This window comes from Galeopterus variegatus, unplaced genomic scaffold, assembly GCF_000696425.1.
Source record: "Galeopterus variegatus unplaced genomic scaffold, G_variegatus-3.0.2 Scaffold72, whole genome shotgun sequence".
Classification (NCBI taxonomy): domain Eukaryota; kingdom Metazoa; phylum Chordata; class Mammalia; order Dermoptera; family Cynocephalidae; genus Galeopterus; species Galeopterus variegatus.
The window spans coordinates 989,051-1,061,139 of NW_007726183.1; the positions used below are offsets into that span (position 1 = coordinate 989,051).

The window sequence follows — 72,089 nt, forward strand, 5'->3', positions numbered from 1 at the left end:
GAGCTATCCTAACATGAATTATTATTTAGAAATAATAACCAACCAATTATCATATATTAGGATGAACAATGAAATTTACAGATACGTCAGACATTTTTTCCAGTGATCATGATTAAATATGAAGATGCTTATACCTGCTTTATGTCTGTTTTACATCTTCTAAAATGAGGTCTTGTTTTGTCACATGTTTCCTTTAACATCTTGTTTCTGAACTTTAAATTTTCTCCGTGAAAATGTCATACAGAAATGAAGCTCCTGATTTTGCATTCACAATTCTCTGATCTTTCCTTCCTTTATCATGTATCTTCCTGGGGTTAGAAGAGGCCTTACAGGGTTAGCCACCTTATATCTCTGTCTCTAAAAGAGACTCTATTTAAACTTTCACAGGATGATGGTTTTATATCACCTTGAATGTTAATATTGAGAGTTTACTGTAGACTCTCCTAAAGCAAACTGCGATAACAACTGATAACCCCTGAATTGAGGAAATTGTTCTGAGCTCAAGATGAGTTTGTATCAACTTGAAAGAGAATAGTGGACATTGATGCATGTACTGAGAGCTTGGCATTTCAACATATTCCTACTAATTTATCAAATTTTGATCAATGTAATTGACCCAATACCTATTGTTGACCCATTACATCATAGTTTTTGATTTTTTAATGATTTTATAATATTTATATAATTAAAAAAAATATTTATTCATTAAAATACATTTCATTTTTGACAGTTTTTTTAATTGAAAAATAATTGATTATATATATTTATGGGGTACATAATCAAATTTTGATATATGGGTACAATATGTGCTAATCAAATAAGGATGATTAGTATTCTCATGTTTATAAAATGTAATCAGTCATTGTGATCCTTAACTAATTTCTTGCCAAACCACCCCTTCCCCTTTCCCACCTCTAATAACAACAGTTCTGTTCTCTTTTTCTTAAGTTTAATGTATTTTTGTGATTCTTTTCTTTCTTCCTTCCTTCCTTTCATCTGTCTTTCTTTTTTTTCTTTATTTCTTTATTTTAACTCCCAGTTATAAGTGTGCACATGTGGTATTTCTCTTTCTGTGCCTGGCTTATTTCATTTAACATGATTTTCTCTAAGATCTGTGAATGGCAGAATTTTGTTCTTTTTTATGGCAGAGTAGCATTCCATTGAATGTATATACCACATTTTCCTTATACGGTCATCTGTCAATGGACATTTCAGTTGACTCCAACTCTTGGCTGTTGTAAAAAGAGCTGCAATAAACATGGGAGTGCAGATATTTATTTGACATGATGATTTCCATTCTTCTGGGCATATACCCAGCAATGGGATTGCTGGTTATATGGCAGTTCTATGTGTCATTGCTTGAGGAACCTCCATTCTGTTTTCCATAATGGTTACAGTAATTTACATTGCCACCAATAGTGTAGGAGGGCTCCCCTTTCTCCCCATCCTTGCCAGTATTTTTTTATTCTGTCCTTTTGATTATAGCCAGTCTAACTGGGGTGAGATGATATCTCAATGTGGTTTCAATTTGCATTTCCCTGATGCTGAGTAATGTTGATCATTTTTTCATGTGACTCTTGGCCATTTGTATATCTTCATATGACAGATGTCTACTCAGCTCCTTTGCCCTTTTTTAAAAATTGGATTGCCTTTTTTATGACTATTAAGTTGAGTTTTTTGTATATTCTGGATATCAATCCCTTATTGGACACATAATTTAAAAATATGTTCTCCCATTCCGTGGGTTGTCTTTTTGCTCTGTTGTTAATTTTTCTGTGAGAAGTTTTTTCAGTTTGATACAAGCGTTTATTTTTTTTTTTTTTCATTGCCTGTGCTTTTGAGGTCATATTCATAAACTCTTTGCCCAGTCCTATAAATCCAACAAGGGATTACTATCCAGAATATATAAAGAACTCAAACAACTATACAGTAAAAAAAAAAACAACAACACATAATCCAATCAAAAAATGGACAAAGGAAATGAATAGACATTTTTCAAATGAAGACATACAAATGGCCAACAGGTACATGAAAAAATGTTTCAGCATCACTAATCATCAGGGAAATGCTAATCAAAACCACATTGAGATATCATATCACCCCAGTTAGACTGGCCATTATTAAAAAGACCAAGAATAACAAATGCCCATGAGGAGGTAGGGGGAAAGAGGAACTCTCCTGCACTGTTGATAGGACTGTAAATTAGCACAGCCATTATGGAAAACAGTATGGAGTTTTCTCAAACAACTACAGTTAAGTACCATGTAATCCACCAATCCCACTACTGGGTATATATCCAAAGGAATGAAAATCATCATGCTGAAGGGATACCTGAACCCATGTTCATTGCAGCTCTATTTACAATATTCAAGATATGGAACCAACCTAAATGTCCATTGATGGATGACTGGATAAGGAAAATGTGGTATATATACACCATGGAATACTACTCTGCCATAAAAAAATGAAAATCCTACTGATATTTGCATGTTGAATTTATATCCTGTAACTTTACTGAAACCATTTATCAATACTAAGACTTTTTTGTAGAGTCTTTAGGTTTTTCCATATGTAGGATAATGTTATCTGCAAACAAGGACAGTTTGGCTTCGTCCTTTCCAATCTGGATGCCCTTTATTTCTTTATCTTGCCTGATTTCTCTGACTAGTACTTCCAATACTATGTTAAATCTGAGTGGTGATAGCAGGCACCCATGTCTTGTTTCTGTATCAGGATGATACTGTATCTTGTTCATGTATCCATATGATACTGAGAGTGGGTTTCTCATATATGGCATTTGTTATGTTGAGATACTTTCCTTCCATACCTAATTTGCTAAGTCTTTATGATCAAAGGATGTTGAATTTTGTCAAATGCTTTTTCTGTGTCTATTGAAATAATCATATGCTCTTTGTCCTTGATTTGGTTAATGTGGTGTGTCACATTTATTGACTTGTGTATGATGAGCCATCCTTTAAAATTTGTTTTCTATTCTTTCAGTCTTTGTCTTATATATTTCATATTAGTAGAATATGGTAGCAGATGAAGTCAAAATATCCCAAGTAATAAAAATACCCACTAAGAAAACTTTTGCAAAAGTACTAAGGGATTCAAATGCCAATATTTCAAAGTACTTAAATAAACATATATAATTAAAAAGTATATGATTCTGTTGCATGTTGAGGAGCTTTGAAACAACTATGGATTCCACTGTACATACACACACACACATACATACACACACACACACACACATGCACAAACACAATTAGAACACGTTGTACTTTTACTCCCCCTCTAGTAACCACATTAGCTTTCTTGCTTATCCTTTTCTCCTTCCAACACTTCCCTCAGTATTATACCATGATGTTCCTTTTTTAAAACAGGTGCTAGATGATGGAGAATCTCAAGTTATTTTCCCAGTGGAAATGGCCTAGTGGTTCCTTTGCACTTTTTTGGGTACTTTAGATTCCTATATTTTACTCCCTCAAAAAATTAAAATTAAGAGAAAATTTTGTTAGACATTTAACATGATCCAAGGGCAAATTAACTATGAATTTAATAAAGCTTAATCTCCAGGTCTCTTAATTTTGCAAGGCCTTGTAAGGGGCCCTAGGAAAGTGTTCACATATTCATATATTTTTGTAAAATTTAGAAAAGTAACACATTTTACTGTCAAACAATTATCTATTTTACTCTTATTTCCCTTCTTTTACATTGAATTAGCCTTTGGACTTTTTGGGAGGTGCCAGTAGAAAGTTGAATTTACATTTAATTTGAGTTAAGGGAATATACTTATGTGATTTTTCTGTCCTCCAAATATAGTTAAGTATTTAAGTTGCTTCTTGTCCTAGTAGCAAACAGTAGTTAGATTTGTTGCGGGGAATATTTTTATTACTCATGATTTGTTTCTCACTGATGCATAATAAAAATAAAAGTTTTTTTTTTTCATTTCAGAGATAGATAAATACACAGAGATAGATGGAACATAAGGAACAATTGAAATAGACCATGTATCTACTTTCATCTTTTGATGGGAATTGTGGTTGCCATGAGAACACACCTCAGATCTCCAATTGCAAGGGCTAGGATTGACTGAGGACTCAGCTGCTGCACTTTGAAATCCACCCCAGTATCTGAACCGAGCTCTCACTTCCTCAAAGCTGCTTCATGACTGAGTGTGGCAGGGGTGTCAAGGCAGGTAAATTCCTGGAAATGGCAGAACTCCTTTGACAAGGAAATTTAGCTTGATAACTTGGTAAGAACTTCGCAGAACTTTCCTTAGAATACAATGCAGTCTGATAGGTTCTATCCCCCTTCTTTTTTTTTTTTTTTTTTCCCTTCTCACCTTCACTTGGGAGGAAATCGGCATCATTGTCTGGTATTGGCTTCCTCCTTATTTTCTCTTATGGGCATTTTCACAATAAATTTCTTCCACATATGAGCCTGTCTTGGCATCTGCTTGCCCGAGTAATTGGGCTAATACTACAATCATGTGAAGTATAATCCGTCAGAACCTTTTGATTTTGAGGAAATAAACCTAGAGCAGTACTACAAAAACGTTAGGATATCTTAAATGTCTTGCATAAGAAAGAAATTTTAGTTTTGTTTGTTTTTTTTAAAATTTGACAATTAGTTTTAAAATTTAGATTCTATCAATATTGTATGGTTATACTAAAAGAAACTTATCTGAACTATTAAAAATAAAAATAAATTTTCATCTCCAGTGCCAGAAAGAGAGACTGGATTGATGTTTTATTATCTCTTTACAAAAACCATTGTCATATAATGAAGTTATCTGAGGAATTTGCATCAAAATTTTATGTATGAGAGGTTTGATATAGGCATGTGAGACATTTGATTAAAAATAACTATGTTGTTTTAACAGAATTTTTGATGCTTTTGGTATTTATCAGCATTTATAATTTTGCACTTATTGAACCTTTTTTGATTCTACAAAATAAAGTGCTTAGTTTCATACCTAATATTTTATTCCTAAAATTGTGTTCTATTTTTTAAAAAGGATCCCCCAAATTACATAATCTCCAGGTGCCACAGAACCCAAATCTATCCACTCCAGTCACTGCTAAGCAGGGAGGGGAAAGAAAAGGTTCAAGGCAGAGAAGAGGAGCTGAAATTAATAACTGGGTGCCCACAAGATTAAGCAGATGCGTGATTGCCCCATTTTGAGGAAAAATACAAGGGAAGCATGCTTTCTGCTATTGTTTCTAATATTTTTTTGGTGGTCACAACCAAGAGTTCCTTCTTAATAAAGTTCATTTTCATTTATTCTTCCTAATAATGTAGTATTACAGAGTATTACAGTTTAGTGTTTGTGTTCATATATGCTCTTCTTTTTCAGCATAATATTTGTCATCTATATTAGCTGAAGATAATTATAAATTTTAATCCTGTCCTGAATAAAGTTCTATATGACAAAAAATAAAATCTTTCCATAAGCATGCCATGACTTAATTAACACATTATTTAATATGAAATTGTTATTTATATAGATGGATTACTTTTTTCTACACTTTGATATTTCTCTCTCCTTATCTTGAATTTCTCCATTTTCCTTTCAAATTTTCTCCATTTCAGACCTTACTTTATTTTTTTCATTGTTATATTTATTTTTATACAATCTTACCTTTATCACTCAGTCTTATCTGTTCTTTTTATTTCATTATTGATTTCTGTAAGCTATCATCTAGATCTATTTTCCTGTGCACTCAAGAACTCGTAGGGTTTAATTCAAGTCTTCAAAGTAGTATTTTATGTTAAGTGCACTTCTTTTATTACTCACTTCCATTTGGGAAATTTATACATTTTACCCTCTCACCTTGAATTCCTTATTTCTTAATGTCCTTGAAATATGCCTGTTCATATGTACAGAAGTTTGTGAGATAATTATAGCTTTATCTGTCTTCCTTTATTTTTATCAGACATAGACAAATGCAATTCACATTTTTGGCCCCTAGCTAACATTTTTCTTCTATTTCCTCTCCTACAGATACCACCTTTTCTCTGTTCTCAATGGAAGTCTGACCAGAATACCAGGGAACATCAGTGTGCTCAGCTAGACAGCACTGAGAAGAAACGTGTGGAAAGAGGAAGACAATAAAAGGCTGACAGATGACAGTGGTCAAAGCAAACAGTTGTTCACAAGAACTGAACTCCAACTATTTAGAAGACTCTTTTTAAATTTTTTTTAGCAAACCTTAAATGGTAGTGTGTCAGGCCTTGAAAACTAACACCACCTTAAGTGACATTACAAGTGGTGCCATTATGGGCACACAAGGGTCTATTAACGTGGCAGCCTAAGACGGTGCCAGGAGGAAGCGAGGTGAGAGTGTCCACGGGAGCCCTGCCATAGCCTTATTGGTCTATACGCATTTCCGCTCTCGCTCGTGAACACTGTGTGATTGCAATAGCTAGGCATTGAGACAGGATGCATGCTCTCGTAACCTTTAAGCTGATTGGAGGATGTAAAAACCTCCCTTCCCCATTTGCCTTTAAAAGCAAGTGCTTGTGTGATAATACACGGAACTGCTCAACAGAACCCCCGCCGCGTCTGAATGTCCTTTAATGGGCTGGTTGGAGCCGGCGGCTGTGCTCACCTCTCTTCACCGCTCTCTTCCCCCGTCTCCTCCCAAAGGGGACAGGAGGGAAAGAGGAATCCGGGCCATTCGCTCGCCCACCAAAAGGAACGAAGCTAGGGCTGTTTGGGTCAGCCGGTGACGGACCCGACAGTAGTGCTTTACAAATATCATCTAAAAATTTTCATACTGTTTTTACTTTGTCCATGGGAAAACACAGGTCTGATTAAATAAATTGGAACTTATATTTTGCAAAGAGAGCAGAAGGAACTGACTTGCAGCCTATTGTGTTCCTTTGATTTTTTTTTTTTTTTTTTTTTTTTTAGGCTTAAGTGTATTTTAAATAGTTGATGCTGCATTACTGTTTCATTTCTCAGAAAAAATCCGAATTTAAGGGATCAGGGACAAATCAAACATGGTAACCAATAAAAAAATTGCACACCGTAACTACATAAGACAGGCCAGGCTAAGTGCTACTGTCAGATCTTCAGCATACAGCAACCATATTCCCAAGATTGTACTAAGTCTCTCAAGAAAAGCTGTGAACAGCAACGCCATAGACACAACACAGAAGGGTTGCTCCTGGGTTGTCCTCACCCAAGAAAAAGATGGAGGCAAGTTAACACATGTTTTTAAAAGACATACTGAAATGAAATCTCTAAGAGAAAATGTCTTTTTTAGGACATGAAGGGATAATAAATGGGATACAACAGAACTGTATGTGTTTTGAGTGTGACCTCTGTGGACATTTGCCTGAATCTCACCTGGGAGTGAATGGAGCAGCCGAGCTAAGGTCACTGGGAGAGGTTTGGTTGTTGTGCTCTATGTGGCAGTGTTTCTGGGGTTGGAAGTTGTAAGGATGAGAAAGCAAATAAAATAGAATGGACAAAACACGGAATGATCAAGATTCATGGGGCTCTATCTGGATCCATTTTGCCATGGAGGCCCTCAACAGTCACTTTTGAGACTTCAAGAATGCCCCACACAATTGATTAAACAATATACTACACAACTGATTTGTTAAATACCACCCATCCCTTGCCCTCTGCCTCCAGCATACTCCTTAGAGTAAGTAGTACAGGCAGGGAAGACCTTCCTATTGGGAAGAATTCCTAACACTTTTCCAGGGTAGAATTCTGGCTAGTGCAAAAAGGGTCCTTCCTTTAAAGCTTTTGGGAAACTAGACGGTGAGAGTTTATTAGTATCCACGATTTCTGTTTGGACCAAATTTAGCTCCAGGAGCTGCACGGTTGAATGCAGGAGGGCTTCCACCAACAGCCCCAGTTCCTTCCATTGGGGCAGCTTGGCCAAAGCATTTGGTGTCGGTGGAGTCAATCCCAAGGTTCCATCTGACATCAGAGTGGCAGGTCCTGGAGGAGCTGGGGTACCAGCTGGCACAGGAGCGGGGGCACGGCACCTCTGCTGTTTGGACTCATAGCACCTCCCATAGCCGTCTGACCCAGCTGTACCTCCTGCTCTGTCGCATCAGGGTGGTTCCCTTGAGTCCTCCCTGCTGTCACCGCCTCCTTCTTCCTGGTGCCACAGCGCCTGTGCTCCTCCTCCTGCCTGAGCTCCAGCTGCCTTTGCTTTGCACCACTTGGTTGGGCAGTTCTTCCATCCTCCAGAGTTCCCTTTGGCTCCTCATTGAATCCTGCCTCATCAGCATGACCTGGCGCTCGTGGCGGGCAGCCTCCGTCTGCAGCTGCAGCTCCTCACGAGCCCCCTGGATGCTGCGGTCACTCGGTCCTGCTGCGGCGTCTGCGTCTCAGCCAGTGCCTTGCAGCCCACGGCACGCTCACACTCCAAGGAGCCGGGCCGTGCAGATCCGGGGGCTGCTCTGTTCCCTGTGAAACTGCTGGTCCTTTATAACCAGCTTCTCTGGAAGTCCCGCTTCGTCCTCTAACCGGTCCACGGGCTCCACTGTCACAGGTCGAGGAAACGCGGCGAGCAGGAAGGAGGCGTCACTGCGTCTGTCCAGAGCTTTCGGAGCAGCTGGCTTCCCTGAGAACTCCACGATGGCTTTTCCTGGGGGCCTTCCTCAGTCATCCGCGATGACGACAGCCCTCTCCACCCGAAACACAGAAAAGGCTTCTGCCAGCAGTTGGCTGGACACGCACTGAGTGCGTCATCCCAACCGTGAGGGACGACGACGGGCACAGCGCACACGCGGCCGCGGTCCACGGAGCGGCATCTGTCCAGCTCCACCTCGGCGATCTCTGCGAGGGGTCGTGTTTCCAAGCGGAGAAAGCCAAAGCCTCTGTCCTTCTGAATGAAGACCTCGCCTGCCTTCCCACATGTCTCAACTAGTCTCATTTCCTCCTCGGTGATGTCAGGAGGAGGAGGACTGTCCACAAAGAGACGGCTGCGTTGGGCGAAGGTCTTCTCTCCTGGCGTCCTGCAGTTCTCGGTCGAGCCTTCATTTTGGCTGCTGGCCTGTTGCCCATTGGCAGGTATGGGAGGCGGTGGTGGCTGCTGCTGGTGCTGCTGGTGGTGATGCCGATGGCGCTTCCCTGGAGTATGGTTTTGCTTCTCCACGTGAAAGGTTTCACTGTTTGCATTTTTGCACTCCAACCACCGACCGTCCTCTCCTCTGAGCAAAGGCGATGCCACGGCCTCTGCCGTACCCAGAAAAGCTACTGAGTTCCTTTGAAAATGTCTCTTTGATTTTCTCAGTAGTTTGCAGTTGTTACCTTATAAAAACATGTCATAAAATCAACTACAGCTCTCCCCTAACAGCCTGACACGTAAATTTATATTTTGAATGCTAACAGCTAAGTGTATTTAAGGGTTGTTTATACATAATAGTAAACAAAATAATGCACCACGCAAACTACAGAAACATAGTTAATCAATCGAACACGGGACTTTGTGTTCTCCAGAGCGAAAGGAGAAAAAAGAAAAACAAAATACTTTTATTTATAACTAAATATATTTGGTGCTATTGTAAATAGTATTATTGCTTTTTAAATTTTGAATGTTATTTATTCATGGCTAATATGAGGAAATACAAGTGATTTGTATATTGACTGTATCCTGCAATTCTGCTAAACTCATGCATTAATTCTAGGAGTCTTTTGTAGGTTCTTTAGGGTTTCCCCCATAAACAATCATGTCACTTATGAGTAGAGGCATTTTAATTTATCTTCCAATACATATGCATCTTCTTTTTTTTTTTCCTGTTCTGTTTATTTTAATATTTTTTTCTGAGCTTCTCAGATCTGTATGTTAGTGTCTGGCACAAATTTTGGAAAATTCTAGACCATTATTTCTTGTGCTTGTTCTCTTTCTCTTTTCATCCAGGTATTCGTCCTCTACATTTGTTAGAATATTTGATATTCCACTGCTCTCAGATGTTCTTTTTCTGAGGAGTTTAGGCCAATTAGTGCAAAGTGAGAGGGAACAGAGACCACCCTCACTTGTGACATGATTCATAAGTTTAGGGGCACCATCCTCAGGTTCAGTAATTTTCTAGAGGGCTCACTTAACTTACTAAAAGCTATTATACTCACAGTCATAGTGTATTACAGAGAAAAGATACAGATTAAAATCAGCCAAGGAGGAAGCTCATAAGGTAGAGTCTGGGAAGTAACAATATGTGCAGAGTACTGCCAACCAGAGAAGCTGGCCTGAGCATCAATATTCAGAGTTTTTATTGGGAATGCATTATCTAAGCACGGTTAATTGGTTGATTAATTGATTGGTTTTTATTGGGACTCTAGTATCCAAGCATGATTAACATAGTTGATCTCATTCATATCTCATATCTCACTGATACCATGCGACCCAACCCCCATCTTAAATTGCATTGTTGGTCTTTCCAATACAGCCGCCCCTGTCTTAAGACTATCCTGTGACCCAAAGCACTTAGGCAGAAAATTCCATCAGGCAGGACATCCCAGAGGCTTAGAGATCACTTCCCAGAAGCCACTGGCAAAGGCCAGGACTTTCTTTGATGAGGTTAATTTCTTTACATATAATTCTGGGTTTTTTTTCTTTCTTTCTTTTTCTTTTTTTCTTCCTTTCTTTATTTTCTCCTCCTTCTCCTCCTCCTTCTTCTCTTTTCTTTCTGTCTTTTTTCTTTTTCTGTTTGCATCTGGGTATTCCCATCAACCTCTCAAGTTTACTAATTGTTTTATGCTTTGTTTAGACCATTGATGTTCTCTTGAGGCATTCTTCAACTATGTTACCGTGTTCTTTATGTCTAATATTTCTCTTTGAGTCTTTTTTATAGATGCCATATCTTTGCTGAGCTTGCCTATCTCATCTTGAATGTGATCAACCTCCACATTAGACCCTCTAACACATTAATCATAGTTCCTTGGCATTGCCTGTCACTTCCAACATCTGTGCCATATCTGAGTCTGGTTCTGCTTATTACTTTGTCTCTTTAAATGTGCTTTCTTTCCTTCTGTATGCCTCATACTTATTTTTTGAGGGCCAAAAATCTCATGCAGGACAGTAGAAGTTGAAGTGAACAGCATTTATTCAAAGAAATGGATGTACTTTATTCTGCTATACCTTTAGTGGGATGGATTAAGTTTGTGTGGTTAAGAATTGGGCTAGACTGGAGATTTACTACTGCATTACAGCTTCCAAATTCCTATACAGATGCCATCTATTTAGAGGGATCACTTTGTTTACCTCAGAAGCTTTTGTTGGATTTTGAATTTTAGGTCTTCCATTGTGCTGCTCCGCAGAGAGGACTTCTTTGTTCATCTACCAAAACGGTTCTGCTTATGCTTGTTATGATGCTTCCTAGCTTGGCTTGGAAGGGTGATATTGGAGGGATATGTTTTCTGTTCTGATTAATTCTTAGTTTTATGAATGCATTCTATCTCTGCATCTTGAGGATGTAGACATTTCAGTTCCTCTGACTCTCCCCTGGCTCTAGTTATGGGCTGCTTAATTCTACCTCCCAGAGTAAAGGTTACTTTAATCCTGTTCTCCATTTGAGCTACAAGGAGGATCCACCCATGCCCTAAGGGCAGGAGTGTTTGTTCCTCTCCCCTGACTCTTAGATTAAGGTTTTTGTTTTTAATTGCATAGGATCTAGGTGGAGTTTCTGATCATTCCCACATGGCTTTTGCTCTTATTTCTCAGTTCTGCACCACAGCTGGTACTTCATAGAACTTTTTCCAACCTTTGCTGTGAGTTCCCAATGCAGATTGTGGAAAAACAGCCTGCAAAACCATGGGGACTCTTCCAGTTTTTCTCGCTATCTCCCAACAAGGTTGCCCACTATTCTTCCCACCAGTACATGGCCATCACCAATTAGTCAACTCTTCTAGATGGACACTTCTTACTGGTGTTCAGTTGTTTCTATACCGGATAAGTGTTGCTGACTCAGTAACCTCAGTTCTTTGATTGGTTTGAAAATGTAGTAAATTTGAAGGCAGTTTGCCTATCTTTCATTGTACAAGTGGGGACAATACTCCTTTTATCCCTTTATTTCCTGGGGTAGAAGCCAGAGCAGAAAATAATATTTAAACTATTAAAAATTAACATAGTGACATCAAAGTAAATGCAGAAAAATTAGCCGGTGTAGAGAAAGAAACCATTTTCCCTAATAAGAGCCGATATTGTATCATATTCATATCATACAGCCTTTTGTTTCTATCCCTGACGGGTCTTGGAGACTAAACCCAGAAAGTGAGCAAAGTTATACTAGGGCATTAGGCTAAAATGAAAGCACAGTCTATTCATTTTGAAAGATGCCTATTATTCTCTTTAGACCTTCAAAACTCCCCAGAGTAAAAGACCAGGTGAGGCACAGTAAAGCCAGTTCTTTTTCTAGGAAATCAAGTACAAATGCTATTGATTCAAGACAAAGGAGAAAAATCATGTTCTGTAAACCTAACCTGCCGGAATTGGGGCAGAAGAAAATGGGAGAGAAATCCATGCTTTTGTTTTTGTTTGTTTGGTTTTTAAACCAATAAATAAGATTAGTTTTAACATCTTGGTGATAAAGTTGTTTAATTTGATTAGCTATAAAAGAATGAGGGAGTTCAGTTCATGAGCAGAATTGGACCTTATTCTGAACTAAATTCCAGCAGAAGCTATGGCCCTCTTACGTGAGCACTGCTGACAGCAGTAAAATTACATGCAGTGAAAGTAAAACCATAAGACCAGGAAAAGGCCCGTCAAAGCTCAAGAGTCCCTATACCCAGAATGGGGCATGGTTTCAGATAAACCTGCATTTCCTCAGATTTATTTATCATCTATTATTTACTATCCTGGCTTACTCTACACGAAATTTGGTGGTCTCAGAGTTAGCACAAAATTATGTCTTTTCCCTCTTCTAGGCAACTCACCTAAATCTATCTCAAATAATATGCAAATCTTTTCTGAAAATTGTTTAAGAAGCAAGATTTTAGAAAGAATGGATGGCTTAAAAAATCTGATCTTAATAAATTTAAACTTAATTCAGTCAGAGCAAAAAGCAAGCTAAGAGAAAGAGCTATTTTACAAGTCTACAATTGACAAACTTATGAGGGAAAAAAAAAAAAAAAAAACTGAGAGGAGAAACCCAGGCTTTAGTGTAATCTGCAGCTGCTTTTGTCCTAAGGAAGATAAAATAAAACAAACAAAAACAAAAAAACAGTTAACTTTTTAGTGAGAAGGTTGATACTCAAGTTCATGATTCCATGGAAGGAAATACACGTGTTCTTTAAAACAGAGAGACACTTGTATATCTTCCCTGCTAACTACCCACCATCCAACAAGGAATGGCTCATCCGGATTCGTAATTCTCTCTGCCCAAGGAGGCAAATCTCCAGACTGCATCACACAGGATCTCTTGGCTTCTGGCTTTCAGATTGATTGATGGGAGGCCCTGGCAGAATATATGGAAGCAGAAGACAGGGGGACGGCTTTGTATTCCCCAGTCTTTCCTGCTTGGCTGCGGGTCCGGCAGTGCCTGTGTTCTTCCATAGCCACGACTCCTCCTGGGTGGCGCTTTGTCCACATCTGCAGCCTTCACTGGGTTCTGTAACATCTACCACTGGTCCCTCCACTTTCTCCTTTGGGCTTAAAGTGATACCTGCTTTCCACCGTTGCTTGTCTCTGGGTGCCTTTCCATCTTTGCTGGTTATCCTTGCCTATACCTCTGAAGATAAAACATTTCTTTAAATTCCTCTCCGTTAAACCTTTTTGAGCATGCTTTCTGATTCCTTCTGAACGCTGGGCTGAAATAGCCACCAAGTGTCAGGGCCTGAATTGGAGCCCAAGCTGTGTGGCTTGTTCTCTTCATGGTAGACTATGAAAGAAGAGATGGCATTTCACTTTAACGGGAGGCTCTTTTGACTCAGTCTCTAACTGATGTGTGCTTGAATTTTTTTCTCTTTAATGTGTTTATCACTTGATTTCTCAGAGAATACCTCCTGCTTGCTGTATTTTTAAACATAAGTGCCACTTGATGCACTAATTCTCTAACTCTTTATCTCGCCCATGAACTCTAGACCTGTGTTATCACCAGAGCCAGCTCGCTTTGGTGATGGGAGTGTCATTTTAAAATTCCTTTGAATGTAAGAATAAAACTTCTCCTTGGAGTATAAATAAAAATGGATTTCCCACTGTACATGGGGTAATGCTCTTTCATATCCCCTGGAAGCAGCAGCTCAAAGTTTTTAACCAGGAGGCTACAGTATCATGAAAAGCCTTTACAGTCAGCTTTAAACAACATTTGTTCTTTATCTAGCAGGTATATTTTTAGCTCTCTGCTCATAACTTAGAAAGAGAAGTTGAATTTCTGCTTTAGAATTACCGGTAGTAAATTTGAGCACACTAAACTTTCTATGACACATCTGAATTTTATGTCACCATTATCTTTGTAGCCTGGCCTGTGAAGGAACTGATAACTTTAAAGGACTTTGCCCTCTTTTGCCAGAACATATGCTTTAAGAAATAAGATGTGTTTAAAAGTAAAAATATAAGCTATATTACAATGTATATAGATATTTATGATACAAACCATACTATAATTTAAAAATGTTTAATTCATATTAAAGTTATGCATATATAATATATATATATATTGCTTGCCCTAAAATTGGCAAAACGACCAATCAATTTGGTAAGGTGAAAAAATACAGTGTGTATTTAAAACTACTCTAAGTGGGTTAAGCTTGGATGCTGCTAAATGCTATTTTTTGCATGAGACTAGGAATATAGGGATCATGTCTTAATCCTCATACTTATTACTGGTATAAAAATATTAGATAACAATAGCAAAAATGAGATAACTTGCAAATTCATTAATGTCTGCTCAAATATACTTGTCAGATTTAGGTTTCAAGACTAAAGATGGCCTTTTACTCACTCCTCGGTGCTACTCCAGACTACTCAGGTTTTGCCCTGCACTTTGGGTGGCCCACACTGAGAGGGATGGCAGGGCCTTTAGTGGGCCCTTCAACATATTACCATCATTTTATTTTCCTTCTAGAGCAATATCACTCAATTGCAAATGCAAGCAAATCAATCTCTTAAGCTCTGAGCATTCAGATTTTAACCTCTGCCCCACTGGTGTTGATGTATTGAGTGGAGGGGATGCTCCAGCATGGATATAGTTCCAGGTGGGCTGTTTTAGAACTACAATGAAAGTATTTCAGCAAGGATTTCTCTACTGAAAACAACAACAACAAAAACAAAAACAGTTATATTAGGGCTGGGTCAAGAAGTATATACTTTTGCCATTGTATATTTTTTGTTGTTCCTGTGTGGGATTTATTTTCTTGACAATAAATTTGGGAACTATTGTGAATTAGAGCTGAGTATGGTGAATTAGTTTGAATAAATTCACATTTATTTTTATATGTACATTTTGGAATCCAATTTTATGTTTACTTCAAAATCCAACTCACTTGAGTTACATATAAAACTTTATCCATAATTTGAAATAACTAATTTCATAAACGTATTGTACAATATTACTGTCTGGAATTAGAAAATTGAAACTACTTTTGATTTTTGTTTCAAAGCTAGAGGTATGATAAGCATAGCAACTACTTGTGCTTGCAAAATAATCCTTAACCATTATTGAGTTGTAAGATGTATTTATAAGTTTTGGCATTAAGCTGAATCTAAGCTTGAAATTTATTTTTTTTCTGAGCCAGAGCAAGTGCTATGATTATATGCATAAAATTGAGACTGGGAGTATGTGTGGGGAGAGTGAGAGAGAGAAAGAGAAGGGAGAAAGAGATTGATTCCTAAGAAAATAGTGGAAATAATATAAAATGGTGGTCCAAAGTTGATTTGGCAATGCTTTCCGAAGTCTCATGAAATAACCATAAGGAAAAAGAGTTTTTATGGCATATGAACATACTATGAGTTGCCATTGTCTCCATTATTTCACTATAGCACCTGTGATAAAGCTCTTAACGAGTGATTCAAAAGAAACATCTTATCCAAATGCAAAGGACATTTAATGTAAAATTTTTATGATTCTTAAAATAGAAAGCATTTTAATAATAATCTCAGACACTGTGTTAAAATATTTTCAGCTATTGACTTTATTTATTTAATCTATTTTTACTTATAACAGACATATTAATATTGTAAGTTTTAAAGACAGCCTATTTATCGAATTGCAAACTGGAATTCTATGATGTATACTATGAAAATTGTTACTGTATAAAATATTTATAAATATCCCCTAATTATTATTATTTTTGAAAATGCTTTACACTCTATAAATTGTCCCATATATTGTTCTATACTCATCATAACAGCTTTGTTAGCTATTTACAGCAGAGAGACATTCTTTAGGAGGTTCATTGAATTATCCAAAATCTCGAAGCTCCAAGTAGATTATACCACAGTCCTGGCCTCTGTCATTTATTTGAATGGCCCCTGATACTACATCACACAGAATGACTAAACATATATATTTAGTGATGTTATAACTAAGCACTCATCAGCTATATAAACAAATCAGGTACAGAAATCTCTGCCTCATAGAATGTATACTCTAGAGGAGGAACCACGCACAAGAAAAATAAGTAAAACATCAATTATGGTGGATAGTAGTACCTGTTAATAATGAATAACAATGAAGCAGGAAAAGGGAAGTGTACATATAACAAAGAGTGACCAGAATTTTACTAAAAGTTGTATTTTGAGTAAAAACTTGAAGGGAGTTATATCTATATGAATAAGTGATGAATCAATCAGTGTTCAGACAGAGAAAAAGAACTAGTGGGATATTTATTGCCAGATATTGGTTTAAGTGATTGTAAGGACAGGCTAAGAAAATCTGAAATAAACAGTGTAGGCCATCAGGAAGGGCCGTGTGGAACTCTTGGACATTAGCTAAAGCTGCCACCCACAAGCAGAATTTGTTCTTCTTCTAGGAAGCCTCTGCTCTGCTCTTAAGGCCTTTCAATTGATTGAACCAGGCACACCCGGATTATTGAGGATAATCTTCTTTATTTAAAGTCAGCTGATTATGAGCTTTAATCACATCTACAAAATACGTTCACAGCAGCATCTAGTTTAGTGTTTGGCTAACCGGAGACTATGATATACAATAGGAACCATCACACTGGGGAAAAAAATTCCAGGCAAAGGCAGAAATCAGTGAAGAGCCCTGAAGGAGTGTGCCTAGCTTGTTCCTGGAACAAGAGGCCATGTGCCATGGGTGGTGTTTTAGTTCAGGCAGCTATTAAAAAAAAATACCGTAGACTGGATTGTGTATAAACACTATAAGCAGCGGGAATTTATTTCTCATAGTCAGGAGGCTGGAAGTCCAAGAGGAGGATGCCACCATGGTTGGGGTATGGTGAGGACCACCTTCAGGTTGCCAATTTATTCTATCCCCATGTGGTGGGGAGAGGGTGAGGGCTCTCTGGGTCCCCTCCTTTTATAAGGGCAGTGATCCCATCCATAATAGCTCCACTCTCGATGTAATTAGTTCTCAGGGGCCCACCTCTTAATTTTATCCTACTGGGGATTAGTGTTTCAACATCTTCATTTTGGGGTACTCAAGCATTCAATCCTCTTCAGGGGGAGTGAATGAGACAGAGAATAGTAAGAAATGAAGTCAGAAGGAAAACTAACAGACCAGATTTATGTAGGGTCTTGTGGGTTATAATAAAAAGTAGGGTTCATCCTCTAAGGTTAGACATTGCAGGGTGCTGAGAAGACTTAATATGGTCAGAGCTATACACTAGGTCATCACTCTGGCTACTTGTTTGGAATAGACTAAGAGGGGCAAGGACAAAAGCAATGGAGGCTAGACAGTAATCCACGGTGGCAGTGAGCGTGGTGTGGAGCTTTTGTGAACCCTGAAAGAGGCAATTCCTAGAGAGGGATACTGAGTGGCTCACTGGGTCTACAGTCTGAATGGAGCCAAGCATCCCTTTGCTGAATAGAGGTTGCACATATATCCTGTTTGAGAGTTTCACAAGTCACATATCCCTATTCATGCGTCCAGGCCACTGCCGTAGGGATTCTTTACTTTGCCCCCTATGGACTGTACATAACCTGTCAACTGTTAACTGGCCAGAACTCAGCAAGCTAGAATGCTATTTTTGCATATCAGGCTAAACCAATCAGGACTGAACAAGTTTGAGTCTCTCATTTACATAGAGGACCCTCAGCAGAAACCTGGGTGGGAACTTTTGTTACATACAAGAATCCCTCACTTTGTTCTGGTGGAGCACACTTTGGCTTTCTACAAAAGGCTGTCTTCCAGGTTTGCAAACTGTTTGCCAAATAAAGTGTTTTTTTTGTCTCCAAATTCCATTTTGGTGAAGCTTCGTTCACATTCTAGTGAGAGTGATGTGGAGTTTATATATTCTTGTTGTTTTATGAAAACAGAGCCATAAATGGTAGCTGATGGGCTAGATGAGGAATATGAGAAAAGTGTAGAAACAAAAGTCGTTTCAGTATTTGGCTAGACCAACTGGAAGAATAACATTGACATTAACTGAGAATGGCGACAGGATAAGAACTTTACGGAGGGGATATCCAGGAACTCAGTTGTGCATTTGTAGCATGTAACATGCCTAATAAATGTCTAAATTGAGGTGCCAAATTACTGGCTGGGTATATAGGTCTGAGTTCAGTGAATGGATCCAAGTTCAGATTCATCAGCCAGCACATAGTATTTGGAGCTGTGAGTCTGAATGAAAAATGGTAAGGAAAGTAGTCACTGACATAGGGTTTTTTAATTTTTTTTTTTTTTTACCTTTTCTTTTTTTATTACTTTTAAACTCTCTTTTGACTTTGGATTGATTTTCAATGCATCGTACACTCACAGTAATTTGAAATATTCCATAAAGTATAAAGAAACATAAAAGACACTCATAATCCCACCACTCAGTGGTGAATGATGTTCAATTTTTGGTGTGTTTTCTTCCAAAATTTTTCTATTCATTTAGTTTCTTCAATGACTTGAAATCATAGAATATATGAATTTTCTAACTACTATGCTTCAAAGTACATTTAAACATTATCTTTAATAACTGTATAATATTCTGTTATATGTGATACCTAACACTTTAGCTAATTATTTTTATTTACCGTTTTCTTCCCTGCATTATATGAATATTATAGCAATGATTATCTTAAAGTTTTAATCATAATTGGAGATTATCATAACAACTTTGTTATATAAACTTGGTCACAACCTTCACCTACTCAGTAATTGGCCGAAAAGTTTGATAGTATGTTCATTATATTGTTAGTCTGAAATTCTAGTTCATAAATAAAGATCAATATTTTAAAGACTGTGTTAATTAATAAAAATACACACAAACTAGAAATGGTCGGTGGTAAATAAAAGAAACTAATCTCTTTTCAGCAAGTGTAGGCAATCAAAAGTCATTAGAATAACCTGTTTACTGATGCAACCAGATAGAGTATCTGTAATTTAGATGACCTACTTCTCAGAAATAAATGAGAAAAGCTACTTGAATATGTGTGTTACCAGAGACAGGGGAAATGATATTTGGACCCTTTTTTATTTTCCTATTTCATGAGAAGAAAAGTTCTCAGACATTCTCAAACTTATTCTCACAAGATATTCATTGAAGGCCTCATTCTCAAAACACCAATTACTGAGCTTTAACTTGCCAAAGACTCTTCCATCCCTCGTGTGCAATTTCTTCTTTTGCAAAATGGAAGAAAATGTCACATTTGACAAGTACTCACAAAAATCAGCTTCACTCAAAAGAGGCTGTTTGTGAGTGAAATTCATACAAACACTGAGGGTTGTTGAAGACTGAAATGAGATTGAAAACAGACCTTCTTGAGCTGTTTGAGACCTTTCCACTCTATCACCCTTTGTTTTTCTACATCATTACTGTTCTGGTTTTGCTGAATACAATTTCCTGACTCTTCTAACTGCTGGTCACTGCTACTTTGATCCTTGCGTAAAGGTCCCCAGCCTGTGGTGTGTCAGTTTAATTTGGTAGTTCATTTAGGAAATTATTTTTTCAAAATTTAAATTATATTTCAGATCTTTATTGGTATGATAGCATTGGGATTCTTTCATCAACCTGTGCACTGTTTCAACAGGACTGTTGCTGAATGAGTGATGGATGAGCAGAAAACTGCTTCTAAAATAGTCTGCATTCCATTACCCGCCTATATAAGACAGGCATGATATTTTTTGAAGATATCAACAGTTCTTACAGAAACAAATGCTAAAAATGCATTTATATCTAATTGAAAATAGAAGCACATACATCAAAGCTACAGCCTGGGAAGTTATTTTAATGCAAATATAAGTAAAGTTGAAAAGTCAAAATTCATACATTTGAAGAAGCAATCAGTTTAAATAGATATAAATTCTCTAGTAAGATTTTATTCAGGAAAAATAAAATAATTATGTTAGTAACTCATAGATGTTCTTTCCCTTATTTTTTTTTCTACCTTGTTAATAATATAACCTGGTTTAAAATGAGAAAGCTTCCAAAGCAGTAATTTGGTCAAAATGTGTCAAACAATAAACTTAAATTGAATTAATTTCAAAAAACTAATGTTAAAACCAGAAAAGATCAAAATAAGAACAATTATCACAGTATCCAAGGTGGCCACAGAGACTAATTTTTATTTTGTTGGGCTTGGATGACAGTCACTTCATATTAGTGTATTTCAATTACTTTAGCATATTACTACGATTTAGAACCAATATTTTTTTTATGGGACAAAACAATCATGCTGTGTTTTATTATGAAAAATAGTTTTACTCCTCAAAATGAAAACATTCAATTTATTTTAATAAAATAAGCTTGTCTTCTTTGAAGAGCATAATCTTCAATAGGAGAAATACTCTGGAGTTTATTAATAATGCTATTTAAAGCAAAGCAAGGAATGATTATAATGAAAGACAGAAAGAGCGTACTATTAAAAAGTACAGAATATTAGAGAGTCAGAGTTCAGTTTGTAAATTTGGATGAATTGCTTACCTCAGCAGGTCAAATTTTATCATCTTTAAATGAGAGAATTGGATTTGATATCTTCTAAGTCTCTTTCCAACTCTCAGATTTAGTAATTCCGAGAAAATTGCTAAACTCTTTTCAAATATCTAGTGGTGATGGGCTAAGATAGAGGAGTTGATGGTGAAGATTAAAAAACTGGGAAGTAGCCAAAGAGCAAGGTCCTTCCTTGACTGGAATTTGCCTCACATATTCACAAGACTGTACGGGGCTTAGGTAAATTATTTATATGTTAGTGTTCTGAATATTATAACCAACTACATAAATAGCAGTTATTGGCAGAGCCTTTAGTTATCTCTAGAGTCTAAAAACTTATTTTTATTACTTAAAAATGTGTTGAAATTATTTTTTTCATGGTGTTTAGTCATCCAGTATTCTAGCTCTTGAGAAAGTCAAATTTTAAACTAGAAACAAGCTAAGTAGATATGCATAAAGCAACTGGTTCAAATACCAGTTTTGGTGATTGTTAATCATAAAATCTTGAGCAAGTTACCTTCCCTTTGTAGATCTCATTACCTTCACCTAGAAGATGGGATATTAAGATTTACATTGCAGAAACACTCTAAAATTCATATCAGATAATATTTGTGAAATTATCTCCCATAAGTGCTTATAGGTGGATGTTTCTTAAATTTCTTAAATTTTATTGAATTCTCAACTTTTCTCTCACCCTCACAATCTAATCCAAGTGTCATAGATGTCTTTTAAATCTACTTCATAAATATCTCTCAAATATCATCTTCGTCCTCATTCCCATTGTGAATAATTTAGTGTGAGCCTTCATTATCTGTTTTAAAATGACAATGTAAACTCCTAACATCACATACCTTTTTTTTGGCACGTATCCAAAATAAGAGAAATCACTATCTGTACTCTCAGGTTCACTGCGGCATTATTCACAACAGCCAAGACAGAGAAACATGCTAAGTGTCAACTGATGGATGAATGAATAAAAAAAAATTGTGAAAAAATATATATAAAATGGGATATTACTTAGCCTTAAAAAAGAATGAGATCCTGTTATTTGCAGCAACATGAATGAACCTGGAGAACATTATTCTAAGTGAAATAAGCCAGGCACAGAAAGACAAATGCTAAATGATCTCACTTACATGTGGATTTTTTTTTTTTTTTAAATCAAATACATGGAAACAGAGTTGAATGGTAGTGACCAGAAACAGGGAGGGGAGAAATAGCTCATAGGTTGCATAGCTGCAATCATGTAGGTGAATAAGTCTAGAGAAGACTATATTTAATAATAGTGTATTGTATACTAGAAATTCTTTAAGAAGGTAGAGCTTAGATGCTCTCACTACAAAAAGAGAGATAAATATGTAGGATGATGGTATGTTAATTTTCCTGACTCCAGTAATTATTTCATGTATATATATAACAAAACATCATGTTATATACCTTAAATATATACAATAAAAAAAGACACTGACTCAAAGAAACATTTTGTTCTCTTTATTCTCTAACTCAGCAACATACAGATTAATCAAAACTTGAATTTGTTATTTTATGACAATTTCTTTTTCTTATGCTCACCCTTTAGGATGTAGACTATATGAAGTTATAGGAATAAAGCCACAATGCCTAGGGAGTACATAAATATAGTATGACTTAACAATTTGGGGGTAAATAAACAAATAAAAATAAATGCAAACATGAGTAAAATAATTGGTAAGCATTTCCTTAACTGTCCAGCTTACACATACAAAAATCCTCTTATGATGTAAAGGAAAAGAATGCACTGTAGAATGTGGAGACATAATCATAGAAACCCTATGGAATGGGTCTTATTTTCACAGAAATTTGTGGAAAATTAAAGACAGAAAGGTTATGCACCTGCCCATTTTCTTTTAGGTTAGAGCCAGAGCTAGTGTCTAGAGCATGCATTTTGAACCCCAATCCTGACTACCTTTGAACAGGTCTATCACCTATTTGATTAATTTCAGCAGAATTTGAGGTAATGGGGGTTCACCATTAGTATATGGAATCAAGGTCCTACTTGAAAAACAGCTTCCTGTTGTTAAAATACGTTGGTTGAATTTAGCATTAGGGATGGGGGAAAGTTTTAGAAGCTATAGACTTTTGCTTCCACTAGTTGCTCTTAATCATTTGCCAGATTTCTGAAACCATCATCAAAAGTTAGTATCTCTTTCTTCCTACAGAGCAACCTTTTTACTTAACTACTGAGTACTGATTTTCAAGTTTCTGCTAGTTTCCATATAACTACATTGCACTTTTGTCAGATGTTTAAAGCAATCGAACTTAAATTGATGAGACTTTAAAAACATCTGAACATGCTGACTAGTGTGGTTATTTCATGTCAAAAGAACAAGAAATAAATCTTCCCAATCTAGTTGAAGGAGAGAGGAAAGCAAACAGCAAAAAAAGATTTTTATATTTCTCCAAAATAATGAGGGTGAAAATGAACACTTACTTCCAAACAAGAAGCATATTTTAAAATTAAACCTTATCTCTTCAGCCCAACCATATTGGCTACTGACTTCTGAGCAAACATTCTATTTGTACATAAGAGCTATAATGTGAAAAAAGATAAGAATAAAAGTCTGAAAACATAATAATAATCCTATCTCTGCATGCTCTGAAGAATTAGCCAGGACACAGGGATGTTTACCAATACATTCTTTACTGCTAAATCATGAGAAAACTAAAACAAAATATTGCCAGAAAGTTTTAAATACTTTTAGAAAACTGTTTAGACTAGATGTGTAGTATAGATATACTCTGCATGAATAAAGCTCTACTTATTTCTATATTTAAACATTACATTACTGTAATTAAGAAGAGAAGATGCCAAACAAAGTTACAATATCTGATAAAATTCCTGACCTAACCTGACCCCTCAGGACACTCAGTAGGGTAAATTATGCCCCACAGTTTATCCAGCCGGGAGGCAAAGGAGCTGGGTTTTATAATCCCAAATCTCTCAGTAATTGGCTACAGCCACTCTGCGGGTGATGAACATGAGTAAGAAAATTCCCAGGCATTTCTGGCTTTTCATACAGAGTCAGCTCCAGGCATTCATGTGAAGAAATTTACAAATGCACACTCTTAACTACAATGCACATAGAAGCTGGCGGAGGGGCCCTGAGCTGAGAACGTGATCCAAGGGTATGGAGGTGGGAAGCAGAGGACACCAACAATGTCCACTACACAAATATTCCATTAGAATATTTTTAACATTTTTTTCCTATAACAACTTTACTGCTAATTATAGATTGTAGTTTAATACGTGATAGAAAGTAACGAATAAAGGAACTGGAGGAGTGTTTAAAATATTGTAATTTGAGAAAAAAAGGTATTTAAACTACTTAAGGTAAAATTAAACTGTTCTCCATAATCAAGAATTGAAATACGAGTATATGTTATTTACATATCAAAAGCAAAAATTCTGTTAATGAAGTGTGATGTAGATTGGACTAAACAACTACTAGAAAGCCATTGAAGACAGAATTAATGTGAACAGAGTCTACACAATTAATGTGGATAGGATCTATGTGGTACTTCTAACAAGAGCATTTAGAGTATTCTTTGAAACATTGTTTAAGTTGACCGTAATAACTTTTTATTGTTGTGCTTTTTTAGAAAATGTTCTAGTCATCAAAACTGTGTGCCTTGCTTTCATTTGAGAAAAAAATATTTTTTAGTAATTTCATACTAAATATGCTAATTATGGCTTTTCTGAAAATGCAACATTAAAGAAGTTTGAAGCACCAGTCCATGATCTTTATTACTAGCAGAACCATGATTACGTTCTTCTTAGAAAAATTGTGAAGTCATTTATATACTCAACAAATATTAAGTGCTAATAACTGTGTTAAGTAATGCACTAGGTCACGGCAACATAGAGGTTAATAAAAAAATATATTCTGCTCTCATGAAGTTCCCAGTTCTTGTGATAATCACTATCCCATTCTGTAATTTAACATAGCATTGAAGTATGTACATAAAGTAACACCAGGAAGGCATTGGTTTTAAAGATAACCATACGCTGTGTTATTTACAAAAATTTCCTTGGAAGTTCTCTACAAAATATATTCAAGTTGCTTTTTAATGCTAGATTTCTGCTAAGCAAAATATGACACATTCAGGAAGGAATGAATCATCTTAACAAAAACATTACAAAAGAGGTGCCTTTTACACTGGGGACCATAATTTTCGATGTGCCTAATCTGTGAGACAGTTATCTATAATAATAACTATTATTATTTATAATAATAATGTTAAGGAGTTTGTAATACAATGAAGAGATATTGATGAGTGACTAAAGAGACACTATATAATTGCAAAAATGTTATTTACTACAGAATTTAGTTTATTTTAATCCAGTAAGGTGGGTCTGCTATACAAAACAATTTAGAGGGAAGAGGGAGAAGTTTGCTAATGGATAGAACATTATAGCTAGATAAGAAAAATAATTTCCAGTGGTCTACAGTAGTGCTAGGTGTCAATATTTATTGTATGTTTTTCTAACGGCTAGAAAAACAATAATTTATTGTATGTTTTCTAATGGCTAGAAGAGAGGTGCTCAAATGCTGTCATCACAAAAAAAAAATGATAAATTTTTGCCATTATGAATATGCTAGTAACTTTGATGTGATTATCACACATTATAAACTTGTACTAAAATAACTCTGTTCACCATTAGTATGTACAATCATTATGTTTCAATAAGTTAATAAACAAATTTTTTAAAAGAATGCTAATAAAATTTGAAAAAACAGAAAAATAAATAGAAAAGGTACAAATATAAAAAAAAATAAATAATGATAATCATACCACATACTTTAAGTATTTCTGGCAAAGGTTTTCTCAGACATTTCTCTATGCATGTAATTTTTTTCCACACACACCAAAAGGAGATTATACTATGACTATAACTTGCTAGAATGTAATTTTCAATTAACAATGTAACATGAAAAGTAGTCTATAATTGAAACGCGCTTTTATATAATAATTTCAAAGGCAGTTTAGTATTCCATTTCAGAAGAAAATCATAGTCTTTAAAAGCAATTAGTTCTTTTGAGTTCTAAGGATTATTGTATGTTTAGGCTGTAGGACGTATTTTCCAATTTCACCTTACAGAGTTCACTATAAGTGATACTCTCCTTAGTACTATGAGTAATAACTATTTCCTCACTCTCTCCCAGCTCTATGTTTTGTGAATATTTTCATCTTGGCTTTCATATGTAAGTATATTTTCATATGCAAGTATGTATATGCATATCTATTTGTGAATTACTTATAACTATTGCTTGGGCATTTTCCTATTATTGATTTTCAAGAGCTCTTAATAACATTAAGAATGTTGATTGAAATATGTGCTCTAGATAATGTGTTATTTAGCATCATTTGTACTGTATTTGACAAAGAGAATTTTAATATATGTTTGAAATATAAATTTTATATTTTGTTAGTGTATACTTTCAGTGTTATTCTTGGAAGGTCAGTAACTAACTCAAGAGTAAATAAGCATTTGCCTATAATTTTTACTGAAATGTATGATTTTTTAGTTTATATTTGTTAGAATAAATAAATCACTTGTATCAGCATATCTTACTAAATATATCTACTCTTTTTATTCAAATAAAATGTTAATTATTTTGTACCAGCATCATACTGCTTTGAGGATTGTAGCTTTATTATCTGTTTTACATATACTGGATTCATTTTCCCTTTTATACAATTTAAAAATTTTATAAAACTATTTATACACATATATTTGTATAGATTATTAGAATTATTATGCAATATACCCAGAAAATCTCTTCAGAATTTTGATTGGAATTAAAATAAATTTATAGAATAGAAAAAGTGGCTCTTTTAAAATATTATTTTCCCATTTAGGGACATAGCATAAATGACTGGCCTGAGAGTTTTAGAGTTTTCATCACATTCTTTATAAACTTTACTTTAAGTTTATGCTAACGACTTCACCTTGGTGATGATCTCCTGAATTGGGGGAAGGGGGTGCTTCTATTTTTCTACCTGGATATTCTTTACATATATATATATATATATATATATATATATACATATATATGAAACTTTATTTTTCATTTAAAATTTTTGTTTTAGATGATCACATGATTTACAAATAGTGTTAGTTTTGTCTTTTTTAAAAAAATATTTCTATTGTGCAATGTTTATTTCAAGGTTAAGAATTTCTAAAAGAAAAAATTAAATATCAATAATATTAATAGGCATCTTAATAGTATTACTCATTTTATGGAAAGGTCTCAATTATTTCACTGTTAATTAATGTGCTTACTGTTAATTTCACATTACTTTTTTATCCAATTAACTTAAGCATAATTAAATATCCAGTAAACTATAAATGTTATAATTGGGATTCTGATATAAATTTTCAGTGATTCATTTTAAGTAATAATGAATATGATTAACATTTATTGAACACTTATGTGCTAGCAATAAACACTTATATGCATTTATATTTAATTTCACAATAAGGTTATTAAGTAGATAAAACTGAGACTAAAAGACATGGAAACTAGTATATAAACTCAGATTTTCTAAAAAGGTTACTTTTTAAACTCAGGTTACTTTTTGATAAAAGTAATATACTGAGTCCCAGTAACTGGAGAAACCATAATTAATCTGTACTTATGTGGAAGAGACTGCCATATTCTAGTTAATATTTTTAAGGAGATGATTGGGGGGAAGATGAATTCAATTTTGATGTGTGAAATTTGGGCTGCTCTGGGACATGAAAGTGAAGAACTCTAGTTAACAGTAATATAAATTGGTTTGATGCTCAGGAAATAACTCCAGATGTTGCATTACTCAGCTTAGCTGGCTGATCATTTCTCAAGTTGGGTCATGTTGAGATTTGATCCTAGTTATATGTCTGGTGTCCTGGAGAGAAAGTGGTGGCAGATATTGAGAAGGATAAGCAATGTTTTGGAAGGTACCTGCTTTATTGAATGTTTTGCAGGCACAAAGTAAAAAGAAGGGCTTCTTATTCCACAGCTGAGGAAGGGAAAAGAGGCTGGACCACTTCCTCAGGAACAGAATATTCAAGGGAATATGGAGTTTTCAGAATCTCAAGTGGATACTCCCATGCTGAATGTTAGGGTTCTGCTCTTCTGTGGATTCATGTCCCCCCCAAACTCACTGAAGTTTGATTCCCCCTGTAACCATGTTAAGAGCCTGGGTAATCAGACTATGTCAGTGCTGAAAGGTGGGGCCTTTAAAAGGTGATTAGATCATGAGGACTGTGCCCTTGTGAATAGATTCATCTACTCATGGTCTAATGGGCTAATGGTTTAATGCATCATCTGAGAGTGGTTCTTACTGCTTTGTAAGGACAGCAAGTGAGCACATTAACTGTTCCTCATGCTGTCTTCACCATGTGAGTCCCTGTTCACCACTGGGCTCTGCAGAGCCTCTTCACCAAGAAGACCCTCCTCAGACATGCCCCTGGACCACGGACTTCCCAACCTATAAAACTGTAAGAAATTAGTTTTGTTTCTCCACACCTTATCTAGTGTCAGGTATCTCATTATAAGCAACAGAAAATAGCCTAATACGTGCTCATTTCCTATCATGTTACCCATTTTAATTAAGGAGATTTGTTTAGGATGAGAGCCTTCTTTACAGTTTACACAGTTAAAATTAAGTCTGTTCGAGTTTTTCAGCTCTGCCTGTCTTCTACCTTCAGGAAGACAGAACCATTTACTGCTGTTAAAATTTTGGTCACTTAAGAGTTGTTTTAAATCTCAAACAGTCAAAATTCTTTAGTAAATATTATGGCTTCTTTACAAACACATTCCCTGCAAAAGTTTTTAAAGCTATTGATATGTTGATTTGGGGTCAGTATAGTTCTCCACCACTTAATTGTTCTCCTTTCTCCTAAAAGCAATTACCTTGTGACTATCTGGAATAACAGTGTTGGGATCGGCAGCCACACCCTTAATCTTAACATTGACAGGAGAGATTTGACTGTGTTTTGTTTATCAAAGTGTTTTTATTTTTTAATTTATGTTTATCTAAAAATATTTCATTGGCAATTAAATCATATATGTTTAAGGTGTACAATGTAAAGATTTGAAATACATATACACGGTGCAATGATTAACACAATCAAATTAATTAACTCATTCATCACCATCCATGCTGTACATTAGATCCCAGAACTTGTTCATATTATAGCTGAACTCCACACTGTTTCACCAGCATCTCCCCACTTCTCCCAGCCCTCATCACTGGCTACCACCATTCTCTTCTCTCTTCACTGAGTTCAACTTTATGAGATTCCATACAAAAGTGAAAAAAAAAAAAAAAAAAAAAAGATTACCCTTCGGTATCTGGCTTATTTTACTTAGCATAATGTCCTTGAGATTCATTCATGTTGTTGCAAATGGCAGAATTTCCTTCTTTTTTTAAGGTTGCCTATTATTCCACTGTACATATACTTGTATGTACCACATTTTCTTTATCCAGTCATCCACTGATGGCTCTTAGGTTATTTCCATATCTTGACTATTGTGAATAATGCTGCAGTGAACAGGAGGGTGTAGGTATCTTGTTGAGATACTGATTTCATTTCCCTCAGGAGTGGAATTGCTGGATTGTAGTTCTATTTTTTAATATTTTGAGGAAGCTCCATACTGTTTCCAATAATGGCCATACTAAATTTCATTCCCACCAGCAGTGTACAAGGGTTCCCTTTTCTTCACACCCTCAAAAACACTTGTTATCTCTTGCCTTAACAGACCAATAAAGAGATTGAATCAATAATCTAAAATCTCCCAGAAAAGAAAAGCCTGGGACTAGATGGCTTCACAAATGAATTATACCAAACACTTGAAGAATTAGTGCCAATCATTCTCAAATACTTCCAAAAAATTGAAGTGGAAGAAGTGCTTCCATACTCATTTAATGAGGCCAACATTATCCTGACATCAAAGCCAGACACAAGAAAAGAAAACTACAGGCCAATATCCCTGATGAATATAGATGCAAAAATTCTCAGCAAAAAACTAGCAAACCAAATCCAGCATCACAATAAAAGGATCAAACACCATGATCAAATGGAATTTATCCCTCAGATGCAAGATATGTTCAAATATGCAAATCAATAAATGCGATATACCACATTAGCAGAATGAAGGATAAAATCATATGATCATCTCAATAGATGCAGAAAAACCATTCGGCAAAATTCAACATCCTTTCATGATGAAAACTCAACAAATTATGTACAGAAGGAATGTACCACAGTGTAATAAAGGCCACAGTTAATCAATTCATAATCAATTGTGAAAAGCTGAGGGATTTTTCTGTTAAATCAGGAATAAGACAATGGTGCTCTCACCATTTCTATTCAATGAAGTACTGGAAATTCTAGCCAGGGCAATTAAGCAGGAAAAGGAAATAAAAGGTATCCAAATTGGCAAGAAAAAAGTTATATTGCCTTGGCTTGCAGATGACATGATCTTATATATAGAAAATCCTAAGCACTCCACCAGTAAATTTACAACTAAGTAAATTTAGTAAAGTTGCGAAATACAAAATCAACAACAAAAATCACTAGCATTTCTATACACTAACAACCATCTGAAAAAGATATTAGGAGGACATTGTCATTTATAATAGCATCAAAATGAATAAAACACTTAGGAATAAATCACTGAAAACTGTAAGAGAAAGAAATTGAAGAAGACACAAATGAAAAGTTTTCATGTCTTTATGATTACAAGAATTAATAATGTTAAAATGTCAATACTACCCAGATTAAATACAATCCCTATTAAAATGCCAGGGTCATTTTTAACAGAGGTACTAAAGACAATCCTAAAATTCACATAGAATCACAAAAATCCTGAACAGGCAAAATAATCGAGAAAGAACAAAACTGGAGGTATTACACTATCTGCCTTCAAAATATCTACAAAGCTATAATAATCAAAACAGTATGCCATAGACATAAAAACAGAAACATAGACCAACTGAACAGAATAGAAAGATGAGAAATAAACCCACACATGTATGGTCAATTAGTCTTGTCAAGGGTGCCAAATATACACAATTGGGAAGGAAAAGTTTTTTAATAAATGGTGGGGGGAAATTGGATATTCACAAGTGAAAGAATAAAATTTGATCCCTATCTTATACCATGTATAAAAACTAACTCAAAACAAACTAAAGACATAAATGTAAGAAAAATGCCTTTTAAAATTTTGTTCCTTACTGTTGGGCTGTAGCAGCATTCCACTTGTATCACTCTCTACAATCTTGTTCACGTCAATTTTGGAAGTCAGTCAACTCTTCCTCTGTCAACTCTCAAGATAATTTGGTAAACACAGGCATTACCAATCACCATACTTCATAATCTTATTATTCATAATGAATATTAATTTTTTACACTCTCTTCCACTGGCACTACATGTTTAGTAGGCAAAAATTGCCTTCAAAATTACTGCAGGTAGTACTTTATCAAATGACTTCCTATGACATAAGTTGGATCTCCATTTTTCCAGCTTCAGATATTAGTTTTCTTTTTATACACTGACAGTCACTAAGTCAATATCACAGATAATAGGTTTTCTTTGTTTTGTTTTATTTTGTTTTTTAATAGCAATAACCCATTGGTATTGCAGGTACCAATTTTTTGTATATGTCGGGATATATGCTCTGCATATATGTCAGCATATAGGTATATGCTCTGTTATCAGTGAGATATTAGTGGCTCAATATGTAAGACTTTACATCTTATTTACATTATAGGTAGATTTTCTTCAAGTTGTTGTCCACTATCTTGAAGTTATGAAATCTGATAGCCAGGTCCACCAAGAATAGTGGGACAGAGGAAGAGCCAGACAGAGGAGGCGTATTTGTTCTATTGGACAGTACTAGTCATATTGCTCCAACTAATCCTGAGGCTCTAAAATAGAGTAGAACAAGAACATTTGGTGGAGGTTAACTATACCATAACTTCAATATGTTTTTGTTTTTTTTTTTTGTCTCTTGTGATTAGCAATAGTTTGAAGAAAGAGAATTGAGTTTTCAGAAAATTGTGGATTTTTGTTTGTTTGTTTGTTTTGCCCATTGCACTGTGTCCTGGGTAAATGACTATAAGTCTCTTCTGGGGTAAGCTTAGAAAAAAGGCTTACAGTATAATATTTTAGTAGTGTCACAGGATCCTCATAGGAAATTGGGTCATCTCTATTTTCTGGATTGCTTGGACTGAGAAATAGATCAGATTGGGACGTAGTTGAGATTGACCACAATTACTGCGACGTCATTATGAGATCTTTAAGCAGGTTAGGGATAACATCCTCAAACTGAAGAATAGGGCTGCTTCTGCCTGGCAAAAAGGCTCAATGCAATTTGTAAGCTCAAGGTACTTTCAGTCTATCAAAAATTCCATTCCAACTATCAGTTCCCATTCCTAATCAGTTCCCTAATTTCTGTACGTGATGATGAAAATTCAACTTATATTGTAATTCTGTAATCTGAAGAATCAAAGTTTTCATCACATATTTTACTATATCAGGTTTATAAAGACAATAATAGATAAGAACTAATCCCAAATGTTCATCATTGAAGGCACATTTCCTAGAAACACTCCTGGTAAGAAAAGACTGCATAATCAGAATTTAGAGTTGGGAAAGAGAAACAGCTCTATACATTTCTGTGAATAAAAATATAACAGAAGAAACAAAGGACTTTTTACATTGTTGGAGGGGCTAGAGGAAGAGAAGCTGGGTAGGATTTAAAATACATCTTTAAGCCATGCCCCTGCAATATGCATGCAAGATACCAGGAAGTTGCTCACCCCCAGAATTCAGAAAGCTGCAGGAAATATCTGCTGCGTTCACAGCTGCAGCACAGTCCTGATGCTTCCGGAAAAGAAATACGGAGTCAGGCCTGCCCTGCCAATACTTGTGTTTGACAAAAACCCATACATCTACTGCTGTCCAGCCACAGGAAGAAACTCATCTTACCTCTGCTTTCTAAAATCATGTAAGTGCATCTCACTGGCAGACTTTAAACAACATCCAAAAACCCAAGAAGTAACATAGAATGGAATAAATCCCGATTATAAGTGCTATCCAACAAATGGTCAACATTCTTTAGAGGTGTCAAAAAGTTTGAGGATGTGTCTATACGCTATGGATTTATTACCTAGGCCATTGGTGACTCTTGCCAGAATAACTTCAGTGCATTGGGATATCAAGTTTCAATGGTGAGTTGAACATGATAGAGGATTCACTGAGAATAGATGATGATTTCAGGAGATCTTGCCTCCATGGGAAAGAGGAAGATGTTTAATAGTTAACAATACAAATGGGACATGAAATTGAGCATAGGTTTCCCCCCCTTCTGTTAATTCTTTCTCTCCCCCCACTCCCCACCTATCTCTCTCTCTTTCTGCCTCTCAAAGGTAAAGAGGGCATGCAAAAATATTTATTAAAGAAAGGAACTAGTGATCTAGTGGAAAAGGAAGGAAGCTCAAGATACTCTGGAGGGAAGGAATAATTGAGATTAATGACCCTAAGGAAGTTAGGAGATAAAAATTAACAGTGAAGTTGACCAGAAAAGAAACTACCTGAGGCTCTTCTCTGAGCAGTGCTGCTATCTTGTTCTGCTCTAAGCATGACTTACTCTGTCTTGAGTTCTGTTAGTGGGAAGAGTTCTGGTTCACTTTACCTTTCGGTACAGAAATATTTTCAGGTTAATTTCTTCTGCAAAAAAAAAGCTTCACTATTGTGTAGAATTCAGTGTATTATATGAGAGTCCTGTGTTCAATTATTGATCAGCCTACTTGTTTCCATTCCTTCTATCACATGGCCCTCTCCAATGCTAATGATGGTCAATATTTTTTATTGTTTGATTTTTTAAATTGATTTCCTATTTTATGACTACTATTTTGCAGATTCAATTAGTATACTACTTCTAGGCAACTGCTACTATGAAGACTACAATATTTCAGAAATATTATACCTTATTTCAATCAATAAACCTAGATGTTAATTCCTTTAATACAAGTTTTTCTTGTAAATTCCTGGCATCTACCAACAATTGCTAAATCTGGCAATTTAGAAGTTTGATTTTATGATTATATCTAAAAGAATATCTGAATCCAGTCTTTCTATTCACCTTATAGAAATATATTAGGTAAACAGTAATGGCTACCAGCAAATACTTTGTTCTCTAATATAGTTTTTTCAAACTTTGTACTTAATTTCTACATAGGTATTTTTTTCAATGTTATGTGTCCGAGAGATGTTTATGTAGTTGTAAATTTGTAATAAAATTAATAGTTTGGAGTAGTGAAAAACCATCTGGGCTCGCATCAGAAGCCTTTACCATAGCCCTGGCTGTACCTGTAACTAGCTGTGAGACCCCACGCATATCACCTCATTTCTCGGGAGTTCAGTTTCCACCTCTTCAAATGATAATAAGACTTGATCTTCTTTAAAGGTGGGTTATTTGTATGGACAACAAAAGGAACTTGTGATTGGGGTCCCCAGACAAAACGCACTGTCAGTATCACCCATGTAAAAGAAAATTAAACCAGTATCAGGTCATGGTCTGAAAAAGAATGTCTTTCTGGTTTACTGGAAAGATAGAGACAGAGATGTTGTCGTGTGACACCTGGGGACTGGCTCTGCTTTCTTTCTGTGTATGAGAATGTGGCCTTGTTGACATTACGTTGGCTTCAGGTGCAGGAAAGCCTGATGTTTATAAATCCATAAATAAAAGTAACATACATTGTGAATGACATTTCTTCTGAAATAGTGTTGTAAACCCTGATTACAATACGAGAGCATGTTAAAAAAATTATGTTGTTTTATCAACTCTGGCAAGTTCTGTCCATGGAGAAGATCAGAAGCAGCTGTGCACATAGTTAGCAAACACGACTGCCAGGGAGAAGCAGCTTCCACTATATTTTTTCCTCTATGTTGTCACCGCACTAACTTTATTTATTTTGTAATTCTTGGCTTAATAAATTGGCTGTAGCTAAGTTTGTTTTCTTTCTGCCAAAGCATAGCTTACTTGAAATGCTTCAGTCAGAAGTGATATAATGGAAATAGACTTTGAAAAATTTTTTTTAAAAAGTGTTGTACACATTCAAGACAAAGCATAGACTTTTAGGGCTGAAAGATATCCAAAAAGATTTGACTTGGGAATGAGTGCATTGGGGAGGGTTGGTCAAAGGACACAAAATTTTAGTTACACAGGAGGAATGAGTTCAAGAGATCGATTGTTTATCATGTTAACCACAGTTAATAACAATGGATTGTATACTTGAAAATAACTGGGAGTATTTTTTGTTTCCATCACACACACACACAAAAAGATAAATATGTAAGGTAATACATATGTTAAACAGCTTGATTTAGCCATTTCACAATGTACACATATATCAAAACATCATATTTTGCACCATAAATATATACAACTTTTACCTGTCAATTAAAAATGATTAAATATTTGATAGGTAAATGCTTTTGTATCTTTGCATATCATTGATTTTTTAAAAGTTCATTTGTGTCCATGATATTTTGAAAAAAAATATCTATTATCTCAAGAATGAAAACATAATATTGTAAGGGAAAATGTTTTTAACTGAGAATTGCATTCCAAATAGAAAAGTTCCATTACATATTAAAAGAAGTCAAGGAGATTTGCATTTTAGAATATGTTCCAGCAATTATAAACCTCTGTTTTTCGTCTGTAGATTGAATATCTCAAGAAACAAGATCTAGAGTATTCCTTTTGAGTGCACTGCTTGAGAATCAATGGTGCAAAGATGGGGCAGTGGTTTGGATTTGGTCATTTGCATTAAGAAGACCTCAGGATTTAGTGTCTGGAGGTCATTGAGATGGATCTTTAGAGATGTAATGAATTCCCTTTTGGTCTGGATGTTCTCCTTCTCTGATTTTCACTTCTGTTCTTGGGAGATCCCAAAGATTTCAGGGTCCTGGAAAAATCAGTATGTTCCACAAGCACTTCAAACTGAGTCACTGTAGAAAATCTAGGCATTGATATACCATTCTGTAAATATGAGTAAAAGGCACAGGTCACCTCAAAGAAGTCACCAAAGCACTCTGTCTGAGAGTAGGCAGACCCTCAGAATAGGATTTGTCATGGCAGGGATAAATTTGGAGCAGAACTTATAATGCAGCTTTGGAGCAGACTCAGGAGAATCAAGATTTTTGTGACAGGTCTGAGGATGTGAGAACTTCTAAATTCAAAATAGAATGTCTAACTGAAATTAGCTCCGCATACTAGGGAGTGTTAGAAATGCATCTCACAGTAAATTCTTTAAGCTAATTTGGTAATGGTTTAGACATGTCCGTTAGCCCACCCACACCACTAGGTTGGTTATGATTTGCATTAAAGTGCTCCTGTGTTTCATATATAATGTTTCCTGAATACACAGAACATTTAAAAGCAATCTTTCTCTATTCTTCCTTTATTTCTGCAAAAATTCTGGGTATTATTATGGGATGTTGCTGTGTTCCCTGAGGATGTCAAAATGCAATGGAGTGCTTTATGTGTTATATGTATTTTTTCTTTCCTTATGATAAATTATAGAATTACATTATTGAATTCACTAGCAAATTTGTCTGGATATAGAATATAAATGTGCTTTCATGTTGAAAATCAACATTAAATCAATATATTATTAGCAATGGTATGCATTAATACTGCTATGAACTTATGTAATGAGAATAACTCAAGGTACTTTACACATATTAACTAAGTAATATACTGGCTTTATTCTATTTCTATTTTCTCTTAATAGATGCCTAAATACAAGAAAAAAGATATTAGATAAATTTTTAAAGGAAGACCAAATTGATTTGTGATTGGGAAATGAAACTGTTCTAGAATTGTTAATAGTAGTTTCCACGGGCTGAATATTAGAAAACATTTTTCTTGCGATTCTCAAAATATTTTTCTTAAGATTCCTAAAAACATTGCTATCTTAAATCAGTTTTTACATTTGGCATTAGCTTAGAAATACTTAATAAAAACAGACCATAGTTACCTGTAGACAATTTAATATTTACAAGATTGCATGCTTCATGAGTGTAGAGTGCATGAATTTAAATCAAATCTTTGACCCCGGACACATTATTTAAACGTTCCACCTCAATTTTCTACTCCATAAAATGTGCATAATCATATCAACTCATGGTATTTTTGTGAAGATTAATTAAGTTTCCAAGAAAGTGCTTAGTACAATTCTTAGAATACAGTGTGCTTTAAAGAAATGTTATTACTCTGAAAATTAGGGAGAGTTTGTGGTACATAGTTCTTATTTAATATTCATTTGTTGAAGAATACTGAACAAAATACCATTATATTGGATTTTTATCTACTTCACACATATCACATTATAAGGATCACGTTATAAATATTTTGTCCATAATAGGTAAAGTCTAACTATATCTGTTGAACATTACATTTCATGATAAATTCAATTTTATTATTCTGTTTTAATTCTTTTACTAGGAATACACATATAAGCATAATGAAACTTTTTTTTTTTTCCTTTTTGTCTTTTTTCGTGTCTGGCAACGGATCGCAACCCTCGGTGCTGCGCCCACACCTCGCTCAGCCAGTGAGCGGGAACCGGTCTGTATGTGGGATCCGAACCCTCGGAGGGAGCGCCGCCGCACTCCCAAGCGGCTCACTGTAGCAGTGCGCCACCGGGCCGGCCCATAATGAAACATTTTTGTTAGAGGTGGAATGACTGGCCCTGATTGTGCACTGATTCTTACATCCACATCTTTGCTATGGCTTCAGATGTCTTCACCTCCCCCTTGACATAGGGCTTGGGCATGTGGCTTGCTTTGAAGATGGCATGCAGGTAAAGTGACTCATGGGCTGAGTAGCCTGCTGGTCCAAGGAGATAAACAGACATGAGAAGCAGAGCTGTCCCTGCTACCCCACTAACTTAGACTGAACAGCCAAACCAGTCTGCAGGGCCTGAATCAGAGTCACTCCAGAGCCCAGACTGCTAGCTGAGCCCCACCTGGCCATAGGCACATTAGAAGAAACTATTGTTTTTTAATCCACTAAGGTATGGGGAGGTTTCTTACTTGGCATTGATAATATTTTCTAAAGCTTATGTTCACAGCATAAACAGTATTAAATTGTGGTTAATAAAACGTCTTTTGTTTTTATAACATCAAATTGGTGGCAAAATAAAAAAGGCAAAATAAATCACAGAAAATATGTCAAAAATGTCTATGGACTCTTAGATAATTAAAGAAAATGATTTATAGTTTAAAAACAGATTTATTTGTCATGAACGAAGTATGTTTTCTAACCAATATTTAGCAAATAAAAACTTTCGGACCATCTTTTTACTTTAAATATCTAAACGGAATCAATGCTACATTCAGTTGAACATGAATTACTTTAAAATATAGTAAAAGCTCAGAAACTCATCGAGAAACCTTTCAGAGCATCAAGCAGAAAATGCAGAACTTGGTCAAGGTAAGAAAGAATAAGCTTTGCTAGGCAAAGTGCGATGTGAATTTGATGCTCAGATGTAACAAATGCTGCTTCTTCATAAAGAAGATAAAATTAGGTAATTGTTTAAAGGGTTAAAAATAAATTATCTACTTTCTTTCTTTTCTTTCTTTTTTTTTTTTTTAAGTCTGAGAAGTTAAACAGGATCTACCCTGTAGTCCAATTCCCTCTGACTCTGAAAAATAGAAAGACGTTTCTAATGACTGAAATAGGCGTTGATACAAAAGCAAAATCTGGAATGTTACAAGAATTTAAGATTCTTGTAGTTATCTTTCTTACTTTCCTGGATGGTAGAAAGGAGGCAAAAAAAAAAGGGCACGGGAGGTTCCTGAACTTGGGCTTGAATGTTTGTCAGTCTCAATGGATTGTATTTAACTGAAGAAGAAGACTTCTTCAATTGGACAATTATGGTATTTTCATTAAAACACAAGTTACTCTATCTTCAAAATAATTTCAGGTATAAAAGAGCAATGATGTTCATAGCCACCTTCTTCAAAACAATTTATTGAACTAATTTACCTTAATACATAACACATAATGCATATATACTTCATAACACTGTGATTGCTAGGATAATCCTTTGTGACTCATTTATATTTTTTCAATGCCCTACAATTTATCAAGTTATGTCAAAGTGCTTGCTTAACTCCTGAGAATAAAGTTAACAAATTTCTTTTTCTAAACAGTGAAAGTTATCTGCACAACTGCTCAGGAGGTAATGTGCGGAAGGGTTCTGCAGCAGAGAGAAGCCTTGTGGCAAGCCTTGGGCGGGGCAGAGCTGGGATCCTGTCCCTGGTCTACTGCTTGCTGTCTCTGTGATCCTGGCACAGCAACTGAGGAGTTAACACCTTAAAGGCAATAAAAATTAAATTATCGTACATAGATAAGAGGACTAGTCAAGGTAATTGAATTAAAGTCCAACATTGCACAGCAAATGGTTTCTGCATTCCTCAGTGAAACGGCCAACACCAGTACAAGATCAAAATGATTGCAAGGCTCTGAAACTCTTCAGGGCCTTGGTACTTGGTGTTCCCCATCCTGTAAACCTATTTTCTCAGATGATCATACGGCTTCCTACTTTTCATTTGTTAAGCTTTTGTTTTAATGAGACTATTTTAATAGAGTTCTTTCCTGATCAACCTTAAATATAAACTCTCTCTCCTCAAAGCCATTCTCTAGTTTACCGTATTTCACTTTCTTAGAATTGATCACCACGTGAAACAATTTACTTAGTAAACTAGTAGTGTGCATTGTCTGTCTCCTATAGGGGCAAGGAGCTATTCTTAGGTCTTGCTTAATCTCTAGTGCCTATAATGCAGATAAGCATATAGGCCGTCGATAAATACTTAAGAATAAATAAGTTAATAATTAATGATCAAAGATAAGATAATCAGAACTCTCTCTCTCTGACTCCCTCTCTCCCTCTCTGTCTCTCTCTTTCTCTCTCTCTCTGTCTCCCTCTCTGTCTGTCTGTCTCTCTCTCTCTCTCTCTCTCTCTATATATATATATATATATATACACACTGATGTCCCAAGTTTCTCACTGAAAAAGCTTTTTAAGAATTCTTTGTGCATCAAATTTGATAAAGAAGATCAAAGTATGACATACATGAAATTGTTATATTAACTTAAGGCAAAATATTTTCACAAGCTTTTTGTGTAAGATTGTCTTAGTCAGCTCAGGCTGACATCACAGAATACCATAGACTGGGTGGCTTAAAAAACAGATTTATTTTGCACAGTTCTGGAGTCTAGAAGTCCCAGATCAAGGTGCCGGCTAATTTGGTTCCTGCTAAGGGCTCTCTTCTTAGTTTGAAGACGGCCTGCTTCTGGCTGTATCCTGACATGGTCTTTTCTCAGTGCATGCATCTTGGGGGGACTTGGGGGGAGGGAAGAGGGAGGGGAAGTGAGAGTAGTAGGTAGAAAGAGGAGAGAGAGAGATTGAGATCTCTTCTTCCTGTCCCATCATGAGAACCTCAGCCTCAGGACCTTATTGAAACCTAATTATCTCTCAGAGGCCCCATTTTCAAATATCATCACATCAGGGGTTAGAGCTTCAACACATGAATTTGAAATAGACACAAATATTCAGTTCACAACAAAGATCCAAGTATTTTCCCAAATTTTTTGTAGAAAGAAAATACTTCCCTGAGATTTTGGGGTAAAACCTCAGTACTAGCATATACTTTAAATTAATGCTTTAGTTTCTACCTTTTTATATGGCATTTTTTTTTTTCAATGCTCATGGTTTTGCCATCTATTAATCCTGAGTTTTTAAATGAAGGAACATTTAAAACATTAAAATAATTAAAATTTTAGTTTTATTGCATTGGCATTTCCTGGATAGTAATAATTTTATGTGTTAAAATTTGGGAGGAACTATTTATTATAGATCTGACAGTCCACAGGTGGGTAATTCGCAGGAATTATGGAAGAGTAGACTATCTTTTTGATTTATTTTATTCTTAAACACTTAATCAGACTTTCATAACCAGAATAAACTGCTAAAGAAAATTAAACTCCATTAATTTTTTTCAAGGGAAATTTGGTGACCACTTCTACTAAGAAATTATCTCAAGAACACATGAAAATTCTTCAGATAAGTGTAATTCACATTTTCTATGAAATTGGACTAAAGATCACCATCTATTAAAATAAAAAATAAACAGCATAATTTATAATCTGAATGCATGAAATAAAATTCAATATGTTATTTGTAAAAGGCCATTTAATTGAATGTAGAATTAAGAATTCAGAATTAATTGGCTTTCACAATATTCTATTTGATTAAAGCTTCATTTTTCTCTATAACTATATATTTGCAAATTCTTAAAGAACATTAATTGCAATTTTAAAAGTCATTAAATTGAAATGACAAAATTGTAAATGGGAAGTGTACCTAAATAATACAGCTCAGAGCACATCCCTACAATATCAGACAAATGACATCCAATATCATTTTCAAGAAATAATCTTCAAGAAAGTAAATTTCAACTTTTATTTAAAATATAATTGAACAGAAAGCAAAACTTTTTTTTTAAATCTAAAATCATTAGAAGCAGAAAACTGGTACCTGAAAAGAATTATTGAATGAATGAGAAAGTGAATCTTGAATTTATTTCTTCATAAAGATACTCGAGTTATAGTCAAGTCTAACACCTTCATTTAGAAGAAAATAAGGTAACAAAAATGCCTCTGAATCATTCCATAATTAATGGTTAATGGCAATCTTTTAGGTTAAATTTCTCAGGGGATAATCCGTGTGACCTAAGGAAAAGTAATTTTTGCTTCTCTAGACCTGATTTAGATCTCCTTTGGTTTTAACATTCTGCAGTTTAAGGTAAAGCAAAATTCAGATTATATATCAGAATTAATTGAGAACATAAAGAATTAAGTATCAAATAGATTGAATATAAGGAAGGAGTCCAAAATCCTTAGGCTTTTAGTTATTCTTAAAATTATTAAATAATTAAATAACATTGAAATAAGAGCTGATTATCTCTCCACGCTATGTCTCATATATTTATGCATTAAGGCACATTTTTAATAGTTTTTATTAGAAAATAATTTTAAACTTATGGAAAAATGGCAGAAATAATATAATACAAAGGGTCCCTGTAGACCCTTATTCAGATTCACCTATTGTTAATATTTGGCTCCATTTGCTAATTTATCATTTTTGTTCTCTCGCTCTTCCTCTCCATCCTAAGTTGTGTCTTTCTTATTTCTTTTTATCCAAAATGAAACTTTGAGGATCAGTTGCATATATTGTGTTCCTATATGTCTAAATACCTTAGTGTGTATTTCCTAAGTATAAAGACATTATTTTACACAAGTACAATCATAGCTATGCACTTTAGTATATTTATCATTGATATTTTACTTTAAGCTACCATTATACTCTAATTTTGTTAATTGACTCATTAGTAGGCTTTTTCCCCTCCAGTGCAGTATCTAGTCTAGATCACATAACCTATTAAGTCGTCATATTTCTCTAGTGTTTTTTAACGTGGAGTATTTCCACTTGTTGGTTTTTTTTTTTTTGACATTAACATTTTCAAACAGTATAGTTCTCCCCACCCCCTCTTTTTAAAAGAATATCCTTCAGTTTGATTTTGTTTGATGCTTCCACATGGTTTAGAAAAGATTATATATTCTCAATCAGAATACTGCATAGAAGATGTGTTTCTCAGAACACACATGTGCTCCATGTGATGTCTATCTGCTGTTCATCAGTGATGTTAATTTTAAACACTCATTCATACATTCCACTGTATAGTTACTATTTCTCTCCTACAATCTGTGGAAACACACTTTAAGATCATATGAATGTCTCATTTCCTATTAAAACTCCTCTTCCCCAGTTTTAAACCATTGATGGCTATGATGGTTTCCTAAAACAATCTTTACTATGATGGCTGAAAAAAATATTATATGTACGCATGTATGTGTGTATATCTGTATAAGTATGTATATATGTTTGTGTGTGATGTATATCCCTATGTACATAACTATATATTTCCCTTTTTTTACACAATAGTTAGTATATTATATATGATTTTACACTTTGCACCTAACAATATCTCTTAAAAGTCACTCCATATCATTTATAGAGATCTTCCTCAGTCTTTGCATTAGCCACACTGTACTTTACTCTTTATGTACCATAGATTATTCTAGCAATCTCTTATGTCTTGACATTTAGATAATTTCAAATATTTTGTGATTACTTATCAATGAGTCTGCAGTGACTATCCTTATGCATATGTAAATTTTATTGGTAGAGGTATTTTTCAGAGTAAATTATGGAAGTGGGATAGTTGGGTTGAAAAGTATCTGTCTATCTGCCTGTTATGGGCTAACCTGAGATTACACAAAATTTATATTTTGAAGCCCAATCCCTAGTATTTCAGAATGTGGCTATATTTGGAGATAGGACTTTATGAGACTGTAATGGGGTCCTTAGTGTGTAGCCTAATCCAATTCGACTAGTCCTATAAGAAGAGGAAATTTGGGTACACACAGACACAGGGATGTGTTTACACAAAGAGCGCGTGAGGACATTTCAAGAAGGTGGCCATCTGCTGGCTAAGGAGAGAGCCCTCAGAAGAAACCAAACCTGCCAACACCTTTATCTTCGACTTGTAGCCTACACAACTGTGAACAAATAAATTTCTTCTTTATTTTTTTCTTGTATGTTCTTAAATGTTTTATGAAATTTGTGAGAGCCTTTGTAGTGAGCTGAATACCATTTTGAAATGCACTCAATTCCTTTAGGTACCTAAGTGAATGAAAATATTTTATGATATATATTTATCAGATACACTCGGTTTTGGACTGATGTAAAATGGCCTGCTTTATTTTCTAGTTTATCATTTTAAAAATTAATTTCTGAGACAAACAAAAATATTTTTCTTAGAATGTATGGTGATAAATTAGAAATTAAACAAACGATTTGTATTTATTTGGCTTAAAAAATTCTTTTTACATGTGTTTAACAAGAGCAGAAAATTTTCTTATACATAGAAGCCCGGTGAAGCATATATTAAAACCTCTAAAAATACTTTATTTTTATGAAATTTATTATTATTTTTTTTTATTTATTTATTTTTTCCTTTTTTGTCTTTTTTACTGACCGGTAACGGGATCTCAACCCTCGGTGTTGCGCCCGCACCATGCTCAACCAGTGAGCGGGAACCGGTCCCCACATGGGATCCGAACCCTCGGCGGGAGCGCCGCCACACTCCCAAGTGGCGCACTCTCCAGTGCGCCACCGGGCCGGCCCTTTTTTTATGAAATTTAAATCAAATATTCAAAACTGCTTTTGTTAGATACTTTATGTTTGAAAGAAATCCATTATTCATTTCTGCAGATCCCTTTTACTACCTGTAAAATAATCAAAACCAAAAAGTTGACTTTATTTCTCAATACTATTGTTTGAAATTTAAGATAAAATATGAATCTGCTTTCAATAATTCTAATTAATGTAATTTTCTATTTCTTACATCATAAAATATATATTTGTAGGCAATAATGGCTTCAGTTTAATCACCACACAGAACAATTACCATAAGCAACAGTCATTTCAGTATTCTACTGCAATAGTATTGTCAGTTGCAAAATCAACTACCATAAAAATTATATGAAAGTAAAGTAACTATAAAATTCTAGAATATTGTTAATGGTCTTAATTATTTTATTCCAATAGGCAATAATCTTATGACACAAAGACCTAATAATTTAATTTTGCCTCACTCATTTTATTGCACACCTAAAGTTATTATTTAGATATTTAAAACACATCTAATATGAGTATGTCATGAAATATGTTCGGTTTTTTAAAAAGACTACTATATGTGATATTTGCCCCAGAGATAAGGAATAGAATAAGTTAAATATGTCTTTTGATCCCTAATTTACCACAAATTCAATGTGTCCACAACTCAAGTTTATATTGGCCTTATTTTAATTAAGAAAAAGTTGATTTTTTTTATTCATAACCAATTAACATTCAGTCAAACAATGTTGCTTTAAAATTACTAGTACAATTGTTTAGCTATATGAGAATTAATTTTATATACAAAATGTATGAAATTTGTCAGTATGAGGAAGAAGCAGTGATTGGTGCCATGATGATTTTTAACATACAGTCTTTTGAATAGTGTATAACTATTCTATATTTAAATCTGTAGCTTAACTTTTGTTTACCTATAGCATTTGTATATTTAACAAGTTCTTATCAGAGTTCTTGAAAACAAAACTCCATCTGATTGTTCGGTTTTTGGCTTTTTAAAATTTGTTTGTGTCTGTTTTTGTTTTTGGACAGCTGGCCAGTACAGGGATTAGTTTTGTCAGCCACAAGCTCTAACCAACTGAGCTAAAAAGCCAGCACTTCATATGATGGTTTAATTTCACTTTTTCATTTATTTTGGAGTAGTATTGTTCTTTAGTTATGACTTAGAACATAATCACATTAGGTGATTCAGAAAAGAAAAACCTGTTTGCATTCTTTCTCTTGTCCAGACATCTACAATCATAGCAAAAATCTTACAAGCTTCACGACTTACATCTTCTCCACTAAATATCTCATTTCTCCCAAAATTCTTAGTTCTCTTTTCTGTGGATATGTGGGTGTCTCTTTATAAAGAAAGCATGTCATGATCCTGAAGATAATCTCTATGCTTTGTACTGTTTGTAAAAACGTAGCCTATCTGTGGAGTTTCTCTTCCTCTTGAAGAATTGAGCGCCAGTACTTTATTGTACAAATTTAATGGTTTTTTTCCTATGTTTTTCCCCCCTCAGATTAGTTATTTTGTCTTTTACTTTTTATCCACTTTGATTTCTGAATAACCAGTCAATTATTTCTTCCTTCCCCTCTTCTTTTTCACATCAATAACCTCCTTTTAAAAATTTTAACTAGCAACATGCTTTAAAAATAGATTCACTACCATGAGTTTGGATCCCTATATAGGGATGGCCAGTTAGCTCACTTGGGAGAGTGTGGTGCTGACAACACCAAGTCAAGGGTTAAGATCCCCTCACTGGTCATCTTTAAAAAAAAAGAAAAAAAAAATTGATTCATTACAAAGTACTTTCACACAACCTGTCAATTCATATGACTAAAATGTAGACTATAGTCCATTTCTGAATTTCTGGGCTTTATCAAAATTCGTATTTGTTAGTTGATAAAGTTAGCATTTTCACATGAAAAAATTTGCTTAATAAAATTGTTATTTTTGACTAAACTTAATAAATTAAAATTGACAAAAAATTCTTCAACAATTATGTTTAATTGGATGTTTTGTTTGACAATATTTAGTACTTTGCTACAAGATAATGCTACTATGGACTCTTGTCATGACACTTACATAGATTTTAAAAGCTGTTATTGAAAGAAGAGCTACTACGTGCATACAGAAATTCAAGATATCAGTCTCATCTTTTCTTCTATATAAGAATCAAATTTTTGTACTTTCTAAGAGTCCTAAATGAAGAATAATAGTGTGAGACTACTGCCCTACTGCCTTAAGACCACCCCATGGTGAATAGCACTGTGTACCCCTCCAAAAATATTAGAAAAACTTTGTTGTGAACCTCTGGGCTCTCACATTATTTATTGTATTCAAATATTGCTTACAGAAAAATTTTTGGTCAGTCCTTTTTTGTTTTCTTTTTTAAAAATGTTTTCAATATATTGTTATAAAGAGAGGCAAAGACATAAATTGATGGACTATTTATGCTGTCATGGTTAACTGTAACCAATAAATTTAAAATGCATTATTGTATTTATGTTTTGCAAAGAATCATATTTCCCATGGAAATATTACTATGACACATTCTTCCAAAAATTCAAATAAGAGTAGCTTGACCCATTAGAAAGGAAATATGGCTATGGTGGGCCCTAAAAGAGCTTCGTAGAATTCCTAGAACTACCAGAGGCAGAGTTTGGAAACCAGTACGGGAGACAATATTACTTTGTCTCTAACACATCCCTTCTTTCATCAAAATAAATAGTTTCCAAGCTAAGCTTTTGTAAACTATTTGGTTGTGCCAACTTTTTGCATAGTTATAAAATACCAACATCGTCAATTTAATTTTTAGTAACTGAAATTATGCAAATATAGCACATTTACCATAGAGATCATTAGCATATTTTCCATACAGCAAATGCAGTATATATAGTATTTTAATAAGAAATTTATGGGCCAGCCCGGTGGCGCACTGGATAGTGCGCCGCTTGGGAAGCACGGCGGCGCTCCTGCCCGAGGGTTCGGATCCCACATACAGACCAGTTCCCACTCACTGGCTGAGCGAGGCGCGGGAGCAACGCCGAGGGTTGCGATCCCGTTGCCGGTCCCCGGTCCGGTACGGGGGCAACACTGAGGGTTGCGATCCGTTGCCGGACACGGAAAAAGACAAAAAGACAAAAAAAAAAAAAAAAAAAAGAAATTTATATGAATATATGTAAATTCAATTTAAGAAGCCTGACACAATAACAGATTCAATATGTCAAATAGTTGAGTATTAGCTATTATAGAGAATAATTAATTTTGTTTGTGCCCCTCTGCCTTTTGGAGCAAGAGAATGTCAATAAATGAACACAAAATCAGCAAAGCACCATTTTTGCACTTCAGAATTATTCAGTGTAGAAATTATTCCTTACGGGAATCTAGAAAGTAGACTTTGAGGCTGTGTGATCTAACTGGCATTGGAGCTCTGGAATAATTTTAACAAACACACCTGACTGGTAGGGAACTCCAAAAAAGGAGGGCAGAATAAAGGGACAGGTGGAGAGGGTTAAGGATAAGTGAATGGATTAAGGTACCTAGAACTTAAGGTATGTTGGGTTAGTAGAGTCAGGTCACCATCATTTTGGAAAGGTAGAAGTCAGATGTGGATTAATGAAATGTCAGACTGACTTTGCAATGCTGGGAATAAATGAAGAAAAAGCTAAGTAGTTTAGTTTAAGGATAGGAAATGAACAATGCTGAATTATGCTTATATTATTCCTAAAGCAGAATATATAGTGAGAAAGAAAGAGAAGGTATGAAATTACAGAACAAAAAAAGAAAGAAAGAAAGAAAAAATTATTTCTGGAAACAAACACCGTGTTGGAAATTCAGCTCTCCTGAATGACACGTTTCCTTTCTGACACTCAGCAGTGCTTTGCTGTAGCACACTATTTTAAACTCTGGTTTAAAATAAAACTGGTTTCAAAGTCTAGATGTCCTGAGTTAACTACTGTGTGCAATTTAATCAGTAGTATCTCACTGGTTATCAGTAAAATGGGGATGATTTTTACATTTCTGAGTTACTGTAAAGATTGAATGAAAGAGCAGTTACATTGTGCCAAAAACTGCAGGTAGCACTTCAATAATGTAAGTTTACATCTCCTTTTCCAATAAAACTTATCTATGGAAGTTCGATCTGTATTATGAAGGAAGACTATCACATAGGCCTTTTTTTGGAAATAGTAATTACACAGAAGGAGAAAAAGTATATATGAGCTGAATTACATTTAGGTTTATATTTGTTTAGCATATTTTTTATGCTTATTGCCTCTCATTCTCTGATAACAATTACACCAAGGAAAAAATGCATTTCATTTTTCCTAATTACATGAATAGTATGTAACCTCATAATAATACAAATGCAAACTTGCACTCTCAAAAATAGATTCATAATTTCCTATTTAATCACATATTGTTCTTGCCCTGGACTTTATTTTCCTCATTATAACTTACTGTTATTTTCACCTAATAAATAATTTTGTCACTAGAATCTGTCTGCCAGCACTATCAATACAAGAAGAAATAAAAATACAAATAAAACTGCACATCTGCATAGTGACAGAAAGCAGATCAAAGCAGACAAAATATTTAATTGAAAAAATATCAGCCACCATTTTCTAATTGTCACTGAAAAGTAACTTTTACTGACATTTCTTTTAGCTTTCTTTGATAAATAGAAAAACAAATTAAGATCCCAGGAGCATAGATAACCAATCAGGTAAGAACTTTATTTCATTGTAGATGGACCTCTGTAAACTGTTTTATACCTGGAGAGGTACAATGTATCTACTCCTCTTCTACCTAATTTTTCATTCCTTTTGACTGCTACCATTAATGGTTTGCTGGTTTTTCTTCCTTAGATGTGATTGCTTCTGTTTTTTTTTTTTTTTTTTTCCTTTTAATTTATATTAAAAGAGAGAAAAATGAAACTTGCTGGTACTTGACATGATGTGTAGAAGAATCAAGCACTTGAATCCATGGCCGGCATATAGTAAGCTCAACAACAGCAAAAATCCAACGTCCTCTCTTTCGATGGCTTTTCTTTTTTATTATGCCACTATTCTCATTTATGGAATACAAAAGAAAATAAAATTATTACTTGTTATATTCCCAGAGTAGCTTTTTTTTTTAAACAAGCAATACAAAAAATCAGGAGCCTACACATGGGAGATATTTATGGGTATACAAGAAAACTTGTCAAACAAAATAAAATAATGCAAAGGTCAAAAGTCAAACATTTTGTCTCATTTCTCTAACTAAAATAAACTCGAATTGTCTGTCATAAAATGCTTACCTGGTGGTATAACTTGTCGTAAGTTATAATAACATATAATATAAGTCATTTATCTTACCATTCTAAGAATTCTCAAATAATTAGTTGAATTTTAAAAAATATTTGTTTGATCGCTCTTTGATGCTGCTATCATTGGATGACTTATGCCCAATCTTAACTGTGACTTGACTGACAAGTGGGAAACACACCCACTTCTGTGACAACTATTCAATCCCTGTGCTTTGTTGCAATAGAAAGGTACCTAGACATGGTATTTACGCTTTATATCCAAGCATATGTCTAAACGTCTGTACTTTTCACATGCCCTGGACCATGACAGTTTTAACCAACAGTGTCATCATTCTAGAAGCCTGCCAACCCTCCTGTTCCCCATCTCCTGATCAGGACTAGGTCACTCCAAGGCAGAAACTACCCTATAGCCCACAACTGCCCTAACATTGGTTTGGTCTTCTCATTGACTGCCAAGGTCTTCCTGCAGCTGCTCCCATCCCCGTTACATACCTCTGAAGCTACAACAAGAAAAAACTATTAAGTGACTTGTTGTCTCAATAATTATATAATTTCATGCACATAAGTTCTTCTGTTTTTTATGGTGGTGAACCCTATCTCACTATTTGATAAACTAAAATCAAGTATATTGAAATGTTTTCTGACTCTCAAAATTCCCTGAGCTTTTTATCCATTATTATCTCCATTATCAACTAATTCTCATAATAGATCAGGAAGCCATTTACCAAAAGTTGCCTTAACATCCTATTACTTGAACTAATTATTAAAATATACATTATCAATTAATTTTATATTTTATTGCAGTTATTAATAAGCATTTGTTAAACAGAATAAATGTACTCAAAGATTTTTTTAATTAATATTATTATTTTTTTTACTTTCTGTGATGTTCTTGCAGAGCAGTTGGGAGGGAGGGGGAGAGGGGAAAGGGGAAGGAAATGCGATGGAAGAAGGAGGCAGGAGGAAAGTCATGGTTGAGGCCTGTGACACCCCCTCATTCCCACAGGGGAGACCTGGGGGATACCACTGTTGGCTTGGTCATTGCTGGGCTGGGTGCAGATGTGAGGGGGGGGTGGCAAAAGCCCTCGCCCCCACCATTACAGCTCAGGAACCTGGGAACCTTCTTGCTGCAGCTTGGTGGTCATTGCTGGGCCGGTTGCACATGTTGGGGAGACATGGTTGAGACCCTCAGTCCCCCACTGCGCCAGCTCAGGAGAGCCTGGGGCGCTTACTGCAGCAGCTTGGTGGTCATCACTGGGCTGGTTGTGGGTGTGGGTGGGCATGGCTGAGGCCCTTGGCTCAGAAGAGACCCCAATTTTTTATATTAAACCAATTTGTTCTGTGTCTATTTTCAACCTAGTGCTTAAATATTAGTCTTGTATGTATGTACGAAAAATACAAAAGGGAAGTGACATCCAAGATCATAAAATTAGAGAAGTGAAGTAGTAGACAACTATTTTGTGAATAAATCAATGTAGAAACAATTGCTTTATAATCTATGCTCATAATGAAGTAAATTGTAATTTTGGTATGATTATCACATTTGCTTATCCTTTGTAGAAAAGACAATTTGGGAAACTTGGTAAATGCCAAGGCATTTTTTTTTCCCCTTTAGTTATTTTTCATTTAGGGTGTTTCGTAGTTTTTTGTTTTTTGTTTTTTTTAGAATCTAAAAATTATGTCTGTATCTCTAACTTAATGTATTCCCTGTCCTTTATTTATTTATTTTTTCCTTCCTGGTATTCTTAATGTTAAATGCCCAGTTCTCCAATAAAATTTCTGCTAAAGGAAATAAATATTTAGAAGTAATTTAACTACCTTTATTTTGCTATTCCACATAATTTTCCTCCTGAACAGATGCAATAGTTTTTAATTTGAATAAGAAGCTATAATTGAAGACATTCTTATTAATATAAAGCATAGAAATGTCTGAGAAATTAATAATTGTTTTGATTAAACTATATTCATGTAGATGAATAAATGAATAATTTCAGAGTTAATCAACCCACACAAAACACTATTATAATAATATCTTAAAGTTACACATGCCACAAATGATTTCTAAAAAAAAAAATGTTCTATTCTCAAAAAAAAGATTTTTCTTTTTCACTTACAATATCAATGAAATAGAGTTTGAAACACTGTGTCATATTATATAATGCTATCTTGAGATTGCCTAGTTTGACAGTGTATAATTAAATAAAAGGAATTCATTGTGATTTTTTTTTTTTTTACAAAAATGGAGCAAGATACTTGCAAGGAAATCTTTTTAACAATGCATTAATTAGATAAAGCATATGCAATAAAAATGGTACTAATTACTTCTGAGATACCTGATTAAAATTTGATTTTGTACTCTTTTCAGTATAAGGAACTTTTATTTACTAGATAAGTAACCTACACTACATTGTTTACTAAATAGGTAATTTAAAGGTGATTAAAAACAACTAAAAATGGTAGTGAGATATCTATTTATTAATCATTTGAATGAGTCAAATTGTGGGAGATTAGCAAAAAACGTCCAACTTGACATTTTGATTGAATTTAAGCATGATTCTTTTCCAATATTTAGTTCACTCTCAGCAATAAGTGTAACTGCATGGTCAACTTCATTACTTAATTGTGCGTGAAGAGTCTTATTCAAAATTACAATATTTTCCATCTATATGTAATCTCATTTAATCCATAGGACAACACTCTGATGTAGTTATTAATGCCTTTGTTTTAAGTTTGAAAAAACTGAAGTTTGAGATAGGACATTTTCCCCATGAGAGCAAAGCTAGTAAATAATGAAAACAATTCAAATTCTGTCTCTCTGACTCCAGGTATCATATTCTAAAGCAAAATTGGTGTTTATGGGAGGTTGTTAAAGGTTTTATTTTAATATAATTTTAGATAAAGTTAGAAAATCAAAGAAAGAATCTTGATTTTTTTTATCGTGGAGACTATGGACAATAACATTACAAAAGGTAATTCAAATAAAATAATACACTTAAGTTATAAGCCTTGTTGAAATATTAATATTTGAAACAGTGAAAAACAAATTGGGAAACTGAATATACTATTCTACGTGAGCAGTAGGATTTTTTCATCAGTAGATTTGATGTTTAGTTTATTTTGAATAAAGTGCAGTAGTAAGGACTCAGTCCACTGAAACTCCCATATTTATGGACTCTGAAAAACATTCTAAAAATGCAAATTTCTGGTTTTTACTGAAATATCTCTCTTCTGTTGGTGATCAAATGTCTGCCCAGAGTTGGTGACCCTCATATCATAAAATTTACTCTACGACCCAACACGCGAATCCCTCTGGACCCACTCAGCTCCTGGCTGGGCTCACCAAAATTTGGTTACTGGGCATACAGGACCAGCTGCCTGCCCCCAGACAAAAAAAATAAACAAACAAAAAATTAAATGTTGGTGAGAACGGAAGGCAGCTTTTGTTCAGGAATACCGGTGACTTGAGGAGAGATGTTGGGCTGACTCACCTCTCCAGTAAACGTGGAAGAGAAAGGCCAGACCAAATCCATCTCAAAGACTCAGATTTACTGAGTGGTTTTTAAAGAGGGGACTGAGAGAATGGAATGTGGTAAAATGAAAAGCAGGAGATGGAGCACAGGAGCTGAGTGAGCTCCATGCACAGTCTCAGGTGCAAGGTCTCGGCAAGACTTCATCTAGTTTCAGTTCCCTTCTTTGCTGTTATCTCAGGGTCGGGATAGTATGTGTAAGTTCGCAGCTTCAGGCTGGCTGGAAAACAACTTTACATTCATGCGATAATGCCATCTTGCCCCATAATCAAGGTTCGAAAGACCAAATAACTCAGAGAATTGCATGCCAAGAAAATAACTGTGTCTTTTTAAAATTTGCCTACAGCCCATACAGTTTCAGGTCCCAACATGTCTTCAGTCCTGCTCACTCCAACACCTTGAAATGATCATGTAGTTGTGGTGTATTGTCCTTGTTTCTGACCCCCATGTCATTGAAGTTTAATCTTCTCTTTAATTGATTTTGTTTAATGTATCTTAAAGGTTTTATTATGTCTCCATAATTTCCCTTGTTTCCAGGCCAATGCCTTCACTTTCATCATTTTTCTCATATGATAAAGTCTCTACTTTTCTTACCCCGCAAATTACTTTGTTTTGACGTGGCTATTTAATGTCATACTAAATTCAAGGATTGTTTCATATGCATTCACAAAATGCCAACATCAATGCTGGTTTATTCCATATACTATGTCTTCTTTTTTTTTTTTTTTTTTCTCCTGTATTCAAGCTAAAAGGGAAAAAAAAAAATCAGAGTTTTCAATCTTTTAGAACTAAACAACTGACAGTCAAATTATTTATATAATGATTTGAATTCATTATGATATCAAGACATAATAATTTAATCATGTGATGTGTTATTTGGCTACATGAAAAGTTGCATCTTCTTCGGAACAAAAAAGATGATACTGTTACCGGGGTGCACTCGGTTCCTGGCCAGGGCTTGCCAAATCTTGTTACCAGGCCCATGTCTGGCTGCCTGTCCCAAACAAAAATCCTTTGCTTGGCTTGGCCAAATCTGTTACCTAAGGGCATTCAGCTCATGACTGAGGCTCCCCAAAATCTATTACTCATCTCGAGTCTGGATGCCTGCTCCAAACAAAAATAAAACAACTCAGAAGTCAAATGTTGGTGAAAATGGAAGTTAGATTTTATTCAGTTATGCCAGTGACCTGAGGAGAGATGCTAGGCCAGCTCTCTCTCTCTGGTAGACCTGAAGGACAATGGCCAGACTGAAACCATCTCAAAGACTTATATTTACTGAGGGGTTTTTAAAAGAGGGGGCTGAGGGCATGGAATGTGGATACGAAAAGCAGGAGGGATGGGGACATGGGCCACGGGGGCTCTGTGCAAGGAACCAGGTACAAGGCTCCACTTGGTTTCTGTTCCCGTCCTTGCTCTTATCTCACGGTCCTGCTGGAGGGGTGGAGTCAGCACAGTTTTACTGATGTGTCCCTTTGTTTCTCAGGGGCTGGATAGTACATATCTGGAGGCAAATTCTACAGCTCCAGGCTGACTGGAAATAGCTTTATTGTAAATAATGTCATCTTGTGCTGTAACCAAGGCTCAAAATATCAAATAGCCATGGGAAAAGAGGGTACTCAGAAATGCATGCTAAGAAAAAACTGTGTCCTTTTAAAATCTTTTAGCACTTATGCTGTTTTTGGTCCCAACATGGTTTCAGTCCTGCTCACTCCAATAATACCAACTCTATGTTTTGTACATTTCAGAATAAACTCAGTGTATTATGTTCTTTTCCTGATACCATGTTTTAAGGATTTCAGAGAAAGTTTAAGAGGGAAGTTCTCAGGAGACTTCAAGTTAAGAAAAATAAAATCTTCACTTAACTCTACAGACTAAAAAATTATATGACTTAAATATGAGATATATTTCTAATATACATGTTCAAAAAGTATGCAACGTGTGTATGCATATGGAAGAGAATATATATACATATATATATATATATATCTGTGTGCATGTGTGTGTGCATGGCCTATCGTATAAACACTAAGTAAATTGTATTATATAATTTTGCATCTATGAAAGACAGGCTCTTAAGGAGCCTGATAAATTTACCAGTGTATATCATCCTACTATAATAATTTTTCCTTGAATGAGAGCTAAAATTTTTAAAGATCCTGTTATTCACATTTAATCCTCAACCTAATCTATTCAGTTGTTGAATATTTGGGAATATTTTCAATTATATATCTGAGACTTCATGATACTGTCATAAAAACAGACATATAGACCATCAGAACAGAATAGAAAATCCAGAAATAAATCCACACATTTTTAGTCAATTAATCTTTAACAGTGATACCAACAATACACAATGGATCAAAGAAAATCTTTTTAATAAATCATGCTGGGAAAATTGACTATCCACATGCAGAAGAATGAAATTGAGCCCTAATATCACATCATATACAAAAATAAACAAAATAGATTAAAGACTTAAGTGTGAGACCTGAAACTATAAAACTACAACGAAAAAGTATAGGGAAAAGATTTCTTGAAATTAGCCTGAGCAATGGCTCTTTGAACATAACACAAAAAGCACAGGGAGCAAAAGCAAAAATAGGCAAATGCATTGCAACAAACTATAAATCTTCTCCCTCATAGAGGAAACAGTTCACAGAGTGAACAGACAGTCTATGGAATAGGAGAAAATATTTGCAAACATTATGTCTAATAAGAGGTTAATATCCAAAATATATAAAAAATGTAAACTCAATAGAAAGAAAATAAATAACCTTATTTAAAAATGTGCAAAGGGTCTGAAAATAAATTTTTCAAAAGAAGACATACAAATGGTCAATGACATATTAGAAAAAAATGTTCAACATCACTAATCATCAGAGAAATGCAAATAAAACTATAATCAGATATCACCTCACACCTGTTAGAATGGCTATTATCAAAAAGACAAAAGCTACCAAGTATGTGGAGAAAAGGGAAACTATACACTGTTGGTGGGAATGTAATTTAGTATAGTCATTATAGGAAACAGTCTGGAAGTTTTGCAGAATATTGAAAATAGAACTACCACATGATCTAGCAATCCCAGTTCTGGGTATATATCCAAAGGAACTGAAATTATTATGTCAAAGAGGGATCTGCACTCCCATGTTCACTACAGCATTACTCATGCATGTTTGCCAAGATGTGGAATCAACCTAAATATCTGTCGGGCCTCCCTGAGCCAGAGGCCGACAAAACCGAGCGGGAAGAGACCCCGGTCCAGCCGGGGGTCCCTTGTGGGGCTGAGCGGGATGATGAGTATCGCTGGCACGGCCCTTCCCCCCAGGACCTTCCTCCCCGGGGGCCGAGAAAGAACACCACCGAGCCAGGAGAGTGGTCAAAGCCGGAACTCCGTTTATTTGCAGGGTGGCACAGCTTATATAGGGAAAAAGGGCAGGGTGGGTTTTGATATGAGAGATCAAGCAAAGAGCCAATAAGAAGGGCTTAAAAGGATAGGGTGAGGTGGTGGGGAGGCTTTACGCGAATACGGAACTAAAGTTGCCGAATCACTGGGACCCGGAAGGGCGAGGCTGGCAGCTACATGCCATTGAGCGCTAGTGAAATGGTGGCCGCGGAGCGCATGAAATGGCGCCCGTGCGCGTCAGGGCGCATGCGCGCAAAGTTATGCCCAACAAATATCCACTGACTGTTGCATGGATAAAGAAAAATACACACACACACACACACACATACAATAGAATACTACTAAGCCTTAAAAACAAGGAAATCCTGCTATTTGCAATAACATGAATAAACATGGAGGACATTATGCTAAATGAAATCAGCCAGCCACAGAAAGACAAATACGGCATGAACTCATTTATTTGTGGACTCTAAAAAAGTTGAACTTATAGAATCAGAGAATAGAGTGGTGGCTGCTAGGGACTAGGGGGAGTGGGACTGAAATGTGGTGGGAAGGTGTTGGTCTAAGGGTACAAAATTTTAGATGAGATGAGTAAGTTCTGGAAATAGATTGAATGCCACGTGACTATAGTTAAAAATAATGTATACTAGAAAATTGCTGAGAGAGTAGATGTTAAAGGTTCTTATCACAAAAAAGAAAAATAAGTATGTAAGGTGATGAGTATGTTAATAAGGTTCATTTAATTATTTCACAATGTATACCTATTTCAAAACATCATGTCACACACCATAAAAATATACAATTTTATTTGCTAATTATACCTTAATAATGCCAGAAAAAAGTATATTGAATATTATCACTTATGGTGAAAAAAAATACATCCTAATACTCCACATTTTTTTTTTTTTGTCTTTTTTGAGACCAGCTGCACCGCGCTCAGCCAGTGAGCACTGTGAGTGCACCGGTCATTCCTATATAGGATCCGAACCCGCGGCAGGAGCGCTGCTGCGCTCCCAGTGCCACACTCTCCCGAGTGCACCACGGGCTCAGCCCATACTCCACATTTTCACAAGAAAATGTGGTTATTAATGTTCACTGCCCTTAAGTGATACAAATTGAAGTCGGTATTCCTGCCACATAGTGAATACAATATTTCCTAAAAAGTTTATCTGGAAAACAACTGAAATAAATATTATATAGCTTTGAAACTATAAATTGCTACATGAATGTTAAGTATTCTGGATGTACTTTTGTAAGTACAAAGAATGTTGATAATATTTCTCCTTTTAAAAAGACAAGGACAGAAATTATTAGAAAGACATTGTACACCATATGAACTAAGGAGTAATAAACAACCTCCTGTATATTAAAAAAAAAAAAAAAAAAAGATGTTCCAAGGCTTTTTTCTTCTCTAATGATATAAAGTACATCAGAGAAAGAGCTAGGACTCATTGGTAGCATCTCTGAGTCCCCATATTGTGCAATACTAATCCACTGAATTAGACAACTTCCTTTTTGTGCATGAATATGCAAAAATAGCTTCAATTTAGACAAGTTAGCTGTGGAAGATTGGACACAAAAATAGGCAATGGCTCACCACAGTACTCTGAAGAATGCTATTGGTCATCTTCAGTCAAAAAATGCAGAATGCAAAACAATCTAATTCAGCTTCATAGTTGTGAACTCTAAGTGGTTTGCAACAGCATTTCTAGTTATAGATTTTTACAGCTGCTGGCACTTTAATCATACATGCTGGATGTCCAGCAAAAGCTAAGATTGCAGTAGTCTCTAAACAGAAAGGCCGAAAAGGCTTCATCAGCAGCTAGATAGACAGAAGGGTCCACATGGGGAAAAATGTCTCCACTGCCACAGCTGGCAAACTTGATGTGAAAAGAGATATTATTTCAGGATCTGTTCTTGAACTCCATTGCATTACCCCACAGTGAACCAAAAATAATAAACTGGTGAAAAGCAGAGGAAAGGGGATGGTGATTGAAGTCATTATTTTGAGCATATCTTAAATAGATGTCATTATTCCTCCATTAAGTTTTAAGAATGTTTAATGAAGAAAAAACCTGAGAGGAGAAAATAAACTTGGCAAAGCAAGAATGAAAAGACTCAGGTGAGGAGACATGATTTTGCAAATGTGCCTTTATTGCATTCTGTCAGCATATTGCAAACTGTTCAATGATTGCTCATGGCGATTAAAATAATCTTACATATTTTCCCCTTTGAGACATACATCACTGATGAACACCTGGAATCTGAAAGGGTGTAGAGTGAATTTTACTGAAATCTACAAGAGCAATATATACTTTAAAAGGCATAAGCTATATATTAAAAAATGCCATCTAATATTTTTAAATACACTCTTGACAATTGTATATAGTAGGCACTAAGTTAATAAATGTACTGGAGCATTATAGAGAATCTGTTACAAATTGATACTAACCAAATGATATGAACGTCAACCTTCTGTGTAAACACACTATGACTTGACTGAGGTGTTGGACACCATATATTACTTGGAGAGATAGCAAGATAATTTAATTATTCAAATAAATTTAAACATGTTCTTTCAAAAGAAAAAAATTAAATATACTACAAATATTGTTTACTTGAATTTTAGAAACATTAAAAATGGTAGAGGCAAACAAAGTACATCATTATGGAAGGAAAAACAAGGACTATTGGTCGTTTTTTTGTGTGATGTTGTTGACACATTTTCCTGAAAAAGTACAAACATTCTAAAGAGACATTAGTGAAGTATGATAACTATTTAAAAAAAATAACCAACAGATATGCACTTTATATCTATAGAAAACACTGACTACAAGATTTAATGACCAATAAACTAAGAATTATCCTGGCAGGTGTAAGTTTAACAAAGATTAGTTTATTGTTAACAAGTAGCCTGGACTCCATTAGTGATATATCCACTGCCCTCTATCCAGTGTAAATAGAAAACAACAAAACAAAATCCTGAATCCTCAGAAATGTCTGGCCTTGTAGTTTAGCAAGTCTAGTCTTGTATGCAGACAGGTTGTTGAATACCTAATTTATATTATTTTAAGAACATGCTTTTCCTGAATCATAAAATATTTTCTCTGAGCCTCAAAAAAATCATAGTCATAACTTATGTGCATATGATTGGCCTCACATTACTCTCTTGTACTTTTTTATTTTTTTTTTTTGTATTTTACCCATTGTTTTTTATATTTTTTATATAATCTGCTAGACAACTAGTTTTAATTTCTATTAATATTTTTTAAATAATGAAAACATTTTTATAGTTTCAGGTCTTACATTTAAATCTCCAATTTACTTTGGATTGACTTTTGTTAATGGGATGAGATAAGGGTCCAATTTTACTTATCTGCATGTGAATATACAGTTTTCCCAACATCATTAATTAAAGAGACTGTCCTTTTTCCGTTGTGTGTTTTTGTCTTTTTGTCTTTTTTTGTGACTGGCAACGGGATCGCAACCCTCGGTGTTGCCCCCGCTCCTCGCTCAGCCAGTGAGCGGCCGGTCTGCATGTGGGATCCAAACCCTAGGCGTGAGCACCGCCACGCTTCCCAAGCGGCGCACTGTAGCAGTGTGCCACCGGGCCGGCCCACCGTTGTGTGTTTTTGGAAACTTGGTCAATTATCAATTGATCACAAATGCATGGATTTATTTCTGGTTCTCTATTCTGTTTCATTGGATGATGTGTCTTTTTTATGCATTACCATACTGTTTGGATTACTATAGCTTGGCAATCTATTTTGAAATCAGGTAGCATAATGCTCTAACTTTGTTCTGTTTGCTCAAAATTGCTTTGGCTATTCTGGGTCTTCTGTGATTCTACATAAATTTTGAAACATTTTTTTTCTATTTCTGTGAGAGATAACATTGGAATTTTGATAGAAATTTCATTAAAGTTGTAAATCTTTTGGGGTAGTGTAGACATTTTAACATTATTTATTTGTGTTTTCTTCATTTTTTTCATCAATTTTTAATGGTTTTCAGCATACATATCTTTCATCTACTTGGTTAAATTTACTCCTAAATGTATTTTTTGAAGTTATTATAAATGAGACTGTTTTCTTAATTTTTCAGATAGTTTGTTGTTCGTGTACAGAAATTCAATTGTCCAAGTGTGAGCTAACAGTGTAATGCCCAACAAACTGAGAAGGTAGCAGTCAACATCATATAGTTTACAAGGAGTTGTTTATTATTATTATTACTATTATTATTATTATTGGTGGGTGGTTACTTACAGGAATCAGGTGAAGTATTGATTCATCCAAGTGTCAGGCAGCTACTTTCTCCATATCCCAGTGGGGAGAGATGAGGCTTATAAGGAACATAGAGACAAAAGTTGAGCTATGCCAAAGAGAGAAAGGGTATGGAAGTGCAAGATACCTGGGTCCTCTGCAGCCTCCTGCTGCATGTATTTGGGGTTGCCAGTGTCACTTGCTGGTGTCAGTTCTCTAATCTCAAGCATAACATTCTGTTCCTGTCTTTCCCTCAGTTGCTAAGGGATTCATGCAGGGGAAAAATTGTAACTATTGAGGCCAGAGGCCCATAGGCCATGAAGATGGAGTGTGTTTTGACCAGCATTTCTACAGCAACTGACTTTTCTATGAATGAGTTTGTATCTTGCAACTTTACTGAGTTCACTTACCAGTTCTAAGATTTTTTGGTGGAGTCTTTAGTTTTTCTACATATAAGATTGTGTAATCTGCAAACAGGAATGATATAATTTGTTCCTTTCCAAGTTGGATACCTTTTCTTTCTTTCTCTTGCAGAATTGCTCTAGATTGGATTTCTAGTTCTATGATGAATATAAGTGGTGACACTGGGCATTCTAGTAGGTACAGATCTTGGAGGAAAAGCTTTCAATATTTTACAATTAAGTATGATGTTAGCTGTGTGCTTTTCATGTATTGCCTGTACTGTGTTGAGAAACATCTCTATTATACTAATTTGTTAAGAGTTTTTTTTATCATGAAATGATGTTGAATTTTGTCCAGTGCTCTTTCTACATCTATTGAGATAATCGCATGATTTTTCTCTTCTATTCTGTTAATATAGTGAATCACATTGATTAGTGGGTGTTAAACCATCTTTGCATCCCAGAGATCATGTTGAATAATGTTTTAAAAATATTGTTGAATATAGTCTCCTAGTATTTTGTTAAAGGTTTTTACATCTAATTCATCAAGGACATTGTCAGGTAATTATCTTGTCTTATAGTGCCTTTGTCTGGCGTTGGTATGAGGATAATGCTGGCCTCATAAAATGGGTTAGGAATTATCTCCTGCTCTTTAATTTTTATCATTTTTTTTCAGGATTGCTGCTGTCTGGCTATTATTTTACTTTTTTCTGTTGGGCATATTAGGTGCATTAGCCAAAAATTTATAATATTATTCATGTTATAGAGAAACAAATCTTTTTAAGTGATTGTTTTTCTAGATGGCTGTCTGTCATAAGCAGCAGATTCAACATAATTTTTAAAGTTGAAAAGTCTGCAGGAATATTTGCAAATCATTCCCTTCATATGGTTTTAGTTTTGCGAACTAAATCTATAATTCCATATAAATTAAAAGTGTATATCATTAAAATGGAATATTTTAAAATGTAAAAATCAAGTTAAATTTGCTTTCTTCTTCAATGTGAATATTATTAACAATTTTAAATGAAAAAAGGCACATTTTTCTTGATAAAACTAATGTATAGAATGTGAAAAATGTGTCAGGCTCCTCTCTTCTATTTTGGCCATCATTCTATATGGTAGTAGTAACACTTTGGTTGTGCATCCGATGACAGTTCTCCCAATTAATTCCAAATAAATGCTACATATATATACACACACATATATATATACACATATAATAATATATGTATCTATTTCAAGAAGCTTCTATTAAAGAGACAAATCACTTTTTTTTAAGAAACAATGTAAGTTACTTTTTGGTTTACACTTTAAGAAGTTTGAGATAATTGAATGGGAATAAAATGAGTGAGTACATTTCCAATTGTGACAGAGTCAATAAGAATAACATTGCTTTGTTTTTGGTGTTAAACCTCCCTCTTCCATTTACATTTACTAACAGTTTTGTGTGTCATGAAATATGTGCTACATTAATTTCTGTAGGTTTTTATGTTTTCAAGTGTAGGGGCCATGGGAAACTTTCCATTTAATCCCCTGATTTCTGTCTGAAAAGTCTACTAATAAACAGAGATTAACATGGAGAAAAGGAATATGTACAGGGGAAATGTACAGGGGAGTCACAGGACAGTCATGTCCCAATATCCCAATAGGGTAGAGATGTTTATATACCCCTCTTCTCAGGGAAAGGGGAGGTGGGGTGTAGGAGTACGTGATTGTTAGAGAGGGAGTCTCAGTGGGACTGGGGAATACGCAATGGCCTGGAACAAAGTGTGTTGACCTGCAGAGCAGACAATGACTGGTAAATGGTTTTCTTCATAATACTGACTGGGACCAAAATAAGGACAAAATGATCTGTGACAAAGTTTGGCCAGGGGTGCTGACAGACTCCAGTCTTTGTTTCTGTGATATGCATTAAGTTAAATGAAAACTCAGGGAAAGAAGCCGAGGTCATTGTTTTCTTCCTTGGTAGGTCTGGACTTTAGTCAGATAAGGAAACGGCTTTATCCTGTGCTTTGGAGAATGACAGAGGATTGGGGAGGTGGGAGGAATGTGGGAGTGTCAGAGAGACCTCGAGGCTGCTGCTTTATTCCAGCACGTCAAAGCGTCATCTTTTGGGGGAACAGCATTCTGCACCTTAACACATGTATCCTCATATGAAAGTGTTATGTTGGACATAAAATCTATTTAAATTACTTGGGAGGTTTTTGAAGAAAGATCTTGTCTGTTATATTTCTATACAAGTAACAGATATTGATGGGGATATGGAGCAATGGAAATTTTCATACACTGCTGATGGAAATATGAAAGCATATATCACTTTGGCAAATATTATGTCAGCAGTTACAAGAGCAGAAAATATCCATACTCCAAGATCCAATATTTTTACTCCTAGGGATATACCCAACAGAAATGCATATGAATGTTTACAAAGAAAAGTGCACAAGAATGTTTTTAACAGCATTATATCTAATAGCTACAAACTAGAACAAAATCAAATATCATTAGCAATCAAAAGATAATTAACTCATAATATACAAAAAACCCACATACGATAACGAGGGTGGATTCCCCAAATGTAAGACTGAGCAAACAAAGCCAAACACAAAAGAAAATATACTCTTTAGTTCTATTTATTTAGCATTCAAAAATAGAAAAAAATGATGAACGATAGTACAATTGAGATTTCCTTTGTGGTTTGTAATGACCCGGTTGTTGGTACGAGAGCTTTCTGTTTCGCCTGTAAAGTTCTGTTTCTTGATCAAGCCAGTAGCTATGTTACTGGGAGGCATATCCAAGTTTTTGATCCATGAAAGAAGAATCTTTCAATAAATTGTAATTTCATTTTAATTTGAATACTTGGTGCTATTTTTAGCTCAGTAAAATTTCTCTCAATTTTGAGTTTTACTTTAGATTTTATCCCAATTACATGAAAAAAGGTATGTGCCAAAGGGCACAGGCATCTCAGCCAGAGAGAGACACGTGTGCCCAACCTACTCCATGCGCTCTGTCCCACGTGCAAACCCCTAATGGCCACACTCTGCTCCTCCTGTCCTGTCTGGTGCACAGGCCTTGGCCAATCCATTCAATATTTATGAGCAGCCTCCCTGGGGTATGTCCCTTCTCTGTCCTGCCTCAGTTATTTGGGTTTATCCCACCATGAGAAAAGTCATGGATTTATGCACATTTCTTTGTGTATGTTCTACTTCAATAAAAATGTTTACTTTTGAAATTGCATTTGGTTCTTTGGCCAACAATTATTCCCTGAGCTCATCACAAAACCTTCAGTTCAGCACACACACTGGTCCCTGATTTCTACTTCTTGTTGTTATAGTCATAGTTTATTTTGCAGAATTTCTCTTACAGTCTGTCAAGTTCAACTACGTGTCTAAAAGATGTTTCTGACATTCTATTAAGCATTTCTAGGTCCTTTGTAGCAAATGTTTTTTCAGGCTATTGAGCTAAGTTCCAAGTAACAGAAGTACCCGGAATGTGCCCGGTTGTGTTTTCTCTTTCCTTTTTCTAAATTGTAATTTCTTTATAATTTACATACTTGGTGCTATTTTCAGCTCGGTAAAATTTCTCGCAATTTAGAGTTTTACTTTAATTTTTATCCCAATTACTCCTTTGAAACACCTGTAATTTCCAGATGGCTCTTTGTTCCTTCATTTCTTCTCTCATGATTTTCAGCGGTTTGGCTTCTTCCTGTACACTCTTGAAGAGCCTCTCAAGTGTGCTCTTAATGTCAGTAATTAAAATTGCTTTAGGCTCATTTTACTCTGTATTGCCACCCATTTTTATTTTACTATTGTGACTTTACTTTAATTTTAATCCCTCAATCTCATCTTTCTTTTTCTTAAGTTGTTCTGCTCACATGAGTTTTCCTATACCATTTCCAATTTTTCTGGCAAATGAACAAAATATTTTTATAAAAACTTAAATTCTTAGCATATGTTACTATTAGGATTATTTATTTAACCTTTCTTTACTCTATGATACCTTGTTTGTAGGTCATAAGCCTGCTAGGAGCTAATACAGCTCCACCAATCAAATCTACTTTCTGTGTCTGAAAATGAGACCTTTCTATGGATATGAAATTTGGTAATCTATACAAACCTTGGTTTCTAGCCTTGGGCAAGAAGTGGCAAAGCGCTTAGACTTTTCAAAACTTCCTACGGAGTGCCGAGATGCTTGCTTTTATAACCCAAAGTACTCTTTCCTTCTTTTAAATCAATTTAGCTCTTTCTTGCCTTCATTATGTGTAAACACCAGATTCAGGCAATAGGTGTGTTTGGGGGAATTTTTTTTCAAACTGATGCATGCTTCCATCTTTTAGGTATATTATTTTAAGGATAGTCAAAGAGAAATTTAGACTGCAACTAATAAAGCCTAAGACAAAATTTTCTAACCAAAAATTGTTTCTTATTTAAAGATACCTTCATTAGTAAGATTAATCCCGATGACTATATTCTTATTAAACAGCTCCCACTCAATTCTTTATTTCCCCATTAAAGACTCTCTCCTCTAACAAAGATAAATTTTTTGTTGTCTTTCTCACTTCACCTAAAGACATTTAATTTTATATATATTTATGAATTTCCTTGAATATCATTTCATTTTCATTGCAAACAGCCAGATTCTCCCTTTTTTCAAGAGAACATTGAATATGGATTCCTTTAATAATTCTAAATTATAGTGTTATTTCCCATCTCTAAATTCCTTAAGGTCTTTTCTATGATGACACAATCTTGCTTTGCCTTATTGTCCCATTAATTCACATTCTTTTCTCTATACATGCTAGAAAGGTAATTAACAATATGTTCATTTTTTAACTCATATTTTAAATTTATAACACCTGCACATGTTTTAGTTTTAGATAGATAGATAACAGATATCCTTAGATAATGTGTCTAGATAGATAACAGATATACATGGATCATGATCCTTTACTTATCACAATATCCATTAAATATAATTTAATTACATCAGTAGAGTTAGCTCCATATTATGCAGAATGGATACTCTACCTGTTAGAGAAACAAAGCATATTCAAAAGCATTAAATTGAGAGAAATAATATAGAACATATTTCCTGTATTTTTAACTATAAAAATTTAGAAAAAAATGGAATTGAAAGAAACTACATATCTTTTCATGAACTTTTTGAAAACCCCTTGTATATTATATATCTCTATTTCTTTTAGAGAATCCTGGGGAAAGTGGTGCAGTTTATGCCTATGAAAAAGTCAAGACAGGGCTTCTCTTTTAGTTTGAGCCAGAGCAGGGTGATGAAGGCACCCTGGCTTGTGACAGACCTGTTATGACACAACTAATTAGATACATCCAGGTTTATACTAAAGACATTTTGAAAGAGCCTAAAATCAAACAATTCAATTCTCAGTAAATAAATATATACTTATTTAATTCCTGTTTCTCAGTTTATCACTAGGAAGAGAAGCAAGGACAAGGCAGAAACGCTTCTGTGTCTCTGTTAATCTTCAAAAGGACAATAAAGCAAAGCAAAGTATCTTCTTATTCTCTGCGAATACACTCAGTTCAAAAAGTGAAGATTTCAAATTCTAAATTTCTCCATGACACTGAAATTTTGTATTCATTGGCATAAGCTAATAAATCCATGTGGCTGCTCAATAATATAATTTATTCTGTTTTCGATTCAAGATTGGAAAAGATGAACCTCACTGCACCTTGTGGGCTTTTTGATTCTATTTTACACATTCTTTTGAATATATTTCAAACATTATTTAATAATTAAGGAGAACTTACTCCATCACCCACAACATTACCCCTTTATTCAGCTCCAAAATACAAAATAAATCTTTCCTAAATTCTTGATATTTTTATCAATATTTAAGAGTGTGAATATGCTTTATGATATATAATAAAATTCATTTCAAAGACTATCAGTACATGAGTGATAGTGGTCTATCTTTAGTGGCTAACTTAGTTCTAATGTTTTTTTTTTAAATCACAAGTTTTCATCAATTATAAAACTTACATGTACCTAGAAAAAATCAAGTAGGATAAACATTAATGAAATAAGAATTGGAAGTTTTTTATAATTTAACTGGGCATTAGGATTGATGAGTTAGGGATATTTATTGCATGCACCAATTTATAAAAAAAAAAGCATTATCATTTTTTATCATCTGGCAATGTCAAAATCGACTCATTAAATTACCTAGTTATAGTGCCATGGTCTGTATGTATAACATCAAGCAAATTTCAGAGTGATTGATCAATTATTTTTAATAATAATCATTTTTAGAGTGATGAGAGTTATTATTTATGAAGTAACAATCTGAAAATAAAAGTAGCTGATATAATTATGACCTGCAAAAAGAGGACAACATTTAGGAAACAGTAGAGATACACTGCATCCTGAAAATGTTCCTTAGAATAAAAAAGACTTGGGTTCAAAGTAGCAATCATGATCTGTGTAACCTTAAGTAAGCCACTGAAACTCTCTAGGTCACATTTTATAATCTGTTAAATAGGGTTAGTAATATCTATAGTATGGTGACAGCATAATTCTTGTAAAGCACATGTACAGTATCTTGCATGTAAATCAATACTAAATTACAGGCATGATTTTGAAATCTCTAAAAGAGCTTAAGTCTGATGAATAGAATAGTATAGAGATGTGTTCCCCCAACTGCAGGTGCAAAGCCTTTCAACATGTGTCATAGAATATGTACACAAAAATATACTGGGGTTCAATTCTGTTGAAAAATGTATCTCTAATTCAAGACAAATATCTCCCTTTTATATTTTATTTATGTTCAATTATTAAAAGGGGGAAATTGTCTACAGTTTTCTTCCCCCCCCCCACAGACCTTTTCTGTCAACACCAAGCATTTGGGGGAGCACTTCTATTAGCATCAACTAGAGTAATGTCCACATAATTTGGGGTAATGCTGGTATAGAGGAATGGACAGAACGCCAATGTGCTTAAAATTCCAGCTTGGTAACTTTAGCTCATTGACATTTTACAAATCACATATTATTTTAAAGTCGAACTGTTTTGTTATTTAAAATAAAATAAAACTATCACAAAAATTAAATATTTTAGAGTATACAGTGCACAAGCGGTACTTAGCAAAGGTTAGTCCCAGTCATCATTTTTTTTTCCCTTTACTCTATGTAAGATGACTTTTTTTATTCTTTCTGATTCTTGAGAAAATCTAAGGTGTTGATGAACAGAAAAATAAAGAAAAAGGTGTTTTGTCCATATGTAAAATAAAATATTGTTTTGTACTACTCTCTGGAAAATGGTAAAAATTTGCTTGTAACATGTTTCAAAAATACCCCTTTTAAAAATATTATGATAAAAATTATGCTATACACAATAATTTCAATGGAGCATTTAAGAGAAGTGTTACTAAATTTATCTTTAAAATGCCTACGTCCATATAGCTAGTTTTACATGCTTTTCTTCCAGAAGTTACATCTACTTGTGTGGCCATCACCCCGCATCTGTTACTCTTAGCACAAATTGCTGTCTTTTACATGAGTGATTGTGTTGCCCAAATTTAAATAATCAAATCCATCTTTCCCTCAGATAAACATAAGAAAAGCCGTAAAATACAGTGGCACATTTATAAGAAGTTTTGAAATTTTACAAATAATCAGCCCCTCACATTTTGTTAAACAGAGTTAACCTAAGTGTAGACTGACTGAACTGTCTGGACTTTTTATTATATCATGAGACTAAGCTATCATGCCCCCTTTAAGGCATACCTTTATCTATTATCATCTGGCATATGAAGACTTTTGTATCTGCTCTAAATTCAATTCCCCTGCTGTACTTGCCTTCATGACATTAGTCATAGGCCCACCTAGGCATCTGTTTATTCTCTTGAGAATACAAGAAAGCTGCCCTTTTGAAATGGTGTAGACCCCTGATACTTCCCCTAAGCTATTTCAACACCCCCAATCAGAGCAGGCCTCAGCTGTGGGCAGGGAGTAGCTAAAGACAAAATCTGCTTTACAAAGCCTGATGGGTTGAAGTCTTGGGAGTAACTATAAGGCTTGGTTAGGAAGGTAAGAATAAAGTTAGTTAAATATGTATCTCCCTAAAGCTAAACAAGATCTCAAGGCCAACAGCTGTCTGTTCCTCTGCAAATAGCTTAAGTTAATATTAGTAACAGCAATCTCGGCTTGTTTTACACAACTGCTATCAATTGGAAGCCTGCTTTGAAGTCTTTGAAGTTCACATCCTCAGACCGGAACAGGTCAAGGAGAAAATTAATTAAAATGACAGGGATAATGGTGCTGACTCCACTTTGAACTGTTCAGATTCCCACACAACTCCCGGGATCCCTACTTGTGGTTTTGCTCTATAAAAGCTTGGGATATTAAGCTATTGGGGAGTTTGACGTCTTTAAGCTCCTTTACCTGCCTCTTTCTCCTTTGACTGGCCATTCGAATAAATACTGTGTTTTATCAGAGAAAACTCTGGCATGAAAGACTGTTTAGTCAGTTGGCTTGGTGGGCAACAAACCCCTCCCCTCTTGGTTCAGTAGCACTCCTGAAATATGGTGCGAAGATTGTCTCACTGAAAGGGACACTCGCCGGAGAATAGTCGTCTTTGGAGTAACTAAGACCAAGCAGAAAATTTGTTAGCCATAAATTTAGGAACTGATAATCATCAATTCCTTGAGGCTAGCACAGGAAGTGAGAAACTGACCGTAAGGCTGAGAAACTGCCTGGGGATGAAATCATGCCTAAAAGGATCCTTCTGAAAAGTTTATCTCTGTTTATCTCGCATAACACCTTCTTATGTTGATTTACTTTAGATGTTGCACAGCTAAAATTAAATTGAAACTAAATTCCCTTGTTTTTCTTACCTTTCCTAATTGACTGCAAACAAAGGAATTCCAAGAGAAAGGCAAATCAATCTAGCTGATTAATAACTGATCTTTTTGCTTAAAGGGAAATTGTATGCACATTAGTTAGAGGTACCAGTCAGGTATTTTTATGTTCCAGTGATGCTTGACTGAGGTCATTGTCTTTGAGCTCTTCCTGGGAGATGAGGACTCTGACCCTTAAATAACATCAAGGGTTTGAAGCTGACCAGTCCACAAACTGCAGACTCTGTGATGTCAAAGCACCCAGTCCATCATGAGACCCTGACATCTGACAGACTGCTCTGATCCCATGATGAGCCTCCCTTTTTGCTTGCCAAACCCTTACCTCGCCTTCCTACCTCTTCCCATTTGTAAACACCAGAGCAGGCGTCAGGACACATCAGAAGGCTGGATGAGTTTAGGCTTGCCATCCTCCAGATGTCAGTTATCTGAATAAAGCTTCCAGTCCTTGCACCAACTTTTAGACTTTTGGGTCATTTTTTTAAGAGTAAGAGGGCAGCTGAACCTGTTGAACCAGGTACTGTCCTCAGGCCTCAGAATTGACAGGATATGAGAAATAAAGATTTCTCTCTTAACCACTCCATCCCAAATTTGTCACTATAGCAAAAGGAACTTTCCTTCCACCTCTGACGGTTTGATAATTTGAGTCTCTGGAATAAACTTGACAGTAGACAGATTAACAGGAGAAAAGGCATACAAATTTGTTGCATGCATACACATGAGTGTGGCACAAAATATACGACTAAAAGAAGGGCCAGATGGTTGAAGCTTAAGTAGCATTTTGAGATACAGAAAGAAATAAGGGTATGGGATTTTGAGGGAGGGGATGGAGACAGGTTATGGAGGTTTGAAGAGAGGAAATATAGGGCAAACAAAGGATGTCTTGTTATGCAGGTAAAGTCTCGCAGATAGCAGTCCTCAGAAGAATAGGTGGTGTGGAAAAGTCCCGTTCTGCACACCTCCCATTGGGAGGGCTTTGAGAGGGAAAGAGAGGTGAGAGACAGGAGGATGAGATGTCGGAGAGACCTCAATTCTCTTTTACTTCAGAGCACTCATGTCAAAGCACAATATTTTGGTACATCATTTTCTGAGTCCAACAGTGCCCACTTCTTACTTCCTTTAAATCAACACTAATGTAAATCTAATATGTTTAAAATTTTATTATAAATTTTGGGAGAGATAGAGAAAGATTACAATGTATTCTATTACGGGAAATATTAGAATATTTCTACAGCTAGTTGTTTGTTTGTTTGTTTTGCCTGTCCATGCCCAGAGATAAATTCCATTACATGTTTCTGGAGTCACTTTTCTCAATCAAGGTCCTTCTCCAAATTTCAAGATCAGCCACACTTTTCTCCCTAGATTTCTGGTAGGAAAAGTCTTTATTAAGTGTTATGCTGAAGAGACCAGCATTCTTGTTTTACTTCTTTGCCTCAATGAACCCGTCTAGAAGAATTTAGTTTTCATGATGAAATGCTTGTGAAGATATTTTTTCTTAGAACATCAGACTTGTATTATATATGATAAAGGGAAAGTTACTTAAATTCTCTAAGCCTCAATTTCTCAGATATAAAGTAGGGACAATTACTCATCTCAAAAGCAGTGTTGATAATTAAGTGAGACGATACATGCAAAATGCAGAGAGTAGTCCACAGTATTGAAGGAACCCAAGAAGTTTCATCTGAAAATATGAAATCCTGATATAATTACTATTTTAAATTAGAGGCCCTTAGAGAGCAGCAGATGCTGGGAAAAACTCTTCCCTTATCTGCAAGGAGCTCGGGCCAAGGAGAGCAACTGTTTCCATCCCCTCCCAAATGTCTCATTATCTATCAAAGGAAAAGCAGTGGAAGAATGCAGCCCCATCTGAACGGAACTTTCTGCAATTTAATGTCTGTCTCTCGGCTCATTTAAACTCCCTAGAAAATCACTCA

The 72,089-nt window shown here is 35.0% G+C and overlaps 1 pseudogene; it reads right to left on the bottom strand.

The window, feature by feature from the left end:
- Nucleotides 1-7,794: 7,794 nt before the first annotated feature.
- Nucleotides 7,795-11,788, bottom strand: LOC103594822 (annotated as a pseudogene).
- Nucleotides 11,789-72,089: the final 60,301 nt, after the last annotated feature.